The sequence below is a fragment of the Poecilia formosa genome, unplaced genomic scaffold, assembly GCF_000485575.1.
Source record: "Poecilia formosa unplaced genomic scaffold, Poecilia_formosa-5.1.2 Scaffold201, whole genome shotgun sequence".
NCBI lineage: Eukaryota > Metazoa > Chordata > Actinopteri > Cyprinodontiformes > Poeciliidae > Poecilia > Poecilia formosa.
Window position 1 is genome coordinate 668,446 of NW_006800140.1, and position 69,798 is coordinate 738,243.

Here is a 69,798-nt window from a genome sequence, read left to right on the forward strand (position 1 = left end):
GTTTTTAAAAAAGTCAGAAGTTATGTAAGTGATACAAGATGCGTATAAAGTGAACAAACTTTGTATAATCAGTTAAAACCATTTTCTTCCCCCAGACTTTTTAAACTCTGTTCAGCGTTTAGTAAAATCCGCTGAAACTGAAATATTTGAGTGAATATTTGCTGCTCTGCTCGGCCTGCAGGCAGTCGCAGTCGACGGCCTGGATGGGCGGCTACGCCTCGGCGCCGACGCCTCCTGACGCCGTCGTTTCCAACGTGGGGAATTTCAACATGGCCGGCTACCAGATGCAGTGAGACGTTTCCGACCCGAACACACCACCAAGGGAAAAACAAAACGGCACTTTTCATCCGGACAGAAACGAGAGAGCAGGAGTCGTATTTATACAGAGTTTGGTTGTTAACAACCGGTTTTATAAATCACTGTCCTCCTGACTCAGAACTTTGTTTATAAGGTGATTATTTACTATTTTGATGTTTTGGAAAAGGAAAACCAAAGCAGCTAACCTGGCCTGAATACTGAAGGATAAACCAAACTTTAAACATTTGGAATCCAAACAGAAAAACTTCTTGGTCACAATTTTTTCAGTTTTTAAATCCAAAACTTGACATTTCAAAACACTTTGGATGTGGATTAGCAGCATGAATGTTAAATTATCCTTCCTCCCAGTCTGGAAATGATTTTAGAAGTATATTTTAATGGATTTACTAATCGGGACATTTTTCTAAAACACAGAGCAAACGTTATAGTTTTTCCTTTTCATGTCGGGTTTTAACGCAGTTTTGCATAAATCGATCTTTTTGAAGATTATTATTCGGCTGCTTTGTGTTGCTCTTTGAAATCTAAGTGGGATTTTTGTTTTCCTGAAGAAAGTTTGTGTACAAAGAAATACTGAGAATGCCATCTTTTTAAAGGAGTTTGTTTTTTGCAGTGGAGGGCTCGTCGTTTTCAGACGTTTTATTTTGGACGATAATGCAGCCAAGTTTGAATTTATGTTGTTGAATCTGGACAAAGCTGCACCTTTTCACTCCTTGTGTAAATAACATTAAAACCTGGTAGAGGTGGCTTTTTGCTCATTTTGAAGCAGTTTGGTCAGAGGAGCTCTCTCTTTTTAAATGTTGATTTCTGGTTGGCAGCAGGATTTATTTAATTTTCATTTGATGCTTCCAAACTTTAGGAAGTTTTTTTTTTTTTGTTCTTTTAAAACATTTTCATTTCTAGTCAATTTACAATAAGACAATTACTTGAATCCTGCTGTTTTGGGTTTTATTTGTGCTATTCTGCATGGTGTGTCAGAATTTAAAGGGCATATATTAGCATTTTCACCAGGAAGATTAATTAATTTCCATGATAAAAATGGAGAAAAAACACTTAGAAGTTGCTCAAGAGTGATGAAAAGTCTCCATCTTGAATTTTAAATAAGATGAATATTTATATGGTAATTTTTGAGGTACATTGGAGACCTAGCCAACCAGCACCCGACCTTGGGATTTATCTGCTCTTTTTGGTGCCATAATTCACCACAAAAACAAAATACAAACCACAAATTTTGCCAGCTGTTGTGATTCTGACCAGAATACATGTACAGTGATTGTGTAAGTCTCACTTTTTCCACACAAAATGTCCGTCTTTTACTACGATGCGTTGTGACACGCCAGTCAAACTCTAGAAGTTTATCTCCAGGTTTGATATTTGTAAACCAAGTTCTTTAAACCTAAAAGTGTTGGATCAGAGGAATAAATACTGATTTGCAGTCGAACTCAATTGTTTGGTTTTGATGCTCAACGTTGAAGCTAATTATCAGGGCTAAACATGCATCAGGAACGTTTGGGGATTTAATTGGACCTGCAGAAATCAGTAAACATTTTGTGGACAAATAAAAACAGCTGGAAAAAGAAAAAAGGTATTTAATTTCTGGGTAAACTTTATGCTCACAAACAACCATATCCACCTTAGCAGTGATCTGTTGTAGCCAGGTTATAAACTCTGTTGTGTCCTCTTTATTCCTTTATTTCATAATGCTGAAAATAAAACATCCATTCAACATGTTCCCCTTTTTAAACTAAACAGTTTCTCCAGTAAAAAACATAAAAACTGAATATCACAGCTTCCATATATGGTCTTCACTTCCTGTTTAAGAGCGGTGTGGTTACCAGGGTATTTTTATTTAAAAAAATCTTTTTAAAAATCTACTGCAGGTTTAGGATATGATGTATGATATGTGCCCTTTAAAAAGCTAATTTATGTCTGCTGAACGAAATGTTTTGGTTCTTTTCAGTTTTGAAGTGTTCAAGGAATCGTAAACCTTTATAAAATGTACATAATGTTGGTTAACTCCCTCTAGAAGAATATTCTTTTTGAATATTTTAGCAGCATAATTTATGAATACGCCTTAACTGATTTGTTAATAAAGTCAAACGGCCGATTTGTTTTGAAAACGTTGAATTTTTCCTGGTATTTATGTGTGTGTGCCATTTCCTGTGTGCAGCAGGAAGTGGCTGAGCTGCACAAACGAATCGCTTCGAACGTGAATGTAATTATTTTTGGAGCTGTTAGCAGAACAGAAAACTCGGCCACTTCAAATAAAGGAGCATTTGTACCTCGTTGTTCAGGACGTTTATTAGACATCATGAATGTTTTCTATGAGTCTGACAGCAAAACACAAACACTGTAAAACTGTTTTTTATGCAACATTAACAGATTTAATCAAACTAAAGATTTTTAACTTACAGGACAACATTTTTGAAGCTCACTTCTAAAGGCCTCGTAGGTCTAGTCAAAGTAAACTACTATCCAGTATATAATGAGGTTTTGTGCTCATTCTGAAAAGGCAGCATGATTAGAATATGAAGTAAATACATTTTATTTTTTCACTAACGCCACTGTGTAAGTATTTATTTTGCAACACAGATTTACAATCATAGCGAAGAGAAAGTTTTGATCTCCATACAGTGATAGAAACTAAGTACACCCCTGCTGCTTCTGTATGAGTAAAGTGGGGGAAGTTAAGTTTATTTATTAGCGTTAACACCATTAAGACCATAAGTTTTTGTAGTTATTTGCTCTGAAACACTGAGCAGCTGTTACTCAGTATTAGTCTGTTTTAAGTTATAAGCAGTGGCACTTTCAAGAGGGGGGATAAAGGGGACCACAGCCCACACCTGAAGTTTTTATTTTATTTTTTTAAGTTTCCCCAGCCTAAATTTTTTACAGGCCAGACCTGACCCCCACTTTTCATAAAAATTAAATGAAAGCACCGCTGGTTATAAGCCCGATTCCAGGATATTAAAGGAACATTTTCCAAATGTGGAAAATATTTCTTATGTCTTGCTCTTTTCCACCTCCTTGTCCAAATTGACTGAAATCAACCCAGAGCAAATTCTTACAATATTCTAAATATATATCAATTGGTCCATAACCGTCTGAAAATAAAACGGTTCGGATTCTTTTTGGCACTTTGACATAAAATCTGATTGATTTACAGCTGGACAGGATACTTTTTTTTAAAAAGTGGGAAATGTCTGCCTCCAGGCCTCGGTATGCTAAATGCTGTTAGCATTAATAACAAGATGGTTAAAAAGGATTGAAGTAGAAGCTCTAAAGACGCCCTCGATGTTTTTTGTCTCACTTGGTAGAGATGGAAATATTTAACAGCAGAATAATCTCACAACGATGAAATCAGATTTTTGTGGAGTCAAACTTCCAATCTGTTTGAATTTCATTCTAGTGAGAACAATTTGCCAACCCAGCAGGAGCTTTTCTGCTGCTGGTGGTGTAAGATGTTACAGCACAGGGTGTACTTAGTTTTTAGAAACATGGCTGTGCCACTGAAACCAACTAAACATTAATTTGCTTTCTGTCTCATCTCTACTGCGCATCGAGGCCGCTGCAGATGGAACAAAAAGTAAGTTTCTGTCAGAATAAGCCAAATTTTGAAATTAATCTCAGAAATTTTCTAGAAAAAAAAAACATGGAAATTTGGGAATTTCAAGTAAAATTTTGATATTAAAAAATTCTTGAGGTTTCAAAAATAAATTTAAAAAAAAGTAAATTTTTGAAACAAATTTCCAAGTTTTTTCCAGAAAATCTCTTATTTAAAAATTTGGGAGTTTTTTTCTATTAAAGTTTTAACTTTTCAAGCTCAAAAAGTTTCCAAAAGTCTTTTTTTTTTTACTTTAAATTTCAAATTTTTTTCCAGAACATTTCTGAGATTAAAATATTATGACATTTTTATCTCAGAAATTTCCAATTTACTTTTAGAAAATTTCTGAGTTTAATTTCAAAATTTCAGGGTTTTCTCGAGGAAATTTTATACTTTTCAAAGTCAGAAAATTTCTAAAATTTGACATTTTTTAAATTTTGAAACTGACAGATTTGCACTTGCCCCCCAAAAAACTTGGATTTGTTTCCCAAGTTTTCTGAAATAAATCTCAAAATCTCATTTATTTTCTAGAAACTTTGAATTTAATTTAAAATTATTTGATTATTCTCTAACAATCTTTTGACTTTTCAATTTACAAAAGTTTTATATTTTTGATTTTTCAAAAGCAGAAATGTCCATAACCTTGAAATTTCCAGAGGTTAATCTTAAAATTTCTGAGTTTTTTGGCTGAAATTTACTCCTCCTGGTCTTCTGGCCCTGTTGCGCCGTCGTTCTGCTGCAGTCAGATAGCTGGTAGGCGATACAGTCGTAATCATTTTTACAGTATTTACACGTTTCCAGGACAACCTGCTGCTGCTAGCTTGTTTTCAGGCGGTGATATTTTTCACTGATCCGCTTCCAGCAGGTTCATCACATCTGAGACGTCAGTGAAGACGATCGATTGCTCTGGGGGAGAAAATCAGATAAAATTAGATAAATAAAGGAGATTTTATTTGGAAAATATCAACATTATGACTAAATCTGAAAATTACGATAAAGTCAAAACTATGACTTTTTCTTTCATAATGAAACTGAAACTCGTAAAAACGACTTCCTGCTTTTTCTTTCAAATGAGTTTCCATAGTTACATGATTTTTGGAAAGTAAAAGTTATATATTTTATTACAATAGGAAATTTGATCCTTTTTATAAAAACTACATTTTATTTCAAATTTCAGGCTTTTAAAGGAAAGCAGAAAACTTTTGCCCAATAGAGCATAGAAACATTTTAATCTGGTTCAATCTGAATACTGACGTTGTTTCCCATTAATCCCAGTTTTTCCATGATCAGGTCCATCCTGGATGTGAGCGCCGCCACCGACGTTTCCATCTGCAGAACCCGCCTGCTCAAGCTGTCAGGAACAAAACCTGCTTTTAATCCGTTTCACCAGTCACGTTTCATTTTCCCAAATTAATCCGTTTTTACCTGAGGAACTGGTCCTGCGCCACGAAGCCTCGACTCTTTTCATCATCTGAGGCCGAACGATTCTCCGGAAACTCTTTTCCGTAGTTCCTTCCCAGGTTGTTCAGCTCGGCGTTAAGAGCATCCTGATTTTTACACGCAAACCAAACAGAATAATTAATTTAATTTTTTTCCCACATTTTCTGAATGGGATACTTTTCCAAGACACTGTAAAAACAGATGATTGATTTAGTTTGAAACAAACCCGTTTTTCTTCCAGTTCGATTTTCATCCTCGTTTGTTCGTCTACATCCAGAACCTGGTTTCCGTCTCGGTCAAACTGTGAGAAAGCCGCGGATATTTCTTTATCTTCATGACCCATCCTGCAAATTCAGCTCTGATGTTAGACAGGATTTATAATAATAATAATAATTTTACGTATTGCCTCTTACTCTTTAAGAGTCTCTCTGAAATCCTTGAATTCGATTTCTCCGGATCCGGACTGCAGAGCTTCCTGAACGTCCGATATTTTCTCTTTTTTCAGTTTCAGCTTCATGAAAGTCTTCATGTAGCTCTGGAGGTTTTAAGGAATCCGTGTCGTTAGTAATCCTTGTGTGGATATTAGGTGATTTAATCTGGTCCGTACCTGTTTGATGAGGTCAGTAATCTGCAGCTCGTCCTTCTGAGACGACAGCTCCTCTTTGACCTCTGAGTAGGTGTCATTGATGATGGCCAGGAACATGTTCTGGAAGGAGAAACACATGAACCGCCACTCAGGTTTAGCCCTAAAATCAAACATTTGTTGCAGAAATTCTTACCAGCAGGACAAAGAAAACAAAAAACACGTAGGTGACGAAGTAAATGGGCCCCAGGACTCGGTTTGCGCGGTCGATTGCATCGTAATCGAAGTCGCCAAGAATTATCCGGAACTGTGTGAAACTGCAACAGAAGGAAAACCGACGCAGTTTTTCCAGTTAGTCTGTTTGGTAATATTTACAGCAGTGGGTAAATAAAAATATTACTCAATTAAGAGTAGAACTACTTCAACATATTTTTACTGAAATAAAAATAAAAAGTAGCTGTTCCTAATTAAAACTGCAGGTGTGTGTCTGGGGAACTTTAAGTTAAAACATGTTTGTTTTTCATTCAGTGGGTAGAAAATACAGAAAATTTATTCAAATAAAAGTAGAAATCCTTCAAACTAAAATTACTCAAGTAAAAGTAAAAGGTACAGCGCAGTAAAAATACTCCTAAAAGTAAACTTTTTCAAAAGAGTAAATGTAACTAGTTACTCTGGATATTTGTCACCACTTACATGCACTTGACGAATGTGCTGAAGGATTCAACCTCGGTTCCAAACAGCAGGTATCCAAGCTGCGCATAGGCGAAGAAGACGATGAAGAACATGATGGCGAAGCCCAGGATGTCCTTGGCGCATCGGCCCAGCGTGGTGGACAGCTGCGTCATCGTCTTATTGAAGCTGATGTACTTGAAAATCTACAGAAAGACCAAAAGGAGGTTACTGTCTGATGGTTTTCTCCTTCGTTACCCTGAAAAGTTACAGCTAAAGGCTAATTTTAAAATGGCGTCATGCTAACTTAGCTAGCTTGCTATCCAAACCAATCTGGCCCTGTGTGAAAAACTATATCTCCTATATCAGCGAGATATAGTCTGTGTGTAAATTAAAATATTATTTGCAAATTAGACAAAAATACTTGGTAAGTTTTTGTGTTTTTGCAGTGAACAGCTCACTGCCTCTCAGTCGCCTCCAAAGTTTAGAGGTGAATACTTTTTCATACAGGAATACTAGTTGCCTTTTCTCTTACTAAATGAAATAACTATTTAAAAACCATATTTTGTGATTATTTATATTATGTTTATTTTGAATAGGTTGCTAACTAAATATTTAGTTTACCAACTAAGGATTTAGTTCAGAGCTAAATATTCAGTTAGCAAGCAGTAAGCTTCCTAGCTGTTAGCTTGCTGAGCTAAATGTTTAGTTAGCAAGTGAAATGGCTGTCACTAACTAAATAGTCTGTAAGCTAAATATGTAGTTCAAAGCTAAATGTTTAGTTGACAGTTAAAAAACATTTAGCTATGAGCTAAATGTCTAGATAGCAAGCAAAATAGCTTGTTAACTAAATGTTAAACTAATAATTAGCTCAGATCTAAAGGTTTAGCAAGAAAGCAAAAATAGTTAGCATACAAAAAACATATATAGTCTGTAAGCTAAATATTTAGCCCAGAGCTTAAATGTTTAATGAACAAGCTAAATAGTTAGCTTGTTAACCAAATACATATTTAGCAAGCTAAAAATTCTGCTTCTAAATATATAAATATTTAGTTGCTAACTAAATGTGGAACTAAATATTTAGTTCAAAAACTAAATACTTAGCTTGGAACTGTGAAATTTTTGAATGAAAAATTAACAACATTGTGAAATTAGGACATTTAAAAATGAATCCCTAAAGCTAAATAACCCAGATTACGGCTGTTTATCTTCATCAGTTTGCTGGTCTGAAACATTTAAGGGGCCTGGAAACTTTTTTAAGTGTAACAATAAACAGTAAAAGATGTGAAAAGTTTACCTTGATCCAGGCGAAGAACAAATTCACAGCATTCATGTTGTTGTACTGGGTTTGCCAGAAAGCCAGAAACTCAAAATCGGCGTATAAATCCGGCTGTTCCAGCAGCGACCCGAGCAGATTATCCACTTTGATGGTCCGGAAGACATTGAAGACAATCGCAACGATGGCGAGCTGGAGAGAAAAACGCCGTTACTTCCTTCAGTACGAACAGCGGATCTGAATCTGGGCCTGAATCCGTCTCCTACCAGTATGACCAGTATGTCCATGATGTTCCAGATGCTTTTGAAATAGGCGAACTTGTGTATCCGCAGCTCCAGAATCTCCTCCACCACGTAGTAGAGGATGAACACGCAGAAGACCAACTCACAGCCGAGGACAAAGTAGTCCCAGTGGGTGATGTAGCGGATCAGTTTGACGGTTCTGATCTGGTAGGACGGGACGGCGCCGCCGGTCGCTGGGAACTCCACCACCAACCTGGGAGACACAAACCGACCGGTCAGAAAGAACCAAAATGAGTTTGTATGCAACCAAAATAAATGAAATAAATTCCAGCCATTGTTCCTCCAAATGGCTGAACAGATGAACACAGAAAATTTAATGTTTTTTGGTGTCGAGCACCTTTGGTTTTACCGTTGTATGCGCTGTACAATGGCTGCTGGAAAAGGCAGATGTTTTGTTGTTGACTTACCACCCAGAAAAAACTTCCTCATTCTTATTTGTTGTACAGAAAGTTCCACTTCTGCTTTTCAAAGATGTACTGTTGTATAATATCATCTAAGACTGATTTTATGCAAAACAAATCAGATAAACGTGTTTTGTATAGGCCATAGACACATCCTAACTTGTTCAAGGAAGCATAATGGGTCACCTTTAAAGTTCTTAATGTGATAAAATGTTGGAAAACTTCACCTGACGACACAGAACATGTTGATGTTTGCATTGTAGGCTGAGAAGTCGATGAAAACCACCCTAGTTCCTCGGTCCAGCCAAAGGTTTTCCATCAGTTCAGCCAGGATGTTGGCGCTGTCCTCCTTGGTCCGGCTCAGGTCCTGGTAGAACCCGGCGCCGCTGTAGGTGGTCAGGAGGCCCCAGTAGGAGGAACCTTTGATGTCTTTTTCTGTGTGGTAGCACCACCTACAGAGGAGGAAGGTTTATTTCTCTCAATGCTGCCACAACAATGTTTATATATATATATATATATACATTGTATGGGGTTTGTAAAGTGACACCATTACTCTGGGATGTTTAGCCTATCATACTCATATTTCACTATTTCATCCATTAAAATTTTAATTAGTGAGCTAAATATTTACAAAGCAAATACTTAGGTTCATGTTCAGTTTGCAAGAAAAATATCTAGGTTGCTAACTAAATATTTAGTTTACCAACTAAGGATTTAGTTCAGAGCTAAATATTCAGTTAGCAAGCAGTAAGCTTCCTAGCTGTTAGCTTGCTGAGCAAAATGTTTAGTTAGCAAGTGAAATAATTGTCACTAACTAAATATTTAGTCTGTAAGCTAAATATGTAGCTCAAAGCTAAATGTTTAGTTGACAGCCAAAAATATTTAGCTATGAGCTAAATGTCTAGATAGCAAGCAAAATAGTTAGCTTAACTAAATGTTAATCTAAATATTTAGTTTTTCAACTAAATATTTAGCTCAGATCTAAAGGTTTAGCAAGAAAGCAAAATAGTTAGCTTACGAAAAATATATATATAGTCTACAAGCTAAATATTTAGCACAAAGCTTAAATGTTTAATGAACAAGCTAAATATTTAGCTTGCTAAATATATAAATATTTAGTTGCTAACTAAATGTGGAACTAAAACTAAATATTTACCTTGGAACTGTGAAATTTATGAATGAAAAATTTATAACATTGTGAAAATAGGACTTTTTAGAACGAATCCCTATTTTTTCTCCCATGAAAAACTACGTAACCCAGATTACGGCTGTTTATCTTTGACTGTGTCGCTTTAAAAGCCACCCCATAATTTTCGTTGTTTCGTAGGAGATGAGAAGAGGCGTACGCAGAGCCGTTGATGAGACCGAAGCTGAGGTCGTCCTCCTTCTTCTCGTTGTAGACGTCAAAGCATCCGGAAATCTCATCTTTGAAGTCTTCATGGACTTTGCAGGAGTTGTTTTTAATCTTAATCTGCCTCATCCGGGGAACTCCGAGCAGCATGTTCTCATAGTAGATGAACGACTGGTTTCCGCTGTCCAGGGACTGGTTGTTGTACCATTTGGTCCAGTAAAGCCCCTCCAGTAATGGACCCTGGGCGTACTGGTGTTACAGAGAGAATAAGACAGAGACTGATTTTAACTTTAACTCATTCTCTCATTTGTACGACGGCGGATTAGAGCCACTATAGATAGAAAAACAGAACTAAATTTAACTTTGAGATTAAATTTTCTAAAAAACCTGGACATTTCTGAGCTTGAAAAATAAATGATATGGTAGAAAAGAATTCAGAATTTTTTTATATTAATCTCTCTTATATATATATATGAAATCAAGGAAATTTCTGCGCTTGTGAAACCCAAAATTTGGTAGAAAAAAATTCAGAAATGTTCAGATTATTCTCAGAAATATTCTAGAAAACATTTGAAAATTTTTGACCTGCAAAAGTTTAAAAATTTTTACTTCTGAATTTCAGACGTTTCCAAAAGTAAAAAAACAACAAAAAAAAAACTTTTCAAATTCAGAAATTTCAGAAAGTTTTTGTGATCAATCTTAAAATGTCCAATATTTTTTCTTGAAAATTTTCTACTTTTCAAACTCAGAAATGTCCCTGCTGTTTCTCGAAAAGGTTTGGTATTAATCTCAAAATTTGTCAGTTTTTTGGCAGGAATTTTCTCAGTTTTTCTTCCATCTACAGTAGCCCTGACACGCCATCTTACATCAGCAAGCAAAACGTGGAAAAACAAACATGAAACTCACGTCCCAGAAGTCGGCCATGGTGCCAATGGTCTGAAACGTGACTCCATTTTGGCTGGCCGAGCCCACAAACAGATCCGTCATGGCTTTGGTGAAATAATAGCTGCTGGAGCTGGTCATACCGTAGGTCACTGAAAGCACATCAGCGTAATCACATTGTTAACACCTGGCTAGCTCCCAGATAAGAAAACCGCGGGCTTTGTTCGGCTAAAAGGATCCAGATTAGTCCCGGTAATTTGTTTGGATAAAGCATGTCGGCTGGAGGCAAACAGCCTCGTCAAACAATGACAGTCCAACCCACACAAAGCCACAAAAGGAGCTAAAGCTCTTATCGCTAAAAGCCAAGAGAGCAGCAGCACTTGTTCCCCCTTCACTCCCAAAGCTCAGCTGGACAAAAGAGCAACAACAGCGGCATTGAGAGGAAAGTTTCCATCCGCAATTAGTCTCAGATTTACTCAAATACTCAAAAATACCCATGGAAATTATGTAATTATCTTCCACAAAGAGGTAACATTGAATTTATTTATTTTTCTTAACCGGTTTTTATCCCAGATGTTCCCTCTGAACATGCTAACCTACATGCTAATGCTAATTCAAGTCGCAGAATTTAATGTGTTGATTTAACACATTTTAAAAAACAGCAACAGTTAAAAAGAAAAAAAAAGTCATTTTATTTGGGAAAAAAAACAACACCAACAAAGTTGAGAAAATTATTTGCGACCCTGATTAATATGGAGGACCAAAACTGTCAAAATTAAAAATGGAAGCAGAAATGTCGACGTTCCTCTTCCATTACCATATGCATGAGTTTTCAAGAAGAAATTTATATATATTGTTTTTCCTTTTTCTTATTCATGCAGTTTCACCAGAAAATTTATATATTTTCTTTTGCGTTTTCCCATGCGTTTGTTCTTTTTACATTTCTTCCTCTCCTCTTTTTACTTTTCCCTATGCATTTCTGCCTCATTATGCAAATGAGATGAAAACCAAAACCAAAAAGTATAAAAATCCTGAAAATGAATTCATCCTGCTCTGAAAAATGTCAAAAATAAATACCGTATCCTACTTTACTCCTAAAACACTTAAAATACAACATGGCAGCTGCAGTATAAAAATAAGCAACTGTAAGAAAAAGATAAATGAAAATATCACAAATAAAAGGAAGATGTATAAGCAACATTATTTTATTGGGAAATAATAAAATGCAAAGAAATAATTGCTTATAGCACAATTAAGGGCACAGTTTCAAAATAAATACAGCAATGTTTTTGTTTTTTATGAAATCAAACTTCATATAAAATTTTTATTAGTAATTAATTTCTTAATATAGCATGACAGAGATGTTTTTCTGTTAGCTTCAGTAGATTGAACCAGAACTCAACTTTATCTAAAGAAGATGGTGAAAGATGGAGAAATTTTAAAAATCTGAGGCTTAACTGCGTCATCAAGTTGCCATAGAAACCATTAGACACTACATGCTAACTTCAGATGAGACAAGGATGTAGCAAACACAGAAATGTTTACTTAAAGAACCAAATGCTGACGATGAGGTACAGGGGAGGAACTGTGATGCTGCGGGAACCATTTTAGGGAAATCCTTAAGTGTCCAGAGAATTTAGATCAAAATTGATATTTTTTAATTATATATTTTATATTTAGGTTGTTTAAAATGTTTAAAACTGTTAATAATTTGACACTTACATCGTGTTAGAATTGTTATCATATTTACACTTACATTTTGTGTTTTCTGATATTTTCACAAAACTGAAAATAAATAACATTTAATTAAATAAGGTTTAAACGATTAATTGTATTCATAGTGATTAATCAATTACTGATTAAGTCAAAAGTGTACAAAAAAACATGTTTGTCTAATAAATATGTTTTAGCCAAAACTCCTCCACCACTGAAGGAAAAAAAGTATTTGTCCTCTTTTAAAAAATTAATGGAATTATTTGTTTATTTGCATTTTTTAATGTATATTTCTGATTTTGTATTTTAAAAAGGCTTCAGTGGTTACATAAAACATCTGTGTTCCGTTTTGTACCTGATTAATCGACTAATCGACTCATTGATTAACTGATTACTAAATTGATTAACTAATTACTAAAATAATTGTCTGCACCTTTAGATTTAATTAATAACAAACATTTAGGATGAAACTAGCAGAGGCATATAGTGGTAAATATCACAAAAGGGACTTTGTGATTTAACCAGGACATTAAACCTGTTCAGAAATTCAAAGCACTTACAGAGACAAACATCCAGCAGGAACACCAGGTAGACCAGCAGCTCCCTCAGAGTGGTGCGGATGAACTTTTCCCTGTTGTTGGACGTGTTTTCTGTCCAAGCTGTTCCCCAAAACGCTGCAGGAAACATAAATGCACAAAGACGTGTTAGAGTCACTGTGTAAAGGGGAAAGGATGAGTAAAGTTCTGCCAGAAAACTCAAATATTTTTAGATTAATGTCAGAAATGTTCAAGAAAGAAAAATTGAAAATTCCGTTTGAAAAGTCTAAGATTTGCTGGAAAAAAATCCAAAAATTTGAGATTAATCTAAAAAATGTTATAGAAAAAAACAGTGAAATTTCAGTTTGAAAAGTTAGAAAATGTTGCTAGAAAAGCAGAAATTTTGAGAATAAACTCAGAAATATTCTAGAAAAACACATAGAATTTATTTATTTATTTATTTATTTTTTCAAATTTTCAGAGTTTCAAAAGTAGACAATTTTCTACCTTTGGATTTTTTCTGTTTTTCTGAGTTGCAAAAATCAAACATTTTCCAATTTTGAAACTCTAAAATGTCCAAGTTGTTGTGTAGAAAATTTCTGAAATGAATATAACATTTTAAGATTTTTTTTTCTTGCTAGAAATTTGCTAGAAATTTCCAGGTCTTATATAGGATATTGGAAAATTTCTGAGTGTTTCCTATGTGTATTACGCTGTGGTAAAAAGAAGTCTCTTTCTACCGTTTTCCACAGATAACACTCATTATGCAGACAGAAGTCGATATATATTTTTGTAAAACTTAAATGTTTCCCCACCTTTGATAAAGCTGCAGCAGCCTCTGTTCCTCTTCACAGGGCTCTGGTCGGAGCTGCCCGGTTCCTCCTGGATGCGGTCCAGTTTGCAGCCCCGGTGCAGGGAGGCCGGCTGGGGGCTGTAGATGGTGCTGACCAGCGGCGCAGGGGAGCCGCAGTAGCCGTGGTTCACCCAGCCGCCGTCCGCCATGGCGTCCAGCTCGGACTCGGCTCGGCCCGTCAGGTGGCTCTCGGCCCGGTTGTTCAGACTCCTCATGCTGCCGGACTCGCAGTTTGCGGGAAAAGTGAATGCGGGGCGGCAAGTTGCGGCTTTTCAGCACCTGCCGGAGGGACGATGATGATGATGGAGGGATGACCTCAGAGGGATGAAGGAGGAGCTTTTGTTGTGAAGTCCAAACTAATATCCAGAGTTGGGTAGTAACTAGTTACATTTACTTGAGTAACTTTTGAAGAAAAAAACAAAACTTCTCATACGCTGTACCTTGAGAACAGTAATTTTATTAGAAGCATTGCTACTGTCTGCACTTTCTGTACTGAATGAACATCAAACATGTTTTAACCAAATAATTCACCAGACACAGACCTGTTTGGGTCAAAGTTTCATAAGCTTGACATTGAAAGAAACTGATTTAGAAACATGTTATTTTCTGTTACTTTATGAATTATTGTCATTTTGGTCATTAAAATACCAAAAATTCCATTAACTTTATATTTTGGTCCATCGCAGTACTTAAGTAGGCTTTTTACCAAATACTGTTTTACTTTTACTTGAGTAATTTCTTGGATGGATACTTTTTATTTTCACTTAAGTGTAATTATTGGATACTTTACCAACCTCATCTGTTAGTTGCATAACGACAAAGATGATCAAAACTATTTTGATCAATTCTATGTTTGTTTTCTGACATATTTACGTTTCAGTTCATTGTTTGTTCAGTCAAGCCAGTGTTTCTTTCTATTTACTGTTTAAATTATCAATTTAAACCCTATAAACCTGGAAAATACATAAGATTGAAAAAACATTGCAGTTTCTGTAGCACCTGTTTTCTTTTTTGGAAAAATACTTCTTATTTTTAACAGGTGTTACTTTTTCTGCCAAATTAAGTTCTTTAACATCCATGTTTACAGCTACTGAGGGACATTTCAGTGAGTCTGACCCTCTCTGGTAATTCAGGGTTGTCACTATCGATTAGCAGCCCGGGCGCTAACAGGCCCCCTCTATGAAATCAATTAATTGCCCGTCGATTATATTCTCTGTCACCAGCTGCTCACTTGTGACTGAATTAATGAGGGAGGTAATTGAAATGTCACTAAGGGTCTCTGCCCCATTATCATCAGACACCTTTGCCATTCTACTCTCCTTTAGTCTTCATTAGGTATACAAACACTCATCTGGAGTGTTTTTTTCTGTTTACTTCCTGTAATCTCATATATATTATATATATTTGTGGCCCTTTTGTGTTTGTTTAACGTCTAGTAGGATAACTTCACAACAAACACTCAGGTTCACTCTATTATTATGTCCAACTAGAGAGAAAATCAATATAGAGCTTTGGAGCTGACGTCACAGCGTATGACGTTTACGTCGCTCGGCGCCATGTTTGCAGCCCACAGACCAAAACAAACTAGTCAGAACACCGGTGTTTTCATTGTATTACCGTCCGCAGCGAAGTTGTTTTGCAAATTGGATACTGGATATTCGCCCTCCGCGGAGTAAGGGACGTTCAGCTCAAGGTTGATCCGATTTATGAACGCTAATTTCGGCCAGCTGTTCTCTACCGATGCCTCCTGAAGCGCTCGGAGTTTCACATAGGGACCGTCAATTTCTGAACACTCCTGTAAATAAATGCTTTGACTTGTGACCAACTAATACAAAAAAGTGGCAATTCATGCTATTAAACGAGGCATGCTATCCTCTATAAAATGGTTAAGTCATATTCAATATTTTAAATATTAAATGTTTTCTTCAATAGCTTCCAAATCGTGTGCCCCATTAATTTAAAATCTGAGAAATTATTCTACTAGACTGTATAAATGAGGCACACTCATCTTTATTACATTTGAACACTTTATATATATTTTTTTTAGCTATTTATTTAGTTTTTTTCTTCAATAGCTTCTAGGTCATGTGACCTATTAACTCAAAATCTGTGAAATTCTACTAAGCTATATAGATGAGGCATATTTTTATTTCATTTTGACCCCCTTTTTATTTTTTGACCAAATTTATATTTAAAAAATATATTTTTTTAAAAGTTAATAAAATAAATTACCTCAGATGATAAAAACATTTGTAACCTGTAATGTTCAATTACATAAAATTCTAGAACTGGATCTATTTCATTATATGTTTGCTTACCTGAAATATGTTAAATACAACAAATATTTATTAAAGTGTGATCTGTTTCATAAAATTTACTTGTCACTTTTATTGTTTAATTACACATTAAATCTTTAAAGATGGGCTTTTTCATCTGGTTTGTGTCATGATGTGGTGTGGCGGTGGACACACTTTATGTGGATGTTATTTTTAATGAACTAAAACTAAATCCAAAATCCAAGGAAATCCAAAACACAATGAAACAAAGGGATAACAAAGGTAATGTGAAGATCTAAACCAGTGTTTCTCAACCCTGGTCCTCACCGCCCCCCTGTCCTGCATGTTTTAGGTGCTTCCCTTCTGCCACACACCTGAATTGTATCTCTGGGTGATTAACAGGTTTCTGCAGTACTTGATGGTCATGCAATAATTTGAATCAGCTGTTCTGGAGTAGAGGCACATCTAAAACATGCAGAGTAGGGGGCCGGTGAGGACCATAGTTGAGAAACACTGATCTAAGCAGAGAAAAAACCTAATAGTACTACTATATATATATCTTCCTTTAATAATATCAAATTTTTACTTTAAATGTGGTTAATTTCTTCACCTGTTTACATGCAATTTGAAAGACTTGAATCAAATGTTTCCTGAATGTTTCCCACATGAAATTATTGAATGAGAGAAAACAGCCACTTCCAACTGTACACATATTTCTGCAGCCTTGCTGAGCTCCTCTCCTGGCGTTTCCTCCTCAGTCTTTCCAACTTGCTCCTCATCTACAGCCTCTGGAACTGTGTTTTCATTATTTACCTCTTCTGGGGTAAATAATAAAAACAGTCTCTGTAACTCGCTCCTCCACTTATTGATGGTTTTGCTGTATCGCCTCTTTAATTGACGCCCATGTCGGTCTTATGTTGTGGTGTTTACCTCGCAGTGACCCATATTCAGCGCTGGACCCCAGTCAGGATTGAGCTAATCCATTTTGTACGTCGGTTTGCCTTCAAGAGGGCATATCAGAACACACATCAGTATGAATACTGGAAATTTGATAACACTAGTAAAATAGTTTACTTAATGTAATAACCTCGATGTCCACTGACAAAACTCGGACTACGCTACATAAACAATATTAGCCCGACCTAAACAAGGTTGACCCACTTAAATGAACTCAACAGAAACTGATCATGAGTACACCCGGACAAAATCATAGCAAAATAAATTATGACACAGCACTAACAAAGCGAATTTAGACTCAGCAGAATGGAAATGTCTGGAGCAAACTTGTAGGTATCTGGGGATGTTGGAGAACGTAATATCAGGACGTCTCACCGCTGACACCAGGACATTCGTCTTCTTTTCGTTAGCACCGATAACTTAGCTTCCTCGCGTTGTTTCCAAGCAGGAAAATAGTGAAAAGAAAGACCGTTTTCCATCTTTTTACCTTTTCGGTCGTGTGATCAGACATTACACCCAATAACGCAGCAACTTCGTGCCATAGCTAAAATATCTGTGAGAGTTTCTGTCCCAGTAACCGACGGCAACAGAGCTGACTGTGATCTCATAGTGTATCTAACATTTACATTATTAATCCACATAACTAATCTCATCCTTAACATAAAGAACAACAAATATACTTTTCAGTACAGGAAATAAAAACCACACACATTCAAAACTATCACACAATAACTGAAACATTACTTTGTATATAAAATTAAAACATATCTAACTAGAGAAAATCATCTTCCACCAGTATACATTCAATAAAAACACAATAAATAACCCAAAGCAAAACTATAGCACAATGGCTCCCAATGAACAGTTAAAAGTTGTAAAGTAAAATGCACATTAATTATGACAAATGTTAAAAAATACATATACAAAACATGGCAAAATTGCACTTTAAATACTGTATATAATAAAATTAATCAAAAATAACTGTTAAAATATTAATACTCGTAAAGAAAACACAGCTGATTCCATCACAGTTACTGAATGGCGACAGAGAAAGGAGAACGGGGGCCATCAGTTACCAGTTGCTATGGTAACCACCAACCGTAAATAGTAAGTTAGCATAACTTTTTGACTAATCGAAACGAACTTGGAGATTAAATAAACCAAATTTTGACACACTTCACATCTATAATATTGTTAAAATAAATCTCTGTTACATAATAGGTATCTTTTCTCTCATTTATGTTCTCTTTTTAGACGTTTAATGAACATTTCTAGATAAAAACATCGGAAAAAAGGAAGCAACTCCACAGCCTGTTAGCTGAGCAGCCGCCTGATTAAAAAGTGAACATTGTTAACATTATTTGAACGTTAAAGTTAATGCACAGCGTTTAGGGAGGACTGTGTTTGGGTGTTCATGCTTCAGTGGCTCTGAACACAGCCATTACACACGGCCATTATCACGCAACAGAGTTTAATTTCTTTCTCCCCCGCCTCCCAAGCTAGGACCTTTGCACGTATGCGTCCTTCATCTGCTGCTTGTGCCACCGCTCAAACGGTCACAAGATCTGATTTAAGTGAAGTCAAGGCTTAGATTTTATAAATATATCAACTTTCTTTAACTTCTTAAAGTTAAGGCAGTTGAACAAATTAAATCAGTCGTTTCTGGGTGTCCTTCCAGAAGTTTCTCCATTAAACTTTGAAGTAAAAACTTCTTCCTAAATGTACAATTAATCCCAAAATGGCTTAAAGTTACCTTTTAGGACAATATCCAAACTTTTTGTCATGTTAATTCTAAAAACTACAATAAAATTACAATTTTTAAGAAAGTTTTCACTGCTCAACAATAAACTAAGCATATATGTATACAATAATTCTAACTGAACAAGTTTTTGTAGAAAATTGAAGTTTAAATCATTGTAGATCCAAAACTTTTATAGCTGAAAGACATCCAGTTTACAAACTCTTTTGGGGTCAGATGGAAAAAATAATGAAAAATATTTGGATGTTTTCAGCAATAAGAACAAGATATAGGTCACTATCTCTTTAAAAATGCCTGCTGTATCAAAGTAAATTAGATAAAAGCTGATTTTTGAGTTTTGAATGGTATGTAGATACTTCTGTCACATTAATTTATTGTCTTTTGAGAAAAGGCTGCCTTATTTTGTTTCAGAAACAAACTCTAGAATGAAAAGATTTACTTTTCGAGAATTACTTTCTTACTTGTTTAGCAATTTTTTTATTTTTTAAAACAGTCAGTCCTGAGCATAATTACTTAGTCTTTCCTTATTTTTTTATATTTTTACATCCAAAGATAGATATTTATTTAAATATGTCAGTGGTGATCTCAGTTTTTATATATATTGAAATTTGTTTATAAAATCCAACTGATGCCTCATTAAAATGGGTTGCACTTGGTTTTAAACTGGTTTATTTTTACTTTTTACTCCTCTGGTGACGTAGAGAATACGCGTTATCTGAGAGCCCAGCAGCTCTGGGTCAAAGGATGATTTACTCCTCTGAACACTCTCTATGTTATCGCTTGTTTTAGCCACTTAGCGTCATTTTGGCACTATTTAATAGAAAAGCCTTTTAATTGGGAGAAATTAATCAATTGGGACTAGATATGCAACTATCAATTAATGAGTTAATCCAAAGTTGACTGATCTTATCGGTTGATTATTGATTAATTGACAAGCAGGCATTTTGTATCAAGAGGGCCAACTGCATTTCCAACATAAACGGCTACCTTTATCTTATTATAGTGAATGAAAAAAATATTATTTTGTATCAATGATACAATGTCCTGATAAATAAATAGTGACTAAAAGGACTTTAAAAAATATATTTTTATGTAAAGAAGTGGCGAAGTCAGACAAAGTTTTCTCACAAAATAATTTTATTCTTTATGAACACTTTTAAACAAAATAGATGTTTGTGAAAAATAAAATCTATATTTAAACTCTACAAACATGACATCTTAATTCTCACAAAGATTGTCTCACAATTTATCGCAGATTGCACCACATTGCTTTTTTCCCAGGTTACATTAATGATATACAGAATTTACACAACAGAACTTTTTCTATCGAAAAAATATGCAAAAAAAATGTCCAAAAAACAGAAGCCTCTTTGAGGCTTCAATGAGCTGCAAAATAAATACAGAACAGAAACAATACAAATGTATTTACTGCCTCCCAGACTGGAAGGAAGACCCTCATATTGTCCAACAACATGGCCGACTTTCAGAGGCAGAACTTTGTACTTTCTGAAGCTAAATAGGCGTGTCTCTGTTACAGAAAACATAATTTTTGTACGAACAAACAGTACTTACAAACAAAAAAAAAATGTTGCCTTGAAACCATTTTTACACCTTTTTTTATGGCGCCCCCTCTGGCGCAGCGCCCACAGCGTTACGCATGGACATGATGGGCGTCGAACTCACAACAGAAGGACGAGTGGACGTACTCCTGTCCTGCCGGATGCTCGTACCTCATCAGGCATGAGTAACTTTCCGGCTGCATAACATCCAGCTGCAGGTCCAGCCACTGCCGGTGGGGGGCAGCGGGCCTCCGGGTGTCAGTCAGGATCCTGTTGAGGGCCACGATGTAGCTGAGGGCCATCTGCAGGGTTTCGTACTTGGACAGTTTCTTGTCCTGGCCCCACTGCGGGACCACTTTCCGCAGGCGGTCGAAGGCCGTGTTCAGCCCCTGCATCCTCTTCCTTTCTCGGGCGTTGGCCGCCATCCGCCGCCGGGTGGCGGACTCGAATTTCTCTGGTGACTTGGAATCCGGCTCCGAGGATTCGGATCCGGAATCGCTGCAGCTGGGACTTGGACGGGACTTCATGATTCAAAGGCAAAACCAGTTCAAGTTCCTCGCTGGATTTTAAGCGTTTAGCTTCAGAAAGTGTGAGGAGTCGGAGCTGCTGCGGCTTTTATAGGGCGGAGGGGATGAACAGGTGGCAGCAGGTGGAGTCCCGACTCGGGGAAACACGGACCCACACCCACTCTCAGCACACACCCACACTAACAAACCCTAATGAAATTTTAATTATCACGGTCCGGCCGTGCATGGCTTCACTCGGAGCCATGTGTCACAAACACCAAAAGTCGACCATCTGGTAGCGCTGACGGCCCAAACAAACATGCAGAGAGGCTGCTGAACTGGACATTATGCAGTTTTACAAATTAATTCGGTAGCAATAATAATTTAATAATCACATCTATCTATTTTTTTTTCTTCCTGATTTGGAAAACTTTCGGAAAAGTTTAACGTTTTCTCTGCTCTAATCTGCGAGAATTACAGGAGAAGAACAAAGTCGTAGTAATATTACATATTTATTCTCGAAATATTACGACTTCTCATATTGTTACGACTTTATTCTTGTAATTTTAGTTTTCCTTTTCGCACTAACACTCCGTAGTAAATACTCAGTTACATTTACTTGAATAACTTTTTAAAAAGTACTTTAGAAGTAGTTTTACTATGACTTTTACTTGTATATATTGTAATTGTAAACTGCTGCTATTCTTATTTTAATGAAAATTCTGCGTACCTTGTCCAATGCTAGTAACTTAAATAAACATTTTAACCAAAAAATATAAACAATAGTCGTACACCTGCAGTTTATGTTAAAGTGAGACCTCTTGTTTATACACCAGCTTTGCAATTCTAATTGAGATTAATAAAATAAAGTACTATTAAGTACATTAGAACATTCTAATATACACATTATTTACTTCAAGTGTTAATTTTGTGTGAAGTGTAATGTTTTAAACTTATTTATTTTGCCTGAATTTTGTATTTATTTTTAATTTTAGTCTCTAAAATTCCGTTATTTGCACATAACTGTATATTTTTTCTAATTGAATACATCATTTTTTACTCTCACTCGAGTACTTCTTATGGTGATAATCTGAGATTAGCCTGAGGCAGCAGAAGTGTAAGTGAGGGATTTAACCGGCACATTATGAAAGGATTATTGCTTTTACACAATATGGACCAAGATGTTGTGAATGTTGCAGAAACTTAAAGCTGTTGGTTCAAATCCCTTCATGTTGCTTTGTTCACAGTTCTGGAGAAACATTAATGTGTCTGGTGCTGCTGGTGAACACATGATGCCAAATGAATAATTGATCTGTGAAGTGGTGCAAGAAGTAATACGTCTGTCTCTCTGTCTGTCGTTTCCATCTGCTGAAGCCTAAAGAGCAACTCACACTTAAACTGTTAGCATTTAGCATTTTAACGTTGCTGCTTCTTGACCTTTAGATAATTTAATTCACTGAAATAAATAAAAACACATTATATTCTAACATCAAAACTCAGTCATAAGTATTCATAAGTTAGAAAAAAAAGCATTTGCAATAAAGGGGTTGAAACGATTAATCTGCTTAATCCCGATTAATCAGTTATTGAAGTAATTGTAAAGTAATTTAGTAATCGATTAATCATTAACTAGAGTGTACACATGAAAAAAGGTCATCTAGTGGAAAAAAAACATACAATCAGAGCAGAAACAGAAATTTAACCAAAACTGTGCACAAATATTTACATTTTGCATTTAAGATAAAAAAGATTTGTTTTAAAAATATGTTTTAGTCAAAATGCCTTAAGTGGGAATTTTAGATTGACTTGGTTCAGGTTTATATGTTACAGGGCATGTTGTTGCATTTTAAGCAGTGAAATGTTTATTTTCTTTAAATTATTTCTTTATTTGCATCTTTTAAAGTAATTCTAATGTTAAAAAAGGCTTATATGTAAGGTTGAAACGATTAATCACAATGAATCAATTATTAAAATAATCGTCAGCTAATTAAGTAATCGATTGTTAATTAGAGAATAGAGACTTAAAAAAGCCACTTGGTGAAAAAACATATTCAGAGCAGCCAAAGCTGTAAAAAAATATACATTTTGCATTGAAATACAACAATTGAATTGAAAAAGGAATTTAATTTTGTTTACCTGCATTTTGCAATATATTTCTAATATTATATAAAAAAGACTGAAAAATTTGTGGAATGTGCCATTTTTAAAAATCTGATTATTTGTCAAAATAATCAACAGAATAATTGATTACTAAAATAATCATCAGTTTTAAAGTAAAGTAACATAAAATCAATGTTCAGCGCTCAATTATTCAAAATACTTTCAAAACTGCAAGAAATATCCACTAAATTAAGACAGGAAGATTATAAAAATTTGAAGTCATTTGACAAATAAGCGATCAGTGAAATATTTCCTTTTATTAAAATCAAACATATTCTCATCAGATTAAGCTGCAGAGGCAGGTTATGAATGATTAATCTCCCAGATTAATGCATGTTGCTGGTAGCAGGTCATGCACACACGCTGATGCTGTCTGGTCATTTCGGGATTGACCGGTTCGCTGTGCATTTGGGCATATAATCCCATCCACCAGTCGGTTCATTTATTACAGATTGAGTTTGCCAGCTGCTGCTCGTCCTGTCAGGCCTTTACGTGGCTCCGTACTCTCTGCCGTGATTGGCTGGTTTAGGCACTGATGGCTGAGTGATGCCATATGTCACAGCTGAGGAGAGAGCGGCCTGCCCTGACAGAAACACGTCTCCGTACGGAGGAGCTGAGATTAAGGACCGAAGCGTACGCTTCAGAGGAAGAGAAAGTGTTACCCAGGATTCACGGATTAAAGCTGGTTGGATTAAACCACAGAATAATTTTCTAACAAAACAGCAGAAACAAATGTATTTACTTTTTAGAACTTCAAGTCTCACTGAAAACATTTAGGTTTTAAAATCAGAATATAACTGCTACCATGATAAAACTACAGTAGTTATGATTGAAAATATAAAGCAGGAAGATGCAGCATGCCAAGTTATTGATTAAAACAGAAACATTTGAACACTGATTCAAAGCTCACAGGAGAAACGCCCAGTTAGCAAGTAGCAGCTGGTCAGATGGGGCTCTGACTCTAATTAGGTCATGTAAGGTGAATGTGATTTTATGCCTGTTTGAACTCCAATCCGCTCCAATTGGACTGATTAGTGATGCTTAATTGGCTTCTGAGTTTTCCCGTTTTTCATTGGAATCAGTTTGAGCCAATAGAGATAAATGATCAGAGGAAAACAGGCTTCTATTAGTGATGGATTTACATAAATATCTAAATAAGTCAATAAATAAATACATAAAAATTCAGGAATGTAGCCAGTAAGTTCTAGAAGGTAACTTTAAGGTTCCAGTAACATAAGTTTCTGAAAGTAACCGAAAGGTTTCAGGAAGATAATCCGCAAGTTTCAAAAAGTAACCTCAAAGTTTAATAAATACTAAAAAGTACCAGAAATAAACTTTAACATTCTAGGAACATAACCAGTATCTTCTAACATGTAACCTTAAAGTTTCTCAAACAGAACATGTAAGTTCCAGAAAGTAACATTGAGGTTACAGAAACATAACCAGTAAGTTTCAGAAAGTAACTCGTTTGTCATCCAACATGTTAATCTGTAAATAATATGGGATTACTGATATAAAATGAAATTCATTTTAGGGAATTTATTACAGACAAAAACTAATCGAACCTGGAAAATTTGAATCTGCAAACTGGATTTATTTCTACTATTTTGCAGAATAATTGAAGACGAAATCCGGAGCAGAATAAACATCCCAATGCTTTGCATAAATATAACTTTATTCTGAGATGGACAAAAGTATTTTACAGCAACTTTACATCAGGTGACCTTCTGTTCGACATCCGGACTTCATTTCATTAATCAAAGTCTGTTACCGCTGTCATAGAGCGGAAAAGGGAAATAAAATGTTTTTATTTGTAATACCAACTCACTTCTCCAAACTTCCAACTTTTACTGCGGATTTATTTCAATAGATACATTTCTGTCAATATGAAGCTCAATTAACTCAAAGAAAGAAAGATTTATAATAAAAGAAAACAATTTCAATGGATCAACAACAAGCTAGACATGAATCAGCAGGAGTTTGTCCATAAGCCGCAGGTATGCGTGAAAATTAAAAATACGGAGCTTTAATGTGAACTAAGAAATCAAACAATTTTGTTGAATGAATAAATAAATATTTCAATACAGCAGAGAAAAGGAAAAATTACAGACACTTTTCAGACACTTTGTTGTTTTTATTTAGGACATGAAATTCATGCCAAACTTTGCTATAAAAACAAGTAAAGTTTGGCATAAGCAATTAAATTTCTCCAGATTTCATTAGAAATAACAAAATAGAAAAATCACTTGTGGCGATCTTTACTTGCTTTTACTACAAAGAGAATATAGATGCAATCTGAATTTGAAAAACATTCTGGATGACTTTTGGACCTTTTGGCTTTCCATAAATTGTAGTAGATTCTGCTTTCTATGAGAGATGATGCTTTCCTGGATATTTTACGCTAGGAAATCAAAAATATTTTCAGAGATTTACATCTTCCTGAGCCCATTTTAAACCCTTTGCATCCAGGTAAGCAAGGTAAATAAATACTAAACAATAAACTTCACTTAATCCAAGTTATTCACCTTAATTTGTGGGAGAAAAATACTTATTTATTTCTAAATTTTTGATTTTCATTTTTTATATATAAATAAAAGTGATGCATTTATAACAAATTTTCCAGTGATTTTTATTTTATTATATTATATTCCACACAACAAAGTTTCCAGTGAATATAAACATTATGTGTTAAAACACAATTTTAAATACATTTGCAAAAATCTAAATTCTTTTTCCTAATCATCATAATAATGTTTTTATGTGCAGAATTTTGAGGACAGAGATTAATTAATAAAATTTGGAATTAAAAGGTGGAAAAACCAAAGCACTGGGAATACCTTTAGTAAGTGCTGGGGAACAAAAACCAATCCTGTTAGTTTAACCGTGTAACTTTCTGAATATTTTAGATTTAAAATGACTTTACAAACCACAGTTTTACTTCTACACATACATTTCACTCATCACAGCAGAAGTTTCTGTCTCTGCATTAATGGACTCAGTGGAAACTGTCTGAGCACCAACAGACGCCAACATCTTCAGTCTGTTCTCTGCTTTTTGGGTTTCAGCCAATCAGCAACAAGGAAAATATGTTATTGGCAGCCAGGAGCGTTTCATTCGGCGCCGTATTAAAAAAGGATGAGTACATTTCCACCAAAACATTCTGAACTTTTGAGATTAATCTCTGAAATCTTCTACGAAAAAAACATGAAAATATTTTAGCTTGAATAGTCAGGAATTTGCAAGAAAAAAGCTCAGAAAGTTTTAGTTTATTCTCATAAATTTTCTAGAAAAGAATAAATATATTTCTGAGTTTGAAAAGTTGAAAATTTACTCGAAAACCCCCCCAGAAATTTTGAGATTACTCAGAATGTTTTATTTTTTGGCTTTTGGAAATTTTTAGAGTTTGAAAAGTTGAAAAATTTTAACTTTTGAAACTGAGAAATTTCTATTTTTCTTCTAGAAAATTTAAGATTTTTCCTCGTATATTTTCGAGTTTTGGAGCTCAGAAATTTTAAAGTTTTTTTTCAAAAAAAAGTCTGAGGTCAATCACAAAATTTCAGATTTTTTAAGCCAAAATTAACTTCTCTCTTTGGTTTTGTTTAGAATGCATTTTTTTCTTTTGCACTTTTCATTTATTCTTTCTGAAAAAAGGGCATATTTTCAGGGAATAATCTGTTGTTACTTCCCACAAAAAAATCTGTGACTAGTTGAGTTCTTGCTGTATTTTAATGTCTAATTTTGGAGAAACAAAAATCGACTTAAAAGGATCTGAAAAGTGTCTTTTTGCTGATATTCTCAGCTACAGGTGAACGTTAGCAGGCAACCGGCACAAGCAGCTCAGGTAAATAGGCGGCAAAAGAACCACTGATGGAACAGAACCAACAGTTAAGAGCGGAGACCAGCAGCGTTAAGCATTCATCGCGTCTTCACAGATTATAAGGTAAAAATTATGTGAATCAAACCTAAAAGAGAAAAACGTCTCAAGTGGCTCATGAGACTTTGCTAAGACTGCGTATGTTTTTTTTTTCTGCATGTAAAACTTTGTTCATATGTCTTTGAGTAAATAGGAATGGTGAAAAACTCTACAGCTGCGTTTCCATTTACCTTGACATTGTGCAAATTGGAATTATAGAAATAAGTTCGCTCAATGGAAACACACCAATTAAAAAAAAATGCTTTTTGATTAAAAAAAATGTTTTGCGCTTGGATGAAGTTTTTTCAGCTGAATCAAAATTTGTAAAACACTTTTTTTGGTAAATCACATAAATCACAAGTCAATTTAGTCTTAATTCTTTTGGCAAAAATTTATGTTCATAAATGTACATTTCTTAATGAAGCACCATATTTTCTCCATTTTTTAAGAAATGAAGAAAAATGTAATGCATGTATTTATACATACAGTACATTTGTATATATGTGATTTTTCTGTGTACTTTGTTGTGTGTTTGACATTTAAGTAAAATAAAGATTCACAATGGCGATGCAAACTTATTTACATGATTTTAGCTGCATTTCTTACTTAAAGAGGCAGTGTTACGTAAAATCGTGTTTTTTGAGCGTTACATCGTGTTATAATGTTATTACTGCATCTAAAACAAAGCTGGAGTGTTGCCGTGATTCTTTCATGCATGTTTGAGAAATCATTTAATCTCCATGGCAACCTTTCAGCTGCAGATTGGCTGGGTGGACGTAGCCCCGCCTTCGAGACGCAGCTCCTCCCCCACTCAGCTCCTTCAGACTAGCCAGCAGTAATTAGCAAACACCTGGTGGAACATTAAAGGGTTGCTAAATGTTGTTAAAGGGTAAATAGGGGAGTCATGTTGGGATGAATTCCTGAAGGCAAAGTTTCAGAAAGAGCAGGAGATTTTAAAAGAGACAGAGGCCCAATTTCAATGCGTTAAAATACAAAGTAAAAGTTATATTTGATATATTCAGCATTTTTATAATAACTGAAGGTAAGATAGTTACTTGATTGTGCTAGAAAATGGCGTTATGTGAGAGGAAAACATAATACTGCCCCTTTAATGGAGACGCCTCAATTACAAAATCATGTTTTCTTTTTTTTACTTTAGCGGAACATCAAATATGCATTTTCTGCATATTTGTAATGGAAACGCAGCTTTTCAGTGCTGATTGCTGCTGTAATCTGAATGCAACACTTCAAAAATGTACCACACAAAATCTGCTCTGTTGGCGTTTTTCCCCGTTAGCCTTGTCGTGTTTGGACCTGGCGGTCACAGAACACGGCGGACGGATCCGTCACAGCTCGTCGCTCTCCAGGGTGGCCTCCGGAGGCGAGCTGGCGAACAGGAAGGGGCTGGTGTCTGACGTGGAAAAGGCCGACTTAATGTCAAGCCCCTGGCCTGTCAGAGCGGCGTAGCAGCTGCTCGCTCGTGGAGCTTTCCTCATTGGTGCTGGGATACTCTGATGCCACTGTGCTGAAGACGCAGCAGCAAGCTGGAGTTACTACACAGTTACAGAGCGGATATCTTCAGAAACCTGACAGCTGTGCAGAGTATTTACCATAGATATCAAGTCTGCAGGTGCAAGATACAACTCCAGCATCGTTTTTAGCTGACACAGTGTACCAGCCAGCATCGTCTTTTGTTGTTGGATGAATAAGAAGGCAGACATATCCTGTGGAGTCCTGCGTCATGCTGAAATAATAATAAAGAGTTCAGACTTATTTCCACCAGCAGATAATTTAATAATTCAGCAAAATGTTTCACAAGAACGAGGCACAGAAGTTAACAGGGATTACATCTTTTCAAAAAAAAAAAAAAAAGAAAAACATTAGCCACTGGAAAATTCAGGATGGAAACATTCAGAATGTGACCTTGCACTAAATGTTCCAATATTTATCACAGATTAATACTTTTGGTGTCAAATTGTACATAGTTGGACTCAAAGAAATTATACTTACTTTTTTATATTTTCTTGGTTTTAGGTTTCATAATTCAAAATGGCTGCCATAGTTATAGTTTACCTTACATTAGCAGTCACTATTAGCCAGCTAACTACATAACTAAGACCACTAACTACTAATTTGCTAAACAACTTTAGCTCTGCTAATACCAAACAGTTAAAAACATAAAAAAAACTATCAGTGGCTAACACTAAACGCATTAAAATGAGTGGAAGCTAATGCTAAACACACAAAACAATTAGCAAAAGCTATTGCTAAACCACTGCATTCAGAAGCTAATGCTAAATTGTTTAACACATAAAACAATTAGCAGAGGCTAACATTAAACACATTAAAGGTTAGACGAAAGTAAAACTAAACAGCTAAACACAAAACATTAGTCAAAGCTAACAGAACCACTAAATGTTAAAAAATTAACAGAGGCAAGCACTAAACACTTTAATAAATTAGCATAAGCTAATGCTAAACTACAAAACCAAAAAAACAGTGGAAGCTAATGCTAAACATACAAAGAAATTAGCTAAAGTTAACGACTAAGCTCACTGTATAACATGTCTCAACTTCTAGTCATTTTTAGGACAAACTTAATGTTTAGATTGTAAAAAAAATCCCTTAGATTAATTCCTCCATGGTAAGAAAATGATAATATTCTGACCAGTAAATATTCACAGTCCTTCATTTTTTTTATGTTACAAACCATTTAAATCTGATTTAGTATAATTTTCTTAGAAATAAAAAGAAAAAGTACTAACCTGATTCTGCTCTTCGTTTTTGAAATGGTTTCATTGTCTTTCTTCCAGAAGATGGCCGGAGGCGGCATTCCCGCCACGCGGCACTCCAGCCTCACCGGCGCCCCCTCAGGAATACCCATGTTCTGCAGCTTCTCCACAAACTGCGGCGGGTGCTTCGTTTCTTTCTCTAAGCAGGGAGATCACATTTATTTTACTTCTTTTATGGCAAAAAAAAAAATATTTACTGTAATTACAAGCTGTGTTTCTATTTCAAATGTGCACAAAACTGTTGATATTCCGCTAATGTTGGGAAAAAATTATAACTTCGCAATTGCGTTGTTTCCATTAAATAAGAAATGCATTCAAAATCACACATAAATACAATAGTTCTCGCAAAAAGCCATTAAAAAACATCATCTTCCTACTTCCTGTCATCTTCTTTGTCGTTTCCGGCAGTGGTAACATCCGGTTGTTGATCATGTGACTTGCGTGATGCGAAAACATGTTTTCATTGCAGTTTTGTGAAATAAATTAATTTCAATACGACCAAGTAGTGCCAAAAATTTCTATATATTTTTTTTAAATTGGCATGCTTCTATTAAGCAAATTTATTTTCATAATGTCCAATTATCTGGTGAATGGAAACTCAGCTCATGAATGTTTAGGTAGTGACACCTCACCCACGACTTTCAGCTCCAGGCTGAAGGAGCTCTGTCCCGCCTTGTTGCTCGCGATACACGTATACGTTCCCGCATCGTTCTGCGTCAGCGGGTCGATGACCAGGGAATGGACGCCGTTCTCACGCACCAGCATCTTGTGGTTGAGGTCTGGGTAGATGGGCCTCCCGTTAACCAGCCACATCAGCTCAGGGCTGGGGAGCCCACTGACCTGGAGATGACACACCAAAGGTAAGGCGGAGCTAAAAGAAGAGCAAAACGCTCATGTTCTCTGTGTTTTTAACGGCCCGTACTTTGCAGTCGAGTCGGCAGAGTCGGCCCTCGTGAGCCATCATGTCTCCGGGGGCCTGGAGGAAGTGAGGTCGGAAGAAACGCTCCTGGGTTTGTTCACCTTCCACTTCCTGGATGCGAGTGCGAACCCTGGCATCATCATCAGCAAGGCATGTTACAGAACATTTCTGTCATTTTATCAGGTTAAAACAGCAGCAAAATTACAGCATGCAACATTTACTTGAAAGGTGACCTAATATGCTTCCTTGACCAGGTTAGGATGGGTCGATGAGCTACACAAAACATTTTCATCACATTTTATGCACACAATCATTTCTAGATAATGAGATTTTAGCTGTTTTATGGACTCTTGTCACTTTAAAACCAAAAAAACCTGCTGCTGGCCGCACCCCTAACTCAATGTGTACATTCATGAAAACAGCCGCAACCAGATGCGCAATTATACAACCATGAGGCTTTGAAAAGCATAAGTGGAGCCTCCTGCACAACTATCAAGAATACAGCAAGTGGTTTCTGGATGGCAAGTCAACAACAAAACACTCGTCTTCTCTAAAATGTGACATAACTGTTCAGACTGCAGACGCTTTGCAAACAATCAGATAAGCATCTGATTATCTGATGCTTATCAGTGGAAGGTAACATCCAACTTACATGTGTAAGTTGGATGTTTTTAGGCGGTAAGAAGATCTGAATTGATCTGTTTAGACTATGGTGAAAAAGTTGGATATGAGTCGCATCTGCCTGCTTTTCAAACCTATGGAACTGGGCTGTGATCAGAGGAGATTAATGTTAAACGTTTAACGGGGCAGTGTTATGTAAAATAGACTTTTTTAAATTCATGTATGATTGAGAAATTCTTTAATCTCCATGGCAACCATTCAGCTTTTCAAAACCCCAGGATGGACCTGGCTCAGCCCTCAAGGCAGAGCTCCTCCCCCTCTTAGCTCCTTCAGACTAGCCAGCAGCAATTAGCAAACACCTTGTGGCGCTGCTGAGCTCATTATAGGAGCTGCTTCTGAGTTAAACGCTGGTAAAAACGTTGATAAAGGGATAAAAGAGGAGAAATGTGGTGATGACTTCCTGAAGGCGGAGTTTCAGAAAGAGACATTTTTAAAGAGACAGAGGCCCAATTTTAAGGCATTAAATTACAATGCCAAATTTCTTTTAAATCAAATTTTAACTATATGGGATTTTTATAAAAAGTTGATTGTGACACAAAATGCTGCCATAGGAAGTGATTTGGACATCCACTACATCAGACTGACGTTAGTCCAGGAACAGGAAGGAACTGCTTGTTCCTCACACTCCATTTGTCAGATCGCATCTGTCTAAGGTCTGCTCACCTCTGAGACTGGACAGGCGTCAGCCGGCTTCGCGGCGGTCCAGACTGGATGATCAAATGTCCCGAGCAGCTGATTCGTCCCTGGAGATCACCAAACAGCAAATCCAAAATCAGCCAGAGTCTCCAGCAGGACGGTGTTGACAGAAAGGCCCAATACTCGCTCTGCACCTTGCAGCCCTCTACGAAGCGCACACTCAGTCGAAGTGAACATAAGGCTTCGAGTGTACGCCTCATTCCAAAACGGCAGAACTGGGCATTAAAAACGACAACTACAAGAAGCAATTGACTTTAAATGTACAGTACACGTAATTTAGCTTTCCAAAGCCTTTACAGCAGATATTTGGCTGTTTGCTATGACTTGTTGAACATGGAGAAAAATTCACACAGGTACAGTAGAGCAAAACAAAAACTATTTCAATACTTTACCTTTGGAAAAAGATTTTTTTTGTGACAGACAGCTTCCTTGCTGAACATTGCCATATTTTCAAGATGGAAACTTTTTATCATATGATGATTTAGTCAAAAAATACAAATTAAAATTCAATTTAACATCCTTAAAGGCAATTCCTCCTACTATGACTCAGCTACTTAAAGGTATGATTAGATATCCAAGTAAGAGTAGAACCACTTCAACATGTTTTTACTCAAGTACAAGGAAAAAACTATTTGGTAAAAAGTATATTCAAGTACTGAGTAACTAATCAAATTATCAATCATTTAATATTTAAAAATTATTTAATCAGATAAACCAAATATAAAGTTAAGAGAATCAAATGACGATAATTCATATAAGTAACAAAAAATAACAAAATCAGGAAAAAAATTTTTTTTTCCAAATCAGTTTCTTTCAATAAAAAAACTGATGAAACTTTAACAAAAACTACAGGTGTGCATCTCTGTCTGGTGAATTTTTGGTTAAAACATGTTTGTTTTTCATTCAGTGGGTAGAAAATCAGAAATTTTACTCAAGTAAAAGTAGAAATGCTTCATAATAAAACTACTCAAGTAAACTTAAAAAGTACAGCGCAGTAAAAATACTCCTACAAGTACATTTTTACACAAAAGTAACTCAAGTAAATGTAATTACAGCCAACTCTGCTCGCCGGTTGCCTAGCAACAACTTGTTGGGTAACAAGCAGTTTCAAGTTCCCCCTACCTTTGGTTGCCTAGCAACAGCAGCAGATTAAGGTTTTGCCTCATAACTGCTTAAAAGTACAAAACTTTATGCAGTGAAAACTGTGAATAAAACCAGAAATGTCATGTCAGCAGTTTGGGAGTATTTCAGATAAACATACTAATTATCGACATCGGCCGAGATGAAACGCTTATACACAAGTTTTTCAGGCAAAGCATGAACGCAACCAGGCCGGAAGTGCGAGTTTTGGGAGCGGGCCAGGAGAGGAAGGATGAAAGTGAACCTGTGGGTTGGCGGCCATGACGGTGTAGTTCCCGTCGTCGTCGGCGACGGTGGACTCGATGTGCAGGCAGCAGGTCCCGTCGCCTTCCCTCAGCTTCTGGTACTGGGTGTTCTTCTTCAGGATCTGCTTGCCGTCCTTGAACCAGTAGACCTGATCAGGACCAAAGATGTGAGCGACTGAGTGAAAAGAACGACGGCGGACAGTCAGAACCGGGCCGGGTTTCACCTTTGGAGGCGGGACGCCCAGAACTTTACAGGTGAAGGTGACGGGAACGCCTTCCATCGCCTTGTAGTTCTTCAGCTTCTTGTCGAAAACCGGGGCGATGCATTTCCCAGTCGGGATGTCGTCGTGCTGAACCTCGTCGTCCGACTCCTCCACCGGCGTTCGCTCCAAGCGAAACTCAATTTCGCTCATTAACCGCTGCTCGAAGTTGGACACTTTGTACTCCTGGAGAAAGAAAAGCAACAACGTCCGAGTGATCAGGCAGTCGGGTTAGAGCGAAGTTTCCATATTTTCATCAAATCTGCCTGGAAAACTGACGACTGCAGCCACATGCAAACACGTTTACATCCAAAACATGTGCAGGAATCATCAGGCATCCAAACTTATTCCTCACATAAAGTCAGATGTACCTTTAACACAAATTTATAATTTATTAAATCCTGTTTGCTGTTACGGTTTAGAAATTGGTGCAGCTTTTACAAAAAATGTTGAACTTTCATGCAGAGAAGTTTGACTGTCTGTCCCATTTGACTGAGTACCAGGACCAGGCTAAGAAAAAAGATAAATTACGAGAATAAAGCTGTATGAGAATCAAGTCATGCGACAAAAAGGTCGTTTTACGAGAATAAAGTCATAATAATGTGAGAAAAAGGCGCAGTTATGAGAAAAAAGTTGTAATAAAACAAGAAAGTCATAATATTACCCGCATGAACTTATAATAATAAGAGAATAAAGTCGTACACAGAAAAAGTGACGAGAAGTCATAGTTATACGAGATTAGACGAGTTGTAATAATCTGGTAGAAAGTGTCGTAACATTCCAAAATAAACTCGTAATATTACCAGAATTAAATCATAATATTATCCGGATAAACTCATGTTATGAGAATAAAGTTATAAGATAAAAAAATTCATCTTACGAGCGTAAAGTCGTAAAAATACAAGCAAAAGTCATAACATATAGGAATAAAGTCATGTGACAAAAAAAAAAACGACAAAAATGTCAACATTTTACCAGGATGAAAAAAAAAATTAAATGAGGAATGTTAAGAATCAGTTTTACAAATAGGAGGTATTTAATCTTTTAACACATCAGCATCAGATTATCATCAGTAGCACGACTTTGAAACAATTATTAAACTTTTTCCTCGTACTCTTACGGCTTTCTTTTGGTAATATTACGTCTTTATTGTACTAGTATGATTTTATTCTCAAAATAAAAAATCTTAGTCTGGCATTAATTTAGATGGTGGAAAACCTGAACTGTCAAACCAAACAGTTCAGGGTAAAACAGAGAAATAATCGCCAAGTTTCTTTTTATCCTTCAGACCCCAAATAAAACTACAAATTAGTTGTATGGATCTCAAGCCCTTCATGGGAAACTAATCAAGATAAAAATTGTTGAAAAGCTTCAAGAGGAAAGTTGAGATGTAGATTTAATAGGAAGCTGAAAATTTAAGGAATTTTCACTATGAGTTTTGACTGAATTATTCGTGCATGTTATACATTAGTCAACAGAAGCTTAAATGCTGGATTAGCGATATTAATTAAAATGATTATTTGTAAAAAAGAGCAGAATAATGAGTGCGTATTTTGAAAGTTTCTGGTCTGAGACGGTAACTCATTCAGCCTGGAGCAAAGCAGAGCCGAGGAAGATCCTTGTACCTCATCATAGTTAATGACAGTAGCAGCATTGTTTGGTCCAAGGAGTCTGCTCGCTGTTTTCCCCTTAACACTCAGCTTCTACGAGAGGACAGGGATGGATGAACACCAACGACACACAAATGTACAAACATCCTGCACTGGCCTGTCGCAATAAGAAATCAATACATAGCTCCCACAGGTCTGAACTGGAAGTGATCAGCGCCATATTGGTAGGCAAATGCATAGCGGATTCATGGCTTCGAGACAAAAAAAAAAGAAAATACCAATATGTGTGTGAGAGAAAGATACCCATACTTCCCAAACTATAAGGCGTACTTAAAATCCTTTAATTTTATCAAACAATGAAAGTGAACCTTGTAATTCGGAACGTTTTATATATTGTTCTGGAGTAAAACAACCCCTTCTTGTAAATTAATATGATCAATTCTGGTTGTGCTTACTGACCGATTGGAGCGATTTTGTGCTCTGTCAAAATGTTTTAGTTACATTACGGCTACCGTAGTCCGGAGCGCCGCGGAGTAATACATGCTGCGCTTTGACTGGCTTATCAGACTGTTTTGTTTCGCCTTATAGTCCGGTGCGCTTTATGTATGAAAACAGATCTAAAATAGAGCATTGTTAACAGTGCGCCGAAAAATACCGTACATGAACAAAATGGCTGCTGTCGGGATCGACCCGTATGAGACGGTGAAGGAAAATGTGTCAGACGATGTGGACAAAGCTGCCTCCGATTACCTACTACGATACGGCTAACTAGCTAGTGAACACGAAGAGTACCTACTCCGAAGTGGAGCTTCGAGGACTGAACAATCAACGTTTAAAATGATTTGTAAATAACTTACGAACGCCTCATGTGAATGACGAGGTTCTGGTGCCTGACAGAGTAAGTACGTAACAAACACGTAGCATACATGTCCGTCTAAGCTAGCAGATACAAGAAAAATTAGCTAAGCTAATTTTGCTAGTTCGGCTGTAAGCACGACAGTAAATAAGTTAGTATTACACAGAGGAGGACAGAGTACTAGTTGTAATAGTTGTAATGTACTTATGTTGTTTATAAGTTAGACAGGAACGAGGCTGGAGCTAGCTCTAAGTTTATGGCCTTTTCACTGTTGTCATAGCAACTGTCTGCCAAGATGGTTCAGTTCACCGAAGCGTGACGTAACATGAGAGCTGCATGATAAATTAAAACAAGCTCAGTAGTTTCTATTTGCATGATTTATCATTTTTTGTCAAAAACTGGATGGTAAAAGTCTTCAGTCTGGTGCTTTGGTCTCAACTAGACGTTTTTTGTAAGAGACTTCATAATTCATCTTATTTGTTGTTTTGTTTATTTTGAATATTTAAAATGTCTTCCAGTTCCAGTGTTAAATATTCATTAGAATTATTACAATTTTATTACTTGAAAATAGTCTCAAAACCACAATATTATCGTTTATCGCAATAACTTCAGGGAGAATTTATCATCCAGCAAAATTTATTATTGTGACAGGCCTAATCCTACAAGCTGAGAAAAAAAACCACCACACACACAAGCTGCAGGTTTGAGCGTGCAAACTGTGTGTTGTTACTCTGTGAAAGACATGGATGATGTTGGCTGCATGGAGGAGGATTATTAGGTGTGGGAATTAGTCTGAATCCATGTTTGTCCAAACATGAGGGGAGAATGCATACATGCAGAATCCTTTTACACCTGTTCACACACCTGGTGGAGACGTGTAAAACAACCCCATGTAGAGAAATACTTTGTTTTACATGAAAAGCTGTGTCAGTTTTTACTCTTTTTCCATATTATCTGATAAGTTTGGAGGAGAACAGAAGTTGTAACGTTTGTTTTCTGTTCTGTGGTTTTCTTTCACCGAGTTAAACTTTAAAAATAACTGAGCAGTTGGTTGCACAGAAAGGTTTCAGATTTCAGACGATACCTGCTGATGTGCAAACTGAGGAGCATCGCTTTTTAACCGAAGTGTCTTCTCCATGTCCTGGAGGAGAAGCTCTTTGCTCTCGCGGATGTTTTCAGCTGACGGCAGGCGAGTCTTGGGAGTTTTCTTTTTGACCCTGCAGAGGATGGAGATGTAATGAAAGTAAAAATCACATTTATTCTCGCTTTCTATAAAAACAAAAATCAAGATTCTATTTTTAAGCCATGTCAATCAGCGCTAGCTCATAGCAACGTTTGTTGATTGTAGCACTGCTAGCTTGTAGCAATACTAGCGTTTATCAGAAGGAACTAGGGCTGCAACTGATGTAATCAGTTAAACGTTCAATGATTCTGACAATTAATTGGGTAAAAAATTGCACATTCTACATTGTCATTAAACCACTGAAGCCCTTTCTATACATTAAAAATAGATCAAAAGGTTTTGGCTCAAACATATTTACAGACAAATGTGTTTTTATCTTAAATGCAAAATATATTTTTGTACAATTTTAGATTAATTACTGCTCTGAATATATATTATTTTTCACAAAGTTGATTTTTTTAAACGATTAATCAATGACAATTATTTTTAAAAAATCGATTAATCACGATTAATCACGATTAATTGTTTGCGCCGCAGAGGGAACTCACCCTGACGGAGCTCCTTTGGGAAGCCCCATGGAGTTGGTGGGCTGACTCGGGCTCAGTGACGGCAGGACGGAGCTCAGGAAGGCCACCGGGTTCTGGATGGGGCTGGGCGAGGAGCTGCTGGAGGTCGGGGAGGATGCCTGCGGCGGCGACTGGGCCCGTAAGCCCAGACCGCTGCTCAGGAACGTGGGAGACGACAACAGGGATGGAGGGCTGGTGGGCGACTTGAGAACCCTGGTGGGGGAGAACCTGAGCGGCGGGGAGAACGGCGGTGGGGTTGGGGAGCTGGCCGCGGACGAATTGAGCTCGGCGGCCAGCTCCTGCAGCAGCGGAACCGGCGATTCTGTCGGAGACGGACTCCTGATGGGCGACAGGGTCTGAGCAGCGATGAACTCCCTGGGCCGGGTGTAGCTGAAGGACACGGCGGTCAGGTTCATCAGGGAGGCGTGGGTGCTCCGGAGCTGAGGAGTCGGGGACGTGATCTGCAGAACGGATGAATCTGGTGGAGTGGCGCTGAGCTTCGGGGAACTGAACTGGGCCTTGGGTCCGGCTCTGCTCAAAGCTGCGGGGGAAAGGTTCAGATGGGAGGCGTGGATGGTGTTGGTTGGACTGGTCACCAGGGGGGATATGTTGAGGTGAGGAGCAGCAGGAGGAGTCCAGGAGGCGGCGCTGAGGGCTGGGGCGGAGCTGAACGAAGGAGTTGGAGGTTTGGTGGCGCTCAGTGGAGGAATCTGAGGTTCACGGTGCATTCTGGGAGACCACAGAGGACCTTCAGAGGGACTTTGGACCTCAGAGGGGAGCTGGGTCTGGAATGGGTGGTGGGGCCGGTGATGGGTGTGGGGTTTGGTCTGAGGTTCGCTCTCCTGCTGCTGCTCCAGGAGGACCTGATTGTGCAGAAGCTGAAGCTGAGCCGGGTCCCTGTTGATGGAAACGAACGCGAGCGACACAAGTCTTAAATCTGTCGGGACATAAACCGACAGAGAGCAAAACAATGTCCTGCTCAGAAAAATACATTTTAATATATTTTACATGTAATATCTGAACGGTTTGACTTGAATTTGCTTTCAGCTTCCATCTGAGTCGATTCTAAACTAAGGCTGTTTTCAGTAGACTCAGTCTGATTGGGGACCATTAGTTGCAACATTTGTTAAATTTTCAGCTGTTGTGGTTCTCTTTCACGCTGCACTGAGTCAAACAAGCCAAACTAATTGAAAAACCTGTTCCCCTCCTTGTCTGTAGGGGCGCTGCACCAAGAACCACTTAAAGAAACGACAGAAAAACCTTCGAAGAAGATATGTCACAAAAAATAAACAAAAATGGAGTGGCATCAGATTCTATCGTTTGTAGGATTTCTCTTGTGTCTTTGGTAAAAAAAACAACAAAAAAACACATTAGCAATTTCTCCTGCTAGCGCTAAACCAGGTAGTTTGTTTTGTTTGTATTTACCCAGAATGCCCTGCACTGTAGTCCACTTCCTGCTTTGGAGCATTCTCCAGTCGGCCTGCAAGCCACCCCAAAGCAGGAAGAGGACTGTTGTGCAGGGCATTCTGGGTAAATACAAACAAAACAAACTACCTAGTTTAGCGCTAGCAGGAGAAATGGCTTGTGGTATTTTACCAAAGAAAACAGAGAGAAATCCTACAACCACTGAAATCTGATGCTACTTCTTGTGAAAAAGGAAACTGTGTTCAGTGTCTTGAGAGATTTTCATGGTGGGTCCTTCAGTAATTCTTGTTGCAGCGCCCCCACAGGCGAGGAGGGGAACAGGTTTTTAAAATTACTTTGTTTCGTTTTACATAGTGCAGTGAGAATAAACTGCAGCAGCTGAAAAGGTCACAAATGTTGCAACTTTGACCTCCAATAGAACCGAATCTACCAATTTATCAGGTGTGAAAACACTCTAGGCTATGATTGACCAGAAAAACGTACCAGTTCTTCAACTTTTAAGCTACGTTCACACAGCAGATTGATTCTCTATTCCATTTTTTTTGCTGAAATCTGATTTAAAAATTTTTTTTTTGCATGGCCGTTCAGGGCTACTAATTAAGTGTGACTGCAATCAGACTTTTGTGTGAACGGTTTGCAACCCCAATGCAACCCGTACGGGCAGAAGAAAAATGTAAACATCACACAGAAGTGAACTATTTATGGAAATAGTTCACTTCTGTGTCGGTAATAACTGACGCCATTGTTGACTGGATGAATTTTTAAAGTTCCTTCAGCAATGGGAGACGACAGTATTGTTACAATATTATATCAACACAAAGGAAGCAATAAAGCCAGCTGAACAGACATGTTCGAGTTTCACTTGGGTTGCTAGGTAACGGGCTGGGCTCTGCTGGGTTGCTAGGTAACGGTGTTGTGTCCAAATGCGACTTCACAATCTGGAGGATTTTGAAACTGCTCATTTTCCAGACACCAAAGAACATTAACTTTTTGCCAATAAATAGTTGGGTGTTTTGTTTTTAAGCGCTTTGACAGTTTTTAAAAGCGGTTGAGACCCAAATGGAAGTACAAAAACATGCAAAATGTGAATTTTCTCTTTAAATTAAAAACAGATGGACTTTGTTTACTGTTTAGGAGATTTCTAAACTGGTTTCACTGGATTTAGAAGCCTCAGAATAAGAAACAAATTTAAATTAGTGTTGCTGTTTCTAATGAAAACAATAATTTACAGTAAACTTTGTGACAGACTGTGTAGAAAGCTTGATGGGGGATGAATACCTTTGCAGAGCTCGTTGTGTTTTATGTGCAGCTGAGTGGGGCATGCATGAGGAAAACCGTGCTGTCCTTTTATGGAATAAAAACAAGTGGCTCACAAACAGCACCATCTCTTCTCCAAACAAATTTACCTTTCAGTGTTAGCAGCTTTCAGCTTATTTAACGTAAATTATTGCATTTCTGCAAAACAGTGAACTATAATTTCAAACTGAAATCTTAAACAACCAATAAAAGGCAAATACAAATAAAAAAAGCAAACTTACAAATAAAAAACGCCATCCTTTGTTTTAGAAAGCCTGAAGATCCACATTTTCACGTCTGCATGTGAGTTTAATAACTGAAATGTTTGCAGCTGATGTCTGAGTGAAAGCAGGATGAAGCGTGCCGCCTCCTCTGCAGCGTTGACACATCCCTCTGCATAACTCACACAACTCTCAGCTACGGTGGCAAACAAATGGTCGACTAATGGTTTATTAGATTAAATTTAGTTCATATCGATTAACTAATACCCGCTGAGACCTTCTTCTAGTGTTGCAGTTTGGCTGCCATCCAGCAGAGGGCGCTGCTGGTCATCTTGAAGCAGAATTTGTTTATGCAGATAACAAAGATGGCAGACAGTCGAGCTGCATGAAGAAGCTAAACTTGATGTGCTAGGAGGTGAAGATGTGTCGACAGAAACGCGGCGGATTTAACGGAGAAAAATCGCAACATGATGAAAAAACATGGCGCCAAAACGCACAGTTGTTTTTGAGGGCTGTGGTGAGTTAATGCAAGTTTTAACTTTCCTTCTAGAGTAACAGACAGTACTTCTGTATGAATATCTGTTTATGGGGAATTAAGAGTTTAACATGGTTTGTTCTTTTAAAATCTCCTTAGTAACTTAAAAAGGCTGCTGATTTGGTATGTCTTACTATTAATTGATTTGAGTTGGGAAGTTTTGTTTTCTATTTATAATTTATGGTAATTTACTACCAATTTTATTATTTTTTCATTAAACTTAAATTTTATTTTTGTTTTCTCATATATCTGCTTATGATGTTGACATTATTGTGTAGCAGCTGAATTGTTGTAAATGTGCTACATAAATAAACGTTGACTTGATAATTAGGTCTACGTTTAATAACGTGAGAAAACCACAATTTTCTGTTTATTTTTTTTCTGACACAAAAAATTGTTAAAATATAATGTTCTTTTTTAAAATTTCATCTTATTATAAAAAATTTAGCCCATCATGTTATGGACAGACGGTTATGGACAGTTTTCTCTTTATGTAAGAGAAAACTTAAGTTTTTAAGAAAATGGCCGCCTATAAATTAGCTGATCAATCAGCTTTATTAATCGATATAACCTATATATATCCTGGCTCTACTTACAGTTTGGGCTTGGCCAGCACCGGCGGCGGCTCTTTGCCGGACAATGCCAGACTGAGGTCTTCGTCGTAGTCGCCTTGTTCTTCGTCCTCCTCATCCTCGGGGAGTTTGAAGTGGACGCGCAGGCCGACCCTCGCGCCGGACCGGGAGTCTCTGTGGTTCGTCAGGGTTCCTGTTTTCAGGCAGGAGTTAGGCGGAGGGTCAGGCAGGGGAACCACGCCGCTGCCGCCATTTGGCCGGTTTGGGGCTGCCTTGGCATTTCTATCTGACGGTCTGGACGCTTTCTGCTCAGATGTATTCGCCGCCGCAGGAGAAACGGTGAAAGGACTTTGACTGGAGAAAATCTGCCTGGGGTTCTGGAGGTCGACGCGTGGACCGCTGGACCCCGAGACGCTGTCCAAGTTCAGGACGGAGGGCTCCAGACGGAGGGTGCTGGTGTTTAACGGGTCGAGGCGTAACGTGCTGGAAACCAGCGGCTCGAGGCGGATGCTGCTGCTCACCGTGACCTCTGGCTGGGAGGTCACAGCCGGAGCCGACGGGGTGAAGCTCTGGCCTCGGCGGGACTCTGTCAGTAACCCACTGAAAGGCCTCGCATGGCTGCTGGTGCTGCTGTTAGCTGAGAAAAAACAAATAAATTTACCCAAAAATACTATAGGGTTCAAACGATTAATCACAATTAATCGATTATTAAAATGGTCGCCTAATTTTGTAATCGATTAATTGTTAATTGGAGAATACAGATTTTTACAAAGGGCACTTGGTCAGAGCAGTAAATTAGCCAAAACTGCATATAAATAAATATCGTGTTTATTTAAGATAAAAACACCTGATTCAGATTCTATAAGGAATACATTTAGGGAATAAAAAGCTTGGTTTCTTATTTAAAAAGGAATTGAATTAGTTGTTTATTTGCATTTTTATGTATTTCTAATATTGTGTAAACAAAAAAGGTTTAAGTGGTTAAATAAAAAATCTCCAGAATGTGCTGCGTTTTTATTGGATTAATCGTCAGAATAATACACAGATTAATCGATTTATAAAATAATAATTTGCCCTAAACCCTCTGAACTCCCCACATTTTTTATTCTGTTGAAAGAAATAGGAGTTTTACCTTTGACCCTCAGAGCAGCAGAGCTGGATACCGTTCCATAATTGTTGTTGGCTGTGCAAGTAAACATCCCCGAGTCCTCTGGAAAAACCTCAGCTATAACCAGCGTGCAGATTTCCTCTGCAAGAAAAACAAAACAAAGAACCCTGCATCACTTCAAACAGCCCCGCAGCGTGTTTTTCTGCGCATCACTTCAGCTGGGAGTCGGTGTGCAGCTGCTGCAGGAGGACCACATCAGCCATGGATGGGGGATACCTTATAAGGTCCAGTCTGTGGGAGTAGCAGCCTGGCTTATGTACAGAAGAAGAGCTGAGGACTTTAAACACTGCAGCTCCTCTAAACGCTGCTCTGGTGAAGCTAGCTCACGTGTTTCAGAGACTGAATGAGCTTCATACCTGCTTCTGCTGGAGATCTGGGCTCTGAAACAAGAACAGAAACCAACTTTGGTCACAAACTGATCTATAAAAAGCTTTTTTAACAAATTCATGATGATTTTTGTTTGAAAAATACATTTGAATTGAACACAGGGCTCATTTAGTTTTCTCTGTTTAGTTTCTGACCTTTTCCAGCTGCAGTAAAAGTAAAAGTTCATTTTGTCTAGTTACAAATTTCACTTCATATAGAGAAGCTGTCGTTATAACAAGACATAAAACTTGTTTCATAACAAAACATTCTCATTTAAACAAGAAACTTTATAGTTACAACAAAAACGTTCAACAAATAGTGTCTCGTTTGACAGAGAAACTCTTTTGTTATGACTCGATAAAACTCGTCTCATAATGAAACTCATCTATATAAGAAACGTGCCTTAAAACAGAAAACATTCTTGATATAACGAGAAGCTTTTTCATGAGAAATAAGAGTGGTATACAAAAATCTCATTAAACTAAAAAACTTATAAAACTTCTCATCACAAGAAAGTTTCCCTTTATGAGTAGATATACAACTTGTCTCGTTAGAACAAGAAACTCATTAAAACAAATGTGCATGCCACACTTTTCAGTCTTTTTTCTTGTAAACACCTTTTGTAAGTCTTCCATATCCCCTCTGCTTCACAGATAATACAATTCATTTAAATGTGAACATCTGAAAATCACATTAAACAAAGAACAAACTGCTCTTAAATGCCTCCACTTTTCTTCTTCGGCGTGTTTATTCAGACAGATATGAAAACGGATTTTACTTTTCTGTAGGATCCTGAAATCAGGAGAGTCCTGTATGAGTTGTCCATCCCTGAACCAGTCGACCCGCGGAGACGGGACTCCCTTCACCCGGCACTCCAGCACCACCAGCTGGCCTTCTGACGCACTCAGATCCTGCAGGCTCTTTTCACACAAAACAGGAAACAGAGGGATACATAAATACAGCTGGAACCACATATTCACACACACACAATAAATGGACACATTCTTTTTTTTCTCATATGCGTTTATGTCAGAATTACCAAAGTTATGTCTATTTGCTAAATGCTGGAGCAGGAAACCCAACAGGTTTGACCCAAGTGATACTGATGAGATGTATGTAAACTTCTGGATTGAAAGAAATTTACAAAAAAATAAACATCTAAAAATGTTCTCAAACTTTTATGTTATTTAGCAAATAGAAATAATTTTGGTGATTCAAACTGACCCAAAACAAGAGAAGTTTGGTCTGATTTTACTTTAGACAGAAAGAAAATAAATGTTTGTCTCTGAATTCAGCGTTTGTAAACTTGTGGTTTCTACCTTGGTGAACACCGGAGCGGCCATGACGGGCAGCCCGCTTCTTTCTTCTGAGTAGAGCTGGCTGAAGGTTGGAGTCTGCAGGAAAACACAGAGCCGGGTAGGAACTACCTACATTTCTTGAACGGCTTTGATTTGAGTAATTTTATTATGAAGTATTTCTACTCTTACTTGAGTAAAATTTCTGGATTTTCTACCCACTGAATGAAAACATACATGTTTTAACCTAAATTTCACCAGACACAGACACACACCTGCAGTTTTTGTTAAAGTTTCATAAGTTTTTAATTGAAAGAAACTGACTTGGAAAAAATGCTCTAACCTTTGGTTATTTATATTAATTATTTCCATTTTGGTGTTGAAAATACCAAAATTACCTATATTTTGGTCCGTCTGACAATGTAATTTTTAAACAAATATTTAGAAATGCTGCTAGATTTGAACTGATACATTTTTAGAAATTAACTCAGTTCTCGAGCAACAATAATCACATTTTTTTGCTTCTTGGAAAACTTCACAGGAAGACATGTCGGTTATAATATTTGGGATAAAAATGAGGCTGCAAACGGAAACCTTGCGGTTTGTTTACCTGAAGTTGTGGCGTTTGTGCTGCAGTGGACAGTATGGACGACTCGGCTGGATTTAAAGCCAGTGTTGAAGTGTTTTCAGTTTCTGTTGGTTCTGCTGAAGTGGGAAACACCTGCACAGGTAGCACTGTTTGCTCCTCCCCCGCAGGAGGAGCCAGGGTCACTCTGGAGAGCTCGGGGACCTGCAGTATGGTGGCAGATGTCCGGACCGGTAGAAGAGGTTCTGGAGCGGTTTGGGTCAAATCCTCCTCCGGTTCCACTTCGGCTGCTGCGAGCGGAGACGAGGCCGAGTCCTCGTCCTTCACAGGCCGAGTTTGGTTTGACGACTGAGGTAAAGATGGAGATGACTTCGGTTTCCGCTGCAACCTTAAAAAACAAACAAAACAGATGTGAGGCAAGAACAGGGTTATGCAGATTTGGTTGTTAAAAGCAGGAATTTGATGCAGAAATGTATTTTTATTGAAGACTTTCGTTCTCACTTTTGGAAACTACTTAATTAGAGATGCAATTTATCCACTAACAAGTTAATATAAAGGTGATTGATTTGATTAATTGAGGCTCTTTCCGTAACATAAAACGTTAAATTTGTCATAACATGCTTAATTTAACAAAAACATCGTTAAATTTTAACATTATTTTGTGACAGCGGTATTAAATATTTAGTGAATAAACAGAAAATTGTGGTTTTCTCACATTGTTAACTTTCGAAGCACATCTGTAATTTCTGGTACAGAAGTTGTCGCAGCTCCGTTGTGTAGCTTGGATGAATAAAACGCTATGAAAGTGAAACTTAAGGAGTTTGTCGAGTGTTTCTATTTCAAAACAGAACCGCATTAAGTGATTTTTTTCACCCCACAGCGGACTCTGTTCGGACCAGGTTTGGACCGCTTCTCTTTCCTGTTCTGGTTCGGCCGCCATCTTGTATCAACTGGTTTCGCTTGAGGATGACCAGCGGCGCCCTCTGCTGGATGGCGGCCAAACTACAACACTGGAAGACGTTAATCGATTCAAACTAATCTTAATCTAATAAACCAGGTTTTAGACTTTATAACCATCAGTGCTCCCAATAAACTCAAACATGTTTACATCCCTGCTATAAACTGTTATAGGCATAGTTTTAAAATTTTCTTTACGGTATAAGTTGATTATGTTAATTAATTACTTTATGACGAATAATGATTAATGGATAAAAAAATTGGCAACTAAATAAATACATTTATTTTATTTATTTAGTTAGTTATCAGAAAGTAAATTTCTGACTGGATTGATGTGCCATGACAGTAAAACTCACTGGGCGACATGATCAAATCGCTGTTCAGCCTCAGAGTCTGAAGAGGAAGCACCTGAAGGATGAGACAGGCGTGTGAATAAAGCCCTGAAGAGGTGATTATCTGATGCTTTAAATAAACGTGAGCCTCACCTTCAACATAGATCTCAGCCGACGTGGAGTCCGTCCCGTAGACGTTGGAAGCGAAGCAGGAATATCGGCCGGTGTCTTCCTCAAACGCCTCTGCTATGACCAGAGAGTGAAGCTCGCCGCTGGTGATGATCTGAATGTCAGGGCTGTTTTCCAGTTCCTTTCCCTCACAGAACCACCTGAAAGTCAGCAGAAAGTGAACCACCTCGTTTTTATTTGTTCATCTTAGGATCTCACTGGAAAGTAACTTATTCAGAAACTCTTTTAAGATTAAAAATCTGAAAAATGTGACATAATTTTGCATTCGGACACTTTTACTCTGATACTTCTAAATAAAACCGTTCATGTAATTTAATCTGCTCTGTGAAGGCTTCAGGCAGGGTTGGGCGATAAATAGTTGTTTTTTTTAATCAATTAATCCTTTTTGGTTTTTGAAGATAACATTTTTGAAAAATCAGATTTTTTTCCCCCCACCAATGCACTCCTTGGGTTTCCATAGTTCAGAGTGATGTCAGCACTGAGGGCGGCCATCTTGCTTGAGAACCATGTTTTACAGCTTGTATATTTGTACTTTAAATTCAGGTCAAATCTACAATTAAATATTCGTGTTTTAAATTTATTCCTTATTTTTTACAAAAATATAGTCAAAATGTCGTAGTCCTATTACTATGACTATTCTCGTCATAGTAATACGAGAATAAAGTCTTAATATTAGAAGAATGAAGTAGTAATTTAACAAGATCTCCAACACAAAAACCAAAATTAATTATCCAAGATTTTCTCTCAATAATTTTTTTTCCTCATAATTTTAAGATGTTTCTCTGGTAAAACTGCATCTTTGTTGTGACTGTATTCTCGAAAATAAGCAAGAATTACACCAAACTGGCCATAATGCAGTTTTGTGTGTCAAATAAGAAGATGTTGGTGGTGGTTGTGTCTTTTTTTGCTTCCATTTAACCATTTCTGGTCGGATTCCCATCAGTCAACAGTTAAAGATTTTCATGAGCAAGTCGCATCTTTTTTACTGCAAAACAAAAAGCATCACTGGCATCGATAAACCAAGTGAAATTTGAAAGAGAAGGAGAAATATTGACGTACTTTGACATAATGTAGCATATAAAGCCTCTGCTACGCTCTTTTAATTGTAAATCTATAACGGTAAACATCAAACTCCTCCGTCCGGAGCAGCAACATACCTCTACGTCAGCGTGCGTCTATTTTCAGAGGTTGAGGGCTTGATACTTCATAAAATCCAACCAAGGGCCAAACAAGAAGCATATGATGGTTGCTGTTGGTGTCAACGCTCAGCAATAAACCTGTCCACGCGCAAAAAACCGGACAGTGATCCAAGCTTTTAAGCTTCTGTGGTAGCAGGAAGAGAAAAAGCCAGACACGCGGGATTTCAATCCCCAAACAACAGCTGGAGGAGCCCAGTGGAGCCACTTCTGATGAGTAAGGGGCTAAATTGAAAGCATGAGTAGCAGAGGAGGAGGCGGTTGCCCCATGAAGGCGAAGACCCGGCTTCACTGCACCTGTCCGGGCTATTTTCCCTCCTGAGATCAGAACCAGAGAGGAGGTTTCCTCTCCGACTCACTGACCTTACGCACGACACTAAACATAGACTCAGAGTACACACAATGCAGAATGTGGACACACAGTACAGCACTTCAGAACGACGTCGGCTCCTTGAAGTCAGACAAATCGCAGCTAAAGCTGTGAAAACAGCAAACGAGGACTGAAATGATTTATCGGATTAATCATGATTAATCAATTATTTAAATCAATTATTTAACTGGAGTAAATAGACTCAAAAAAGACAACTTGTTGAAAGAATAACACACTCAGAGTGGTATTTAAGCCAAAACTGTACAAAAATTCCTAATTTTTTCATTTAAGGTTAAGGAAAAAAATTTTTGTCAGTATTTCCTACATATAGGACTTCAAGTGGCAGTTTTAGCTTCACCTGGTTAAAAAATCTCCTATTAAATACTTTTAATTGCAATTAATTAGTTAATTCAAATCATAAACAACAGATCAGCCATACATTGTATCAATGTTAAGTTGAGCAGAAAGTGCAGAGCTTTTCACGTTAATGTTTTAAGTATTTATTTAGCTGCAGATAAATACTTGGCTTCAAAGAATCAAACATTAACTAAAAGGATGCTATGTTGTTGCATCTTAGGCAATAAAATGTTTACTTTATTATTTAAACATGGATGTCTGCATCTTTGACTGTAATTTGAATGCATAAAAACGCTTTGGTGCAGAGCTGAAACGATTAATCACGATTAATCACGATTAATCGTACGAAACTAATTTAGTAAGCAATTATTTATTTGGTGAAAAAACAACATAGTCATAGCAGTAATTAAGCAAAAACTGTACAAAAAATACATTTTGATAAAAATGAAATGAAAACTCTGCAGATCGTGTAATTTTTTTTACACGATTAATCGCTAGTTGCTGCCCTACAGTCAGTCAACATCACAACGTTCAGCATGAACCACAACAAAATGAGCTAACTGTGAAACAGAGGTCACATGAATGTCAACACAAACTCATAAATGCATCATCTGAGCAAAAACTATTCAAGTAATCTCACCGAGCGCCTCACAGTTCCGTCAAGAGCCGAGCCGGTCCATTATCAGACAGGACGGCAGCTCGCGTTGCCAGTCCGGTCTAAAAATGGCCGGCAGCTACATTCTCCACGGACACGTATAAGTTAGAGGCTCAACAATGTTCAGGAGGATCAACAAGCCCATGCCCCCTATAGTCCGACGGCTCAGCTGCTGCCTGCTGTAGCTCTGGAGGAAACCCAACAACACCGGCACGGACGGGAAACCAGCTGAACGCAGCGTGAGAAATAACGACCCGTCACATGTTAGCGCATTCTGATGATTAGTCGTACGGAGGAGCAATCTGTGGACAACTCTGACTGATTGCTTTCACAATTTACTCCACTCAGCACGCACGCACACACGCACACACACACACACACACACCATCCAGAACCAGGACCAGCTGCTGGCCATCATCACATGTCACTTCTGTCAGGATGGCCCAGGAACAAACCGCATCCTCCTTCCTAACTCCAAATACGTTCAGTGATTATTTGATAGCTGGCAGAGGAAGATGTGTGTGTAAGTTCTTCACACGATTCTGAAAGTTTCAGTAAAACATTCTCAGTTTCTCTCTTTGATGGGAGATTTGACAAGTTGCACAAAGCTGAATAATAAGGAGCTACATCAGGGCCATAGTTTCTTGAAAATATGTTTTTTTTTTTAAACTGGAAGAAAAAAAAAAGATTTGATACGGAAAAAATAATTAAAACTGATTCAAGATTTGTTTCAGTTTCCAACTTCTGGACCTGTTAGGACCTTTCCAGAACTTAGAATTTATGTTTCTGGAACCTAAACGTTACCCTCTAGAACCAACTGAATACTTTCTGGAACTTTTGTGTTGCTGGACTGTTGCTGTGATTCTTTCATGCATGTTTGAGAAATCCTTTAATCTCTATGGCAACCATTCAGCTGAGCAAAACGCCTGGAAGGACCTAGCCCCGCCTTCGAGGCGCAGCTCCTCCCCCACTCAGCTCAATCAGACTAGTCAGCTGCAAATAAGGGGTTAAATTACAATGTCAAAGTTCTTTTATGTCATATTTGATATATAACAATTGAAGATAACAGTTACTTAATATACTTAATTATGCTATAATATGGCACTATACACCTGAAAATCGCTTAATGCTGCCCCTTTAAGCAGATTATTTTTTCTTACCGGACCTCAGGGACAGGATGTCCCCTCACGATGCAGTCCAGCTGGACCTTGGTGCCTTCAGGAACCTCCCTGCTCTTCAGTTTCAGGATGAAATGTGGAGGTTCACTCGCCGGCTCCGTGTGATTCGGACTCTCCGTCGGCGCCAGGCTTTCATCCAGATCCTCCGTTTCCTGAGAAACGCAGTCAAACTGCTCCTCTTTAGGGACCATGCAGTCCTGAAACTCCAATCGCCTGCTCCCCGGGTCCTGCCAGGCCGCCACCGGGCCGGGTGTCTCCTGCTCCGCCTCCACAGGCATGGCGGCGCGCTCCCTGTTGTCAGGGCTGATGGGGTAAAACGCATCGTCCGTTTGGGTTTTGCTCTGTATCCTGGTCCGGTGGGCCTTGCAAGCTCTCGGTCGGACCCGCTTGGAGCTGTTGGCCTTGAAGAGGGAAGAGAGTTCCTCAATGAAGTCTGCCGCCTTGTTGAGGAACTCTTTCTTGGACTGGGTCTCCGGACCGTATGGGGAGCTTTTTGCCAGACTGTTGGAGTTGTCGAATCCTTCGTTGGTGTCCAGACTGTTCCTCGTCATGTTGTCCTGCCTGTTGTCAGAATTAGGTAGTAACTAGTTACATTTACTCAATTACATTTACTTCATTAATTTTTCAGAGTATTTTTACTATTTTGGCTGTGTAATCGGAGTTGGGGGAACTTGAAACTCCTTGAGACCAAGCAAGTTGTTGCTAGGTAACCAGAGAGCAAAGTTGGGTAGTTTCTAGTTACATTTACTCGGTTATGTTTTCTTTAGTAACTTTTTTGAAAAAAATTACTGTTAGTTTTACTATGCTTTACTTTTTACTTTTACTTGTACAATTTTATTATGAACTATTTCTACTCTTACTTGAGTGAAATTTCTGTATTTTCTACCCACTAAATTAAAAACTACGTGTTTTATCCAAAAGTTCACCAGACACACACCTGCAGTTTTTGTTAAAGTCTCATAAGTTTTTTATTGAAAGAAACTGATTTGAAAAAAAAAAATGAATTGGCCTGATTTGTTATTTTTTGTTACGCGAATTAGTCATTTTGATTCTTAAAATACAAAAATTTCCAGAGTTATTTTGTTCTGTCTGATTATGTTATTTTTAAATATTAAATAACTGATCATTGATCAATTACTCAGTACTTGAGCAGACTTTTTACCACAATGCAAAAACACCTAATCTTACAAACTATTGTTGGTCTAGTTTCTAGTGCAAATATCTTAGGACACTTGAATTATTACAAAACTAACTTAAAAGTAACTTATGAGCAAAGTATAGGAGCTTGTTTTAAATAATCCCTGGTGTTGATGAAAAGTACTACCTCTATTGGCAGATTATTTAACTTATAACAAAACATTTTTACCACATTATAAGTGAAATAATCTTCCAGTGGAACTAGAACTGGGTTGCTAGGTAACGGGCTGGCCTTGGCCAGCGTTGCTAGGTAACAGCACAGGGCAAGTTGATAGTCAATCAGCTTGTGGAACTAGAACTTTTTCACCAATATTAAGAAATTATTTACTTAAGCTCCCACATCTTTCTAGAAAAATACTTAAAAGTTAATTTTGTCTTATTTCAAGTCTGATAAGATTGTTGCACTAGAAACTACAGAAAAATACTTGATAAGATTGTTTGTGCAGTGTACCGGTGCAGTGGATGGCTACTGTTTACTTTTACTTGAGTAAAAATATGCTACTCTAACTGGACGACTCTACCCACCTCTGCCTGTTGTGCGTCTTCCTGTCAGGTGTGAACCCGACGGATGAAGAAGCAGGTAAGTGGTTTGAGATCGGAGCAACGGTGGATAAAGAAACTGTGGTTTGGGAGAGGTGGTTGGTGGCGTCACTGTTGGCAGCGGTTCCTGACGTCACAGCGGCCTTTACGTCGCCTCTCTCCTCGCGGGTCTCGTGTCCGATGGCCTGGCAGGCCAAGTTCACACTCTTATCCAGCTCCTCCTGGCTGAGGAATGCTGACAAGTCTGGGTACTGGGCGTCGTTGTGGCCCACGGTTTCGTCACCGTTGGCTTTCAGAGAGCCGTATATCTGGAGGCGGGAGGAAGGAGCGTCGGAGCGGCTCGTCTCGCTGTGGCGGTGCTGGGCTCGGGCCTCGTAGCTCACCCTCAGCAGCTGGGAGAGAGACGGAGGCTGCTCCGGGTCGTCCTCCATGCTGCTGGAATGACCACACATCAGTTCCAAACGCTAATAAATGGATTAATAAACACAAAAACGGTGGATAATATAAAAAATTTTCAAACATTTCCTTACAGTTCTCCCTCATTGACTCCTTTTTTAATCCCATTTGTTTTCATCATTTCCATTTTGTTCGGATTGATCAGATCCAGCAGACTGGGGACAAACAGCATCTCTGCAAAGTTATCCCTACTATCTAAAACTAACAAAATAACGACAAAAAAATTCTGTCATTTTATAAAATTACTCGAATATGTAGAATGTAACATCTGTTATTCGATTAATCGTTAGTTGCACTCCTAATTAATTATTTTCCTTCTTTCCCCTCAATTATATGCCACTTAATGTGTTGGTTTTTCGCATAAAATACCATAAAAAACCCCCATCAAAGCTTGTGGTTGAAAAATAAATATTAAAAAGTGAAAGTACAATGACCACATCATAATCTTGTAATTTGCATTACTCCTGAAATGAAGGCGTGTAGTAAAAATAGTATTTTATTTTAGCCGGATTGCGGCCTTCCTCAGGCCTCCTGCTCCTCCGCAGGGGGGATTGGGTTCCTGACACCAGATCGGTTCCCTCTGTCCACCTCGCACTGACACCTGGATGACGTTTTCACTGAGCACGGATTTTCCTCGTGAGACATGATGCAGGTTATCGAAAACAGACGTGGAAAAAAGCTCGCAAATGCTGCTGACAAAAAAAAAAGAAAGAAAAAGCGCAAATTAAGGAGGAGGAGCGATGCCTTTCCAACAGGCTGCAGCTGTTGTGAGCATTAATACTTTGCAAACAGGCGCGTCACATCTAATAATAGCAAAGTGGGGCTGGGGGGTCAGTTTACAAGCAGAAAATCAACACAAAAAAAATCGTTTTATCCGTTTGGGGCTGATTCTGATCAGCTCCAACAGTGATTTATTGAGTAACACCAACAGAAGTGTAATTATCAGGACACTGCAGAGAGCGATAACACCGTCCCGTTTGATTACAGAAATAGAGCCAAGCTTGTTTCTGAGGGGAGATAAGCCACCGGCACAAAGAGAGAGAGGCTAAACAAAATGGGGGCGGGTCGGGTTTACCTTCAGAATAGACCCAGCTGGCCTCTGACCACCTGTGCTGCTGCTGGAGGTGGGTCCCAGTCTTTCGGCCACCTGGAGAAGTTCCGGATTCAGGCAGCTGCTCTCCCTCACACCGCCACCGGCTCAGAGTTCAGAGAAAAATCAGCAGCGGAGGAGCCGCGACCAGCGGAGAAAGTGGCAGCAATTGACAGCGCGGCGGCTGCAGGGTTATTTTTGGGGCCGGACGGGACCCATGTGTCTTTGGGTGGCAACCCGCCTCATTGGACGGAGGAGGAGAGGTGGGAGGGGGGTAAAGGGCCTCTATATTCTGAATGAACCACAGAGTTAGGAGGTCAGAGATCTTCCCACAAAACATCCAGAGTTTGACACTTTAACAAACTCAAATTCCCAGAATTCTCTGGTTATTTTAGAACTCAAATTTAAATTGATGGATGGATGGATGCATAAACTGTTGGATGAACAAATGGACAGGTAGAGAAAATGTTGGATGAAGACTTGGATGTTTGAATGGAGAGAATAAATGGACAGATGAAGTATTTCTGGATAAACTGACAGAAAAACCAAACATTTTCTTTGTGTATCTTTTATTAAAAACCTGGCAGAAAAAAGCAATCTGGATCATCAGAAATTAATTTACCATGTAAAAACAGAGCTGAGAAAAAAAACAAATATCTGGAAACTCAAACATTGTTTTCCTCCTGAAACCAGATGAGTTTTCCCGTGCAGGTCGGTTTCTCTGCAAACATTTTCCACAAACTGTTTATTCAGTTTTTCATTCTGTAGGAAGAAAAACTACAACTGTTTACATCCAGTGTTGGAACTTTACTCTTCCTCTACTTCATCAAAACGTTTTAGAGAAAAACAAGACGGAAAGAGAAAACCAGAGCGTGTATTTACACTTAAAACAGTGTAAGAGCTTGTATCAAAACACTCATCAGATTATTAGACGAAAATGCAGCAGTGACAAACTATATACATTATAAACAAGCTATACATCTTAACGTTTGCATAAAGACTCGTCAGATCCAAGAAAACAGTCTGGGATATCAAAAGGTTCACAAGGATTTCTGGCACTTTCTGGGAAAAATCTGCAAATTGTGCATGTAAGGCTAAAAGCAGAGCAGAGGGACAAAAAAATTAAATAAAAAAGGAAATAAGCTGTTAGTCTGAATGGTATGGAAGAAGATTAGGGCCACAAAAGAAAAAGAGAATTCAGACTTTAATCTTTGGAGGAAAAAGTTGGAATTTGGAGAAAAGTCAGAATTTTGAGATTATAATGAGAATTTTGCAAAAAGTAAAAATTTTGAGATCAAAGTCATAATTCTTTTTTTGTATGGATTATTAACTTTAAACAAGCTCCAATTTCCTGCTGAAAAGTAACTTGTAAGTTAGTTTTGTCTTGTATAAGACATTTACACAAAAAATGGACCAGAAATCCTCAGTAAAATTTGGGTTTTTGTAGTGAAGGAGCATAAAAGAAGCTGCTGCATTCAACAGAAAGTTTAGTGGAAGGAAAAAAAAGTGTTGCAGGTGAGCATTAATAAAAATAGCTGTAATTTTCAGAAAAACCTAATTTGATGCTTTTATTAAATCAATACAATTAAATTCTTTACATCCATCACTCTGTAATTAATCAATATAATTTACAAGTTTCATCTTAAATTATAGAAATAAGTTAACAGCTGATGTTAAGATGCACTGGTAACGGCTGATCGGTGCAAACGTTAAAGGGAGGAAGCAGCCTGAATGAAAAGAATCGCATATAAAAGTTAAATATCTTCTGCTCCTCTTTGGCAAACGTTTTATTTTGTTAGTAATGTATTAAAGGCAACATAAAAGTAGATAATTACAACAGAGGTCTTACGGGGTTTTTTTTTTCTGTAACAAGCGATTCGTGGGATTTAAACACAAAGATTATGGTTAGCAGCAACTAGAAAGTGTTTATTAGCCCCTTCTGTATCAAACATTCACAGGATTTCAGAGGATTCAGAGAGGGAAGAACCTGTATGGAAGTCTGAGAGTGTCGATTTTCCCTCCCGTCCATCAAAATGAAAAACGTTGCGGTCGTTGTGTTGTTCACAGTGTTTTTGTGGCCTCGCGTCAACAGAGATGAACGTGAGGCGTTGTTGAATGTGTATTTAGAGCAGCGAGTGAGATCAATCTGTAGGAGGCACAGTAGAGTTCTGCAACAGAGCTGGCGCCATCAGGAGTCTTCGCTGGCACGTTTGCGGGATTGGTCACCCCTGGAGACGGAAAACAAAGAAAAAACATCAGTTTCCGATTTTTTCCTTCAAATCCTTTTTTTAAAATTTCACAAACATTGTGGCCTAAATATAGCTCCGTAGATGCGAGTCGTGAGTTCAAGGCCTTACTTAACTGGTGACTAGGGTTAAAATATTTTTGGGTTTTTCACTATAGTTTTGACTTTTTTTTGTCTAATTCAGATAGTTTTAATTCCTTTTTAGAGTGCAAACACACCATTTGTTAAATATCTTTTTAGTTTTTAATTTTTTCATACTTTGACATTTTTTAATTCCACACCTAAAAAGGAATAAAGTATTATGATTAAGTAGTACAGGTAATGAACACTCGGCAGACGAGAAAATTTTCAAAAAATATATTCAGTTTTTGTTGAATACATTTTTTCCAACTTTTGCAGTTGCCATTTTGTGAACTAGCGTAATTGCCGCCATTATGGAGTGCCGTAATTTGTTGACAGCTGGTGAAAACTGCCGTTTTTATTTATTTCAATTCACAAAAATGTTTTTTTGTTAACTATGACAACCTTTCTGGTGACTGTATTTTGATTTAAATTATTTATATTTTTGTGTTTTTATGATAGAATCCTTTGAAATGCCTTGCTGGTGAAATGCGCAACACAAATAAATTTGATTGATTGGTGTGAAGTGGAGGGGAACTAGCCGTGGAAAGCCTTTCATGGAGAGCTCCATCTGCAGCTTCCGGTCGCGGTCGGCGTAATCGTGCAGCTGGGACTCCACGGTGGGGGGGTGGATCTGTGGGATGAAGCTGGAGAAGAGGGCCGGAGCGAGCTGGGCCCACTCTGACACCGAGACAAAACATTTATCCATCAGAAAGACGTTAAAGTTTATGATCTCTTCCGCTAAAGACGTTGACTGGCCACCTGGTCGCAGGCTGTAGAGGCCTTTCACCACGCTGGCCATCGTCGACGGCTGCACTTGGAATGGCATGGAGTGAGCTTTAATGAGCAGAGCTGGAAACAAACAAAAACTGGAAAATTAACAGACGGCTGGGGCTTTAGGAAAGCATTCACACCGCTTTAGCTAGAAAAAAACATTTGCTCTGTCATCCCTTCCCGACAAAAAAAATTTAATCTTCTTTATTGAGTCGGTTAAAAATAAAAACATTTTGTTGATTTTATTTTTTAAAAATTATATTTTTGGGGACTGGCATTACTTTTCAACTGGTGTCCAAAAAGTTTGGACACCCCTACCCTAGATACGAATAAGGTTTGTTGGCGAATAAACAGCATCATAAAAGCCAGGGTATGGAACTAAATTAGGGCCACATAGTTTGCTCCTTTTTTAAAGGTAAAAATAAATAATAAAATAACAATTTTGACCAAAAAAAATAAAAAATCGAAACTACTTTTAAGATTCAACAGTAGTTTTTTTCATTTTCAGACTTTTTCCACATTTTTCCTCCACGTTCAGTTTTTTTTTTTTCCAGTTTCCAAATTCTTTCAGTTTCAAGTTTTTTCCATATTCAATTTTTTTTAAAGACTTTATAGCCCCAAATTGGGACCATATAGTTTGCCCTCCCCACAAAAAAAAGATTGAAACTGAAAAGAAACTTTTCAGGTTCAAGAATTGTTTTCTGTTGCAAATGATATTTTTCAGTTTCAAAATTCTTTCAATTTCCTTTTATTTACTTTATAATCTCAATTTAACTCCATAGATGTCAATCATAATTTCAAACCTCCAACACTTCAGGCCTCTCCTCAAACATGGCAAGAAGTTTTTAAATCTTTTTTTTTTTAGTTTCAAAATTATTTTTGAACAAACTTACTACCCCTAATGTAGCTCCATACAAAGGAACACAGTAGACCGCACAACTTTGTTTTGTTCCATCACATAAAATAATCTAAAAATATATTAAAGTTTGTTTTAGTGTGACAGTGAAAAAGTTTAAAGGGTATGAAGACTTTTGCAATAATCACGTTCACTCACGCATCAATTTGCTTAGATGTTCTTCTGCAACATGGTCTGCAAACAGCTTCATCAGATCCTCTTTAAGGTCTCGGTTCAGTTTTGACTCAATATAGAACTTGTTCTGAAAATATTGAAGAAAAAAACATTAAAACCAGCTTTAAAAAAGTTTCTATGTTGTTACAGATAATACCTACCAAGTATATAAACACTGGAACGATACACTGAAGAGACGCCAAGTACTGAGTCAGAGCGATGTTGAAGTTTTCAATCAGGTTCTCAGTTGGGCTAGCCTACCAATAAGCAACATATTTTAGTTTTATTCAGTTTTACCTGGTGGTAGTTCGCTGGATTTGGGTTTTCTCACCTGTAGCTGTGTGGAAACCTGCTGCAGGTGAGCAGTTATCTTGGAGGTCAGGTCGCTGTAGAGCAGCTCAGAGTGCTGCTGGCAAACACACTTGTAGACGTAACTGAGAAAACAAGTCAGGGGTAACAATCAAGTCCCACATTGTAGTTGATCCAGAGACAGCTTGGCGCCCTCTGGTGGCCAGAGCAAGTTGATACCAGAAAATAAAAATGAAGAAATCTGCAATAATCTGGTTACACAAGTGTTTAAATCTTTAAGTAATCCTTTGCAGTAGTGTCTTCTGTTAATTATTAATTTTTTAACAAATAAATCAGTGAGCAGATGTGACCCTAGTTACCATGGCAACAGAAGGAAACCAGAAAGATTGTAAAAAAAAAATCACTTTATGTTGCATCTAACATTTTTGCAAGTAAATTTTAATTTAAAAAGTTGTAGTTTTGTCCTAATTTGTTTAATCCTTGAATTATAATCTGCGTAAAATCAATGCAGGTGCCAAACTTTAAACATCCTTGCTCTAGCATCTCATTAAAATAACTTTAAAACAACAAGATGTACATTTTTGTGTGGTTCTGTAACAGTTTTAAAGTTGCAGCATGGAACTTAAATCTTTTTTCTTTTCTTTTCTTTTTTTTTTTTTTACATATTTGTTGAAACTGTGATAGTATAATAACATGAGACAGATAATCTGTAAAAAAAACAACCTCCCAGTGCTAACTAGAAACAGCCAATCGGAGCAATGAGGCAGATACTGTTGTTCCTCAATGGTTTTTCTGCATTATCTTTCCCTCTGCTGTGGCACTAAATTAATACCTACATCTCCAGGTTTTCTTTTGTTGACCGGATTGTTCGCAGCTACAGACAGAATGTTAAGGAATCGTCTTTTTGCCCTCCAGCGTGGTGCACATATACAAAATTTCCAGATAAAAAGAAAACATACAAGGGTTCCAAAGGCTAATTTTCATGCTTCTGGTAGGACACAGACGAGCCAGTAGAATGGAAAGTTCGCTACATCAGAACTTATTCTGCAGCTTTAAATCTTTGTTCACTTTGGTACCAGTGTGCTCTCAGAAAGTTGGAGGAATAACCTGCGATTTATCTTACTGCCATTTGTTTTAATAAATAACATAGACTAGAGTTGGGGCCCCCAAATCAATCCCCCCTCCCTGGGGCCTCAAGGTATTTTGGACCGGCCCTGGTCTGCATCCAGTCTTACCCGTAGATCTGAGCGTAGGAGACCGAAATGTGGTCCGAGAAGTTCTGGATCAGCAGGCGGTCTATCGCCTCCTCCAGGTTGGGCCAGTGGTTTTTCCGGTAGTCTTCTATTGCCATCGCATTCAACACTGGGTCAAGGGAGAAAAGGGTGGTCAGTCACCTGAAAGTACCGCTTTAGCGGTAAAAACAGAACCTAGAACCGAGCTGCAGACGGACCGCGGCTCTTCGGGCCCTTACGAAACTTGGAAGTGGAGTCGAGTCTGAATTTGTCCTCGGTGCTAGCAGCCGAGCAGTCCGGCTCGCTAACTTCGCTGCTCTCGCTGCCTGTGTCCGAGTCCATGAACTTTGACCCGCGGGGACTACCGGACCACGGTTTCGCTTGCCGCTTCGCCGGTTCTCCCCCCGGTACCGTTGGACAAACGGGCTCAGGAGCTCCTACTCCATCCGGTACCTGGCTGCTAAGCGCCGCCCTGACTTTACCACCGCAATAGTTGTGGTTGTGGTCGTCTTTAACCTCCGAGCTGTCGTCCTCCATGGCCTCCATCTTGACGATAGCAATTGAGGGCCAGAACCGAGCAGAACTACTGACACATTCCGACAGAAACAAGCGAAAACAAACAAAAACTCTCAGCCGTTCTCGGTGCTGTGCATCCCTCTTTCTGCTCTAAGCTCACATTTTACGACAGTTTGTATCGCAGGACAGCAGAGAGGACGATGGGAAATGTAGTTCCAACCTGTTGGGTTGGACCATCTGCTGTCGCGCCAATAAGAGACAAAAAGAGACAAAATGAACTGTGTTCGTGAATCAAATTAAATCAACATGTAACGCAGTGTTACTTACGAAGTACCTGCACCTTAAATTACCTATGTAAATATAATAAAACACTAATAAAAATAAAAATTAGGAAAAACATAACTTGCTAATTTATATTTATTTATATATAAAGTGAGTAAAACTAAATATATTTCCCTTTTGGTCAGAAGTAAACTAATAATCTCTTTTTCAATTTATGAAATAAATATATCTCATATATATTTATATCTCATATATATATATATGTATGTATGCATGTATGTATTTTAATTTCTGAAAGGTGGCAACCCTAATTGCCCAGTTTGTTTCTGAGGACATGACAAAGTTATTTCTAGATTTTTGGTGTTTCAACTACCAAGTATCTCCGCTGTGTTGGATTTTGAACTTAGTTAATTTGAACATTATGGAGTTTTGAAATGACTATTTTCCCCCCCACAATAACATTTCTGAGTTTTTTTTTTTGGCAAAAAATGTACTTTTTTTTGTCTACAATGTCCCTAATACGCCGTGGTAAGACGCAGACACGTTACCTCCATGTTTATTCACATATCCCGCTCAAAAGCAGTATAAAGCAGTAATCAACATTCGTCAAAACTAAAAATCATATTTGATTGGATTTAACCACCAATAATTAAATTTTTGTTTTTGTATGGTTTCTGTAGACATTTTAAGGCCATTATGAATAAAAATTAAAACTTGTATCTCCACAGAAATGTACAAACTTCGTCCAGTCAACATGGATGCAAAACAGCTAGTTAGCATTGATGTTAGCAGCTAGTTAGCTAGCCTCAACGGTCTCGAGTCACATCTTGGGTGTGACTCAAACGTTTGCCTGACAGGAAATTCCTGAGAAGAAAAAGTAATTAATAGAATATGCTAGATTAAATTGTTCTGTCCCAACAAAATGTAAGATCTGTAATTAAGATAATAACGGCCACTATTTAAAAAATTAAATTAAAACATTCTAATGTCTTAATTTAAGATACATTAAGACTTAAGGATGCGTGGATACCTTGTTTTAATTCAGTCACATTTTCTAAATAAGTTTTTATTTTTCATGCGGAGAAAAGATGCCTTCAGCGGAGAAAAAAAAAATCGCAAGAGCTTTCTGTTTGTTTTTTACTCAGAACCCCAGAAAAGAAACAGTTATGATATAAAAACATTTCTTAAAATCTGGTTTACAAAACATCATCCTCCAAAAATCATACGTAATGTTTTGCTGTAGCCAATCTAACAGGATTTTAGCTCCGTTTCCCTCTAAAACAAAGAGAGGCAACAAAACCGGATGTTGTACAGGAAAGAAAAAAGTGCTGGTTTCCCATTAGAGTATATTTCTACAGCTTACAGCTCAATATAGCCAGACCTCTCCTCCATATAAAGCCTCTAGTACAACTTTATACAAATTAAAAACTACCATCTACCCGTTAATGAGTATGTCTCACTCCCAAATATAAAAATAAGAGGCTTGACCAGAAAAGTAGCTGCCCAATGAAGACTTTAAAGGACAGGACGTACAAAACCACAGATGAGTGTGCAGGTAAAATGTTCTTTGGTTTGAAATTAAAGAGTACTGTTCCTCATTTCCATAATTTACCCAAAGAAAGGAAAGCTGAACTTTAAACTGCATGCAGGTTAACAAATCAGCAAAAAATGTGCCTGAAACTTTTGAGAATCCAGTAATAAACAGGCAGCAGGCTTCTAAACGTACACGCTTCCTAATCAGAAACCACTGTTAAAATCAGAGTGATTTAGGAGCCAAAGCTCAACATTATGACTGCGAATCAGGGCCATTGTAGATGGGTAATAAAACATTAAAAGGTGTAAATTTTCACCAAAAAACTCAAAGTTTTAGATTAATCTCAGAAGTTGTTTAGAAAGAACAAACACGGTCATTTCTGAGCTTGAAAAGTAAAAAAAAATAGCTAGAAAAATGCTGAAATTTTAGATTAATCTTTGAAATTTTCTAAAAAAAAAAAAAAAAAAATAAAACTTGGATATTTCTGAGTTTCAAAAGTTGGAAATTTGCAAGAAAGAAGTCATACATTTTGAAATTATTCTGAAAATATTTCTAGAGGCAACTTGGAAATGTCTAGAATTTGGACTAAAATTTCCTAAAGTAAAAAACTTTTAACTTTTGAAACTCCAATTTTTCAAAAGTGTTTATGGAAATTTCCGGAATTGATCCGAAAATTTTTGGTTTTTTTTCTAGTAACTTTTCAACTTTCCAAACTCAGGAATTGCTGAGATTAACCTCAAAAAAGTTTTTCAGGAAAATTTTAAACGTTTCAAACTCAGAAATATCATTGATTTTTCTAGGAAAATTGTGGGATTTACCTCAAAATTTCAGATCTTTTTAAAGCAATTTTTAAGCTTTCCAAACTCAGAAATTCTATCGTTTTTCCCATCAACAGTGGCTGTAAAACGGCGTCATAGAACGAAGTGTTGCAGGAACAGAGTGGGTGAATTTAAGAGAAAAAATGGATGCAATGAAACGAAACCAAACAGCTCATGAAGCTTTCGACCAACCCGAACAAGAAGAGACCTGCTATGTTTACACACATGTGTGTGATGCCATTTTATGAAAAAATAACGGTAAGTATGACAGCCAAAAATATAGAAACATATTTATGCGTCTTATATATATATATTTATATATATATATATAAAAACCCAAGAAGACAGTTAGTGCTTTGTGAAATGTACGCCTAAAGATGTGTGATCCTCTCAGAGTGTTCTGATGTGAAGTCTGTCTGCAGAGTGGGCGTGGCCTCTTCGTTTGGCGGTAACGTGTCTCTGAGGGGCGCCTCGTCGCCCGTGGGCCGGGCGCCGTCTTCGGCCTCGCTGCAGTCCTCCGGCCCGTCCTGGCTGCAGTCGGAGCCGTCGCTGTCGCTCCCGCAGGAGCTCGACGTCTCGTCCTCCTCAGAGTCGGAGTAGACCTCGGCGCCGTGGAAGATGTATCGATTCGGTGCTTGGAAAAGGTACTGACCGCCTGCAGAAAGCCAAAACAATGCCCAGAGTGACATTTGGAGATGATCTGGATTTTTTTTTTAAAGCAAATATTACAACTCTTCATAAATATTACCATCCAAGTGCCTAAAATATGCATCATATTACAGCATATTATCCATTATTTTAGTAATTAGTTATTGTGATGATTAATCGGATGAATTCTGAAGATTTATTTATTCCCTTAAAACTGCAGAATGTAACTTTTATAAAAAAATATTTTTACATATTTGTTGAAACTGTCACCATGTCGTGACAGTATAATATAAGAAAATTATGAAAAAATCCAGCTCCTCTGCCTTCTTCCAGTGCTAATGTGAAACAGCCAATCAGAGCCAGGAGGCGGGTCTTAGCGCTGTAAATCACTCTACCTGCTAGTTTCCCCTCCCCTCTGTCATGAATGCTAAGGCTAGTTAATATACAGTTAAGTTCTTTCTCCACCGTCTGCACATTTATTAGGGATACATGAGGGTGATTGACAGCGCTAAGCCCCTCCTCCTGGCTGTGATTGGTTGTTTTTGGTGCGTTTCTACAGACAGCAATAGTATCACAGGAAGGAGGTGGAGAAGATTGACCTTTTCACAGATTTTCTGCCTCATAAACTTGTGTCACAATGTTGTGACAGTTTTAATAAATATGTAAAAAAAATTTAAATAAGTTACAAACTGCAGCTTTAAGTTTATTTTAAACATTAAAAATACACAAAAATATGAAAATAATAAAAAACAACTCCTCTTTTTAAATAAAAAAAACTTATAGCCTGAAATGTAACAACACAGCATTAATTTAGTGAGTGTTTGATCATAAAACAAAAAAACTAAAATCTCTACTTGACTTAACATTAATACAAAGTAGAGCTGATCTGTTTATTATTTTTTGGTTTAACTGATTCGATAGCTAAATATACCTAATTTTATTTTTTTAAATAGGATTTAAAATAGGTAGAGCTAAAATTACGACACTTTTGCCTAAAACATATTTACAGACAAATGTGTTTTTACCTTTAGTATAAAATGTAATTTTTTGTGCAGCTTTGGCTTATTTACTACTCTGATCTTATTTTTTTTAACCAAATGAGAGAATAACAATCATTATAGGAGCTACTTCTAAGTGCAGCACTGGTAAAATGGATTAAAAGAAAAGTAGGCCTGTTACAATAAATCAGTTATTCACGTGATAAATTAAAACAATAATTTCCTGGGTGTGCTGTGGTGGCTCAGGGGTTCAGCACAACCCACATATGGAGGCTTTAGTCCTCGACGTGGCCGTCACAGGTTCGATTCCCAGCCTGGCGACCTTTGCTGCATGTCTTCTCCTTCTCTCATTACCCTGTTTCCTGTCAATTAACTATCAAATAAAGGCCCCTAGAGCCGATAAAACCTTAAAAAAAAAAAAAACACAATAATTTCCATTTCTTTTTCCCATCTTTCTAAAAAAACGGATGACAAAAGTCTTCATTTTGGTGCTTTGGTCTCAACTACCCATTTGTTGTTTGCAGAGACTCCATAACTCATTTTATTTGTTTTTTTCTTATTATTTATTGTGGATATTTAAAATGGCTTCCATTGTTAAATGTTCATTCAGAAAGAGCAGGACCTTCTTAAAGTGACAGAGACCCGATTTCAAGGCGTTAAAGTCAAATTTTATATGTATAATATTTTGTAGAACAACTGAAGGTAACATAATTAATTGATTTTTCTGTAAAATATTTGTTGGTGAAATACAGCACCGCTGTGATCTTTGCTGCATGTCTCCAACTCACCATCAAGCCGTTTGCTGATTGGACTCCTGCTGACCCGACTCATCCAGTATCGCTTTCGATTGTCCGGCTTTGAGGTTTGAATCTTCGCCTCGCCTGCCTCGTCTTTCGCCGCATCCTCTCTCTGAGGCTCCGGCGACTCGGCGGCGTCCGCGCTTTGACTCGCCGTGTTCGAACAAGGCTCTGACGGCGTTACGGTTTGCGTGACATTCTCGCTCTGTGTCTCCTCTGGAGGTTTGTCCGTCGGGTCAGTGGAAGCCTCGTCCGGCGGCGGCGGATCTGCTAACCGCGGCGGTTTCTCTGTGATTTCGTTGAGGGTTAGAGTGTTGAAGCAGAGCTGCTCGAAGTCTCCGCCCAGCCGGTGGCAGAGTTCGTTGATGATGCCGTCGCAGTCGCCCAGCAGCTCCACGTCAAAGTTCAGATGAGGCAACGGCTCCCTGTTGATCAGAACCTGAGGCACTTCATGAGGAATGGAGTCTGGACGGGAAACGAAAAAACAGAAATTACGGCACCAAAAACCTTCAACAGACAGCAGGAAGAAGATTCCGGTAAGACCTACTCGGAATGAGGGCGACCGGCCGGACTTTTAGAGACGAGCCGATGACGATCAGAAGGTCGACTTCGTCTTTGTCCTGCTTCATGGCTCTGTGGAAAAGTTCTGGAAGATTCTCTCCAAAAAACACGATGTCAGGTTTCATGATGGCCAGAGGAATGTCCGAACACCGGGGGCAACGGGGGACGACCTGCAGGAAGACTTTGGTTATTCATTACAGCTCATTAAGAGTTTCCATGCTGGTTAAAGCTGCAGTATGTAACATTTATGTAAAATATGTTTCTAACATATTTGTTAAAACGGTCACCATATTGTGGCGTTACAACATGACAAATAATCTGTGAAAAGATGAGCCCTGAGCTGCTATTACCAACTGAAGAAACGCACCAAAAACAACCAGGAGGCGGGGCTTAACGCTGCCAGTAAATCTTGTGTACTCGCTGCTAAATGTGCTAATGGTAGAGTAACAACTTACCGTTACAGGAAAGCTGTTTATCCACCAACACTGGTAGCTATGCTAACCAGCCTTTGCATTCATAACATGATATGCTAGCTGCAGCGTAGCAGAGATGAAGGGAGGATTAAGACCCGCCTCCTGGCTCTGATTGGTTGCTTCTAGTTACCACTGGGAGAAAACACAGGAGCTAAATTTCTTTTTCACATATCTGTCTCAAACTGTCACAACATAGTGACAGCTTCAACAAATATGTAAAAAAAAAAAAAAGCTTTTATATAAGATACATACTGCAGCTTTAAGCCCTAAAGTATAAACAAGACGAGTTCACAACTGATTTTTTTAAAGGGCTCTCAATATGGAAGCTGTGAAAATGAGTCTGGGTAGGACTGCTACGTCTTCACAGAATCAGTAGCTATGTTTCTGTTCAATTATCATGCAAAGCTTGAGTGAATTTTAAAAATGTCACAGAACAAAAACAAACAAAAAATGAGGATACTCTGCATGGGTGGGATAAACAGGAAGTAAAGATTGAGTTTCGTGCCTCTGGTAAGGCACAGACCAGTAGATAGGAAGGTCATTAACTCTTGTTCAGGGAAGCTTAAAAATCATTTCAGGAAGGTGTAAAATACTTTTTCTGCAAAGTTGAAAAAGTTATTTTAAATGTTGCTGTTAAAACTTTTCTAATGCAACGCTACAAAAAATTTAAATAGTAAAAACAAAAATCATAAATGGAAACGCTGTTTATGACAGTGGGGACCAAACGTTTTGCACTCCAGGCCAAAACTGGCAAGTCGAAAACATTTTTATGCCAAATTAAAAACACAAAATGATTTTGCCTAAGGCGGCAGTTTTGAACAGACTTGAACCGGTTTTTAATCAATAAATACCTGATTGAGGATGTCAGCCCTTATCGCCTCACAATCCACCTTGTATTTACAGACAAGACACGATGCAGTAGCAAATGATCCTGAAATGACAAAAAGCAGTGTATTTTTTTAAATCACCATATAGAAACAGCTTACAGAGCAGGAAACAAAATAAAAACTCACCATGGCACTGGATGATTCGCTGAACTCCGGCCACTTGCTCCAACGTATCAATGTTTTGAGTGTAATTGCGAAGCAGCTTCCCTTGTTTATCCAACATGGATATAAATCTGTGACAGGGCGACGGCTGGAACTGACCAGGGAAGATCTCCTGCAAGAAAAGGAGCACATTCAACATTAACTGAATATAAATGCCCATATTTACCTTCTACTACCTTCTAACATTTAAAATTTAACTAAGTTGCTGAATGATGAAACTTGTTAGCAATCATTTATCATTGTAATAAAAAGATGAGAAGGCATGAACAAACCTTAGCAAACTTGAAAAAGGGTCTAGGGTCTCTTCTGAAATATTCAATATCAAACATTGATTGAGGATCTGGAAGATCAGGAAAATCTACAGCAAGTCGCGCATAAATTCCATCTCTGGAGCGAAAGTCTGGTATTCCACATGAAACGGACACCTAAAAACAGACACAAAATAGATATTTTTAATAATAACATTTTAAATTAGACATTTTAAAAATAAGTACAAATACATACACCAGCGCCAGTCAGGACTAGGATCCTTTTGCTTTCATGAAGAAGCTTCACCACATCTTCCAAGGTGTTGATATCCTTTCGTTTTCTTCTTTTTGGAGGCTCAGAGATGTTGATGATTATCTGCCATAACGTCATATCATCCAGGTCTGGGGGGAGGATGGTTTCAGGAAGCAGATCCCTCAGAATGGCCCGTGGATCCGTCTCTCTGATGTGCTGCTGGATGTAACTGTACGAACCTGTTGACAGATAAAACATGACAGAAAAGCAAGGGTTAATGTCATTTAGATTAGTAATAAACATAATAACTAGAACTTTATGGTAGGAAGTGACAGTAAAATTCTCCAAATTACTTATTTGCGGTTGAGGAGTCCAGTCACTGGAGCTTGCATGTGAAGATCTGTCATCTTCCTCATCAATGTGCTCTGGTGTGACAGCAAGACCATTGCGAAGCAGATCGTTATGTCCAAGAAAATCTGAAAAGGGAAGGGGGGAAAAAAGGCTGAAACTGACTGGTAAATGGTCATAGTTTGATACAATGAAATAATCTATTAAAAAAATGACTCATCTACTGGTACAAAAAGGTGAATTAAGCAGCGACATATTAGAATATGCAGTAATATAGTCTTATAATTGATAAAAACTATTATAATTACAATATCTTAAAAGTGTCCAAATTATGAGAATGAATTACAACACCTTTATGTAAAGGCAGTGCAGCAGGATGCCTTAAAGAAGGTGGATCTCAGAAGAATGGTGTACAGAATTTAGTGCTACACCGGCTAACTGACGCAAAGTTAGTATCCAAGTTTATTGCCATTGAAAAAGTTATCTAAATCACAAGTCCTGCTGAAAGCTTTCCGTTCTTCCTCAGAAAACCTAATAAAAATAATAAAAATGCCAATACAAAACTTATTTAAGAGAAGAAAATAAACACAGTTTCGCTTTCGTAAAAATCTAAGTAGCTAGCCGGTGATTTGATTGAGTTGGTAAGCCAACCAGCGTTGGAAGGGATGTCCATCGCTCTACATACCGGCACCTTCCTCAGTTGCACCAAAGGCGGTGCTGTCGCCTAATTTCCCAGATGATTTAAGCGGCTCGGAGACCGGCAGACTCAGTCCATTGTTGTCCCCGCCTCGCGATGCCGGGGCCTGCTCCACCGCCATCATCACCGGCTTCGCTTCCTTCTTCTCCGCTGGCTCGGCACAATTCCCCGCCTCTTCCCGGCTACCAATGGCCGCCGAAACGCAGGAGATTGTGTCCGTTTCTATGGCTCTAGGTCCGTGGTTGGTCACCGGATTGATTTTTGACCTTTTTGCGATAGGTTCGTCCATCTCAGAGGTGCCTGAACAAGCCGTTCCGAGAGCGTTCTCTCTGTCCGCCATCTTCAGCCCACAGACCCGCTGCGCAGCTCCTTCGTCTCGGACAGCTGGCGTCACGTGACTTGCTCTCCGCCAGTAAGGACGAGCGGAGCGTCCCCATTGTGCGTCGGTGACATTAAACCACAACAAATTGGTGTTGCGTTCACATACTCAAAGAAAAATACGTCAAAACCATAAACGAATCGCTAAAACTGTGCTAAAATGGGATTGAATCGCAAAATTCTAGCCTTCCGATGAGGGAATAGTGATTGAGTTAATATATTTTAATTGATTTCAGTTGCCCTACATGCACATTGGTTTTCTAAGCATAAAACTAATGACAAATTCATATTTATCTTAAATGTACTTTTAGCTCAGAGGTTTTACCGAAACACTTGAATGCAACATACGTCACTCGAGAAAAGGACAGACACGTTTATTCAACTGAAGAGATTTGATTGACATTCTTATCAGTTTAATGTCTCTTTAGTGTAAACATTTTTATCAGCAATGCTATAAAACGTTTG

At 37.9% G+C, this 69,798-nt stretch overlaps 7 protein-coding genes across 12 annotated transcripts in view; 2 read left to right on the plus strand and 5 right to left on the minus strand.

Annotated features, from left to right (window-relative positions):
• tial1 (TIA1 cytotoxic granule-associated RNA binding protein-like 1) overlaps positions 1-3,491 on the plus strand; it is a 13,641-nt gene extending 10,150 nt beyond the window's left edge. The window contains exon 12 of the mRNA XM_007566928.2: positions 182-3,491. Coding sequence (XP_007566990.1) covers positions 182-293 — 112 coding nt within the window. The 3' untranslated portion in view covers positions 294-3,491. The remainder of the gene's footprint in view (positions 1-181) is intronic.
• Positions 3,492-4,554: 1,063 nt separating this feature from the next.
• Positions 4,555-14,284, minus strand: pkd2l1 (polycystic kidney disease 2-like 1). Its single transcript, XM_007566929.2, has 15 exons — positions 13,888-14,284; positions 13,097-13,210; positions 10,848-10,975; positions 9,937-10,190; positions 8,818-9,042; positions 8,154-8,382; positions 7,909-8,079; positions 6,636-6,817; positions 6,139-6,259; positions 5,967-6,065; positions 5,773-5,894; positions 5,586-5,703; positions 5,345-5,466; positions 5,174-5,270; positions 4,555-4,825 (listed from the first exon to the last, which is right to left on the minus strand). The coding sequence occupies exons 1-15, from the start codon at positions 14,138-14,140 to the stop codon at positions 4,790-4,792; spliced, it is 2,271 nt and encodes a 756-aa protein (XP_007566991.1). The 5' UTR covers positions 14,141-14,284; the 3' UTR covers positions 4,555-4,789.
• A 5,789-nt stretch (positions 14,285-20,073) lies between these two features.
• On the minus strand, positions 20,074-21,316 carry atoh7 (atonal bHLH transcription factor 7). Its single transcript, XM_016679062.1, has one exon. The coding sequence runs from the start codon at positions 21,001-21,003 to the stop codon at positions 20,569-20,571; it is 435 nt and encodes a 144-aa protein (XP_016534548.1). The 5' UTR covers positions 21,004-21,316; the 3' UTR covers positions 20,074-20,568.
• A 6,558-nt stretch (positions 21,317-27,874) lies between these two features.
• mypn (myopalladin) lies at positions 27,875-54,173 on the minus strand. 4 transcript variants are annotated; one of them, XM_016679057.1, is made up of 22 exons: positions 53,970-54,173; positions 52,424-52,870; positions 50,684-51,262; positions 46,910-47,085; positions 46,781-46,832; positions 45,492-45,855; positions 44,906-44,980; positions 44,365-44,506; positions 43,577-43,600; positions 43,185-43,301; positions 42,077-42,689; positions 37,986-38,900; positions 37,339-37,471; positions 35,414-35,491; positions 33,753-33,974; positions 33,528-33,677; positions 32,111-32,190; positions 30,770-30,896; positions 30,480-30,687; positions 29,821-29,986; positions 28,666-28,799; positions 27,875-28,580 (listed from the first exon to the last, which is right to left on the minus strand). In XM_016679057.1, exons 2-22 carry the CDS (start codon positions 52,867-52,869, stop codon positions 28,402-28,404), a joined length of 4,980 nt encoding a protein of 1,659 aa, XP_016534543.1. In that variant the 5' UTR covers position 52,870; positions 53,970-54,173; the 3' UTR covers positions 27,875-28,401. The 4 variants fall into 4 exon arrangements, with proteins under 4 accessions (XP_016534543.1, XP_016534544.1, XP_016534545.1 ...); XM_016679058.1 differs by having other exon boundaries at positions 52,424-52,873; XM_016679059.1 differs by lacking the exon at positions 43,577-43,600.
• A 1,357-nt stretch (positions 54,174-55,530) lies between these two features.
• Positions 55,531-60,406, minus strand: cacul1 (CDK2 associated cullin domain 1). 2 transcript variants are annotated; one of them, XM_016679080.1, is made up of 8 exons: positions 59,952-60,406; positions 59,737-59,863; positions 58,524-58,626; positions 58,354-58,449; positions 58,178-58,280; positions 57,112-57,201; positions 56,892-57,030; positions 55,531-56,212 (listed from the first exon to the last, which is right to left on the minus strand). In XM_016679080.1, exons 1-8 carry the CDS (start codon positions 60,277-60,279, stop codon positions 56,173-56,175), a joined length of 1,026 nt encoding a protein of 341 aa, XP_016534566.1. In that variant the 5' UTR covers positions 60,280-60,406; the 3' UTR covers positions 55,531-56,172. The 2 variants fall into 2 exon arrangements, with proteins under 2 accessions (XP_016534566.1, XP_007566995.1); XM_007566933.2 differs by having other exon boundaries at positions 59,973-60,402.
• Positions 60,407-62,712: 2,306 nt separating this feature from the next.
• sirt1 (sirtuin 1) lies at positions 62,713-69,455 on the minus strand. 2 transcript variants are annotated; one of them, XR_001664070.1, is made up of 10 exons: positions 68,944-69,455; positions 68,264-68,386; positions 67,914-68,149; positions 67,682-67,834; positions 67,374-67,521; positions 67,212-67,291; positions 65,874-66,057; positions 65,318-65,791; positions 62,930-63,538; positions 62,768-62,800 (listed from the first exon to the last, which is right to left on the minus strand). XR_001664070.1 is itself a non-coding variant. In XM_007566935.2 (9 exons), the coding sequence occupies exons 1-9, from the start codon at positions 69,293-69,295 to the stop codon at positions 63,255-63,257; spliced, it is 2,034 nt and encodes a 677-aa protein (XP_007566997.1). In that variant the 5' UTR covers positions 69,296-69,455; the 3' UTR covers positions 62,713-63,254. The 2 variants fall into 2 exon arrangements, 1 of the variants encoding a protein (XP_007566997.1); XM_007566935.2 differs by having other exon boundaries at positions 62,713-63,538.
• Positions 69,456-69,682: 227 nt separating this feature from the next.
• dnajc12 (DnaJ (Hsp40) homolog, subfamily C, member 12) overlaps positions 69,683-69,798 on the plus strand; it is a 3,344-nt gene continuing 3,228 nt past the window's right edge. Inside the window, exon 1 of the mRNA XM_007566934.2 lies at positions 69,683-69,798. This exon is cut by the window's right edge and continues 187 nt beyond it. The gene's annotated coding sequence lies outside the window, so the exon portion shown is untranslated.

Excerpts from the sequence above, each read along its gene's own strand:
- pkd2l1 (XM_007566929.2), bottom strand. The coding sequence starts at position 14,140 with ATGAGGAGTCTGAACAACCGGGCCGAGAGCCACCTGACGGGCCGAGCC. Across the intron at positions 9,043-9,936 it reads GGTCTCATCAACGGCTCTGC|GTGGTGCTACCACACAGAAA; the intron begins GTACGCCTCTTC and ends CCTCCTCTGTAG. Across the intron at positions 6,260-6,635 it reads AGCACATTCGTCAAGTGCAT|TTTCACACAGTTCCGGATAA; the intron begins GTAAGTGGTGAC and ends CTTCTGTTGCAG.
- atoh7 (XM_016679062.1), bottom strand. The coding sequence starts at position 21,003 with ATGAAGTCCCGTCCAAGTCCCAGCTGCAGCGATTCCGGATCCGAATCC.
- mypn (XM_016679057.1), bottom strand. The coding sequence starts at position 52,869 with ATGGAGGACGACCCGGAGCAGCCTCCGTCTCTCTCCCAGCTGCTGAGG. Across the intron at positions 43,302-43,576 it reads CAGATCTCCAGCAGAAGCAG|AGGAAATCTGCACGCTGGTT; the intron begins GTATGAAGCTCA and ends TTTTTCTTGCAG. Across the intron at positions 32,191-33,527 it reads TCATGGCCGCCAACCCACAG|GGACGAATCAGCTGCTCGGG; the intron begins GTTCACTTTCAT and ends GGTGATCTCCAG.
- cacul1 (XM_016679080.1), bottom strand. The coding sequence starts at position 60,279 with ATGGAGGCCATGGAGGACGACAGCTCGGAGGTTAAAGACGACCACAAC. Across the intron at positions 57,202-58,177 it reads ACATCTAAGCAAATTGATGC|CTCTGCTCATTAAAGCTCAC; the intron begins GTGAGTGAACGT and ends GTTTGTTTCCAG. Across the intron at positions 56,213-56,891 it reads TCCATGAAAGGCTTTCCACG|GGGTGACCAATCCCGCAAAC; the intron begins GCTAGTTCCCCT and ends TTCCGTCTCCAG.
- sirt1 (XM_007566935.2), bottom strand. The coding sequence starts at position 69,295 with ATGGCGGACAGAGAGAACGCTCTCGGAACGGCTTGTTCAGGCACCTCT. Across the intron at positions 67,292-67,373 it reads GCGAATCATCCAGTGCCATG|GATCATTTGCTACTGCATCG; the intron begins GTGAGTTTTTAT and ends TTGTCATTTCAG. Across the intron at positions 65,792-65,873 it reads GCCGGTCGCCCTCATTCCGA|ACTCCATTCCTCATGAAGTG; the intron begins GTAGGTCTTACC and ends TTTCCCGTCCAG.